The sequence below is a fragment of the Tenrec ecaudatus genome, chromosome 12 (genome assembly GCF_050624435.1).
Source record: "Tenrec ecaudatus isolate mTenEca1 chromosome 12, mTenEca1.hap1, whole genome shotgun sequence".
Lineage (NCBI taxonomy): Eukaryota > Metazoa > Chordata > Mammalia > Afrosoricida > Tenrecidae > Tenrec > Tenrec ecaudatus.
In genome coordinates this window covers 26,938,916-27,006,749 of record NC_134541.1, presented here as the reverse complement: position 1 = coordinate 27,006,749, position 67,834 = coordinate 26,938,916, and the positions used below count along the sequence as shown (strand labels likewise).

Here is a 67,834-nt window from a genome sequence, read left to right as displayed (position 1 = left end):
GGTATACTGTTTAAACATTTTCACCAGCAATGTATGAAGGTTTCGATTTCCCCGTATCCTTACCAACACTTGTTCTTATTGATCTTTTTACGTGCTGAGGAGGTATCTCTTTCTGGCTGTGCTGCTAACAGAAAGACTGGCAATTCAAATCTTCCAGTGACTCCTCGGGAGAAACTGACCATGTAGTAGTGTGCTTTCATAAGCATTTACGGCCTTGGAAACCCTGTGGGGCGATTCTTCTCCACCCCCAGGGCCACTGAGAGCTGGAATCAACTGCATGCCAGTGGCCTTAAAGACGAATAATGGCTGGCCCTTCACTGTGTGTGAGGAGATGGCCGAGCAGGCCCCTAATCCGCTCTGCTTGAAGCCTGGGTAACATTTGTCAATCACCTAATGTAGAAGCAGTTTTCAGAAAGCGTGTAACCCATCAGACAGCGCAGCAACACCCTCACAGGAAATAGGAACCCTGATCATCAAGGGCAATCTTGCTTGAAGAAGCATGGCCCCCGTTGCCCGGCGGCCTGCCAAAGAAGACTTTGCCACATTCATTATATACTATGTATACGCGAAAGCAAGCTAAGAGGTAATCATGTTAAAAACTACAAAGCTAAAATGGAATTACTCGGAAGTTGTGATCCACAAAACAACTCGGAAGTTGCATTAGTGAAGAGCCTTCTTGGGGAATGACTGACTTGGAGATTGTGTCCTAGCAGCGTCTCTGCTGCTGGAAGCAGCTCCGGGAAGGGAAGCGATGACTACCCCCATTCACTGCCCCATCAGGACCAGCTGTGAGGAGCACCTTCCACCACCCCCCACTCCCACCCCCCCACCCCCCGCGATGCTCTGCAGCCGGTAAAAGTCACGGACTTATTCAGTTGACCTATTGTTTCTTACCTGAAAAGAATTGTTGATAGAAATCCGTTGCGATTGGTAAAAGAATAAACAATTTGCTTTAGACAGATGGTGGGGTGCCATACATCTTCTTGACTTAGTTGAACCTCCCAGTTGACCCACATTATAAGCAAAGTAGTCAAGCCACAAAATAAAAATGTGTGTGTGTGTTTTGTAGTTGGGTCATTTTCTGGTGTTTGGCAGGCACAAAGCTAAGGACTGCCTTCACTTGGAAATGCTTAATTATGATGATAATAAGTAAGGAAACAAACATCACTTTAAGGGCCAGGCCAACAACCCCGTCAGTTGGGACTTTTAAATCAGCTGTTCTACCTCTCCAATACATTCTACCTCTCCAATGCGCTCCCTGGATACCTAAATGGAGGACGAACACCCTGCCTCCCTGTGAACCACCTCATCTTTTCATCCCAGGACCTTTGTGGAGCAGCATTCTCCAACCAGGGCACCAGTCTAGAGGAGATGTATTTGAATTCACACACTCTTAGTGTACACTTTAATGCTAAATAACCAATAAGTAAAGAGTTATGGAAATAATCTTAAGCATCCGAATTTTTAATTTTTGTCTAGCTTATTTTTTAAGGAAGCCAACTTAGTTGCTCCTATTTGAATCCCTTCCCCTCTGAAAATGTATTGTATCAAAAGGATATTGGATCTTATTTAATCTTATGGTCATTTGACAAACATGTCTTTTTCTTTAATACACACTTTGGGTTATTCCAAAGATCAATAGATAATTTGGCTTAGCATGAGGGAGAAAGACTTTAAAAAGCTGGGAGAGCCCAATCTTTATATATTGGTATATTGATAAGTTCTTTCCCTAGTGTTTAATACATTTATAAGAGTCTATGGATAATTTCATGTGCTTTGAGATTACTGTCATCTCAAAATCATTTGAATATATAGTAAGATTTTCAGAATAAGCTAGAAATATTTAAGAAAATACTTGGAAAGAAAAAAGAGTCTAGTGATGTTGAATATCCTTTCATATTCAAATTTTAGTCAGACATTCATAAAGTTTCCTTAGTAAAATGTCTTTTCTAATCTCCCATTTTTAATTGGGCTGTCACCTTCTTATTGAATTTTAAGAGTTGTTTATGTAGGCTATAGAAGCCCTGCTATTGTCAGGGTCAAGCATTGGTGAAAGGGCTGTCTACTCCCATAAACAGCTACAGTCTCAGAAATCCGAAGAGGCAGTTCTACCTTGTCTTATAGTGTCCCTATGAGTCTAAATTGACTCGATGGCAGTGAGTTTGGTTTTGGGTTTTATTGTATTCTGGACACAAGTCCTTTATCAGATACATGATTGACAAATGTTTTATGTCTGTAGCTTGTTTTCACTGCTTTATTAGCATCTTCTGAAACATATAAAAGGTTTGATTTTGAGTCCAGTTTACTTTTTGGATTATGATTTTGGATTCATATCAAAATCTTTCCCCTAACCCAAGTTCATGAAGATTTATATCTATGCAAATTGAGCATTCTGGTTTTATCTTTCCCATTTAGGTCTCTGGTTCATGTGAATTCATGCTGATGTCTGGCATGTGGGAGGGTAATTGGCATCTTCTTTACAAGTGGGTAGCCATTGCTGAAGTCAGGGTCGGGTGCCTTGTGATCCTTGATGATAGGAGACTTGGGAGGAACTGCCTCCAGTGCCTCTCCCACCCACCTCTCTGTCTCCCCTGGGAGGCACAATTTATTGCTTTTTCCAACTCCTTCCCTTTGAGTTCCCAGGGATTCTCTTACTTTTTCACAAGTCAGCTCTGCAGTCATTTGAAGAAATCTGGATGACGTGAGAGATCAAGCCAGCTGTTTGGCAGCGAGATGTCTGTTTGCCTCCTGATAGAACTGGAGTTTCATCATTGATTTTCCCACTGGTGATTGCTTTATGACCTATGTAATTATCTCCATCATGCTTGGCAAAGATTAAGAGGATTCTCCTTGGGGGGATTGTCCTATAGTGCAAATAAAAGTATGATTTGCCTACCAAAAGTATTTCATATTTGCTTTGAGAGTGCTCCCCCCACACCTCAGGCCAGAGTCCCGCAGCTGTTAGCCAATAGCAGAATCACCCAGAGGGCTTGCTTGACTGCTGGGCCCCATCACGTTTCTGTTTGGGCAACACTACAGAACTCACTAGACACGCAAAACCAAACCAGAGACCACATTGTGTGAGCTATCTTAGTGTAGGAGCCCTGGTGACACAGTGGTTAAGCATTGGATCGCTAGCTGAAAATCGCCACAGCTCCAACCCAGCAGCCTAAGGGAGAAACATGTGACCGACCGTCAGCTTCGGCCAGTCTTAGAAAGTCTATGAGGCCGCTCTACTCTACCTGCAGAGTCAGAGTTGACGCAGGGGCAATTGGCTTGGTTTGGTTGTCTTAGCTTAGGAGTCCTAGAAGTGAAGCACTTAAAGATGCTCAGCTATGAACCAAGAGGTCAGCAGTTCAAATCCACCAGCTGCTCCGTGGGAGAAAGAGGTGGCAGTGCGGAAGTCACTAGACCACCAGGGCTCCAGCTAGAGGCTCATCTAATTGGGCTCGCACACTCCCTGTTCTGGTTCTTTCTCCAGGAGCGCAGAATCTTTTAATGATTGTTTTCAATCCAAATGCTTTGAAGTCTTTGTATTTCTCCCAAGAGAAGAACTGTCCATCTGGGCTGGGAAAGAGAACAGGTAACAGTTAAAAATATATTGATGTCCTTTATATTTCATAACATTTAGGCAAAGCTCATTTATCAGGGTCCCAAATCATGTGAAAGAAAGTACAATAAGTACAGTAAAGCAAGAGGTGCAGGCCACAGGTGTAAGTGACCAGTGAGGCCCTCTGCTGGCTGGCCCACGTGTGAATGAACCACAGCTGTGTGGGCCACGGCCGCCCCAGAGGCCCAAAGATCCCACTCAAAGGAAGAAGGCTAAAACACAAGGACCAAGCCTGCCTTTGGGATTGAAGTCCCTAACTAGTCAGTGCCCTAGTCTACTGTAACTTCTGTGTCATGGCCATTTAAAACAGGGCTGGGGAGCCTTTCTTCTGCCAAGGGCCATACGGCTATTTATGGTATCATTCGTGGGCCACACAAAATTATCAACTCAAAATTTAGCCTGCTGTATTTGGTCGAACATATCATGAACTCAGCCCTCGCATGGTCTCTGTGAGCTTGGCTTTTACAGGCCTTACGCGAACTTCCCTAGGGGAGGACACTCCCCAACCCTGCTCTGAAAGATTCCCCCAAAAGGACTGCTGTTGGGTCGATACAGACTCATCGCGACCCATAGGACAGGGTAGAACTGCCCCTTTGGGTGTCCAAGGCTGTAAATATTTACGAGAGCAGAAAGCCTCATCTTTCTTCTGAAGAGTGGCGCCTGGGTTCCAACTGCTGGCCTATAGGCCCGCACGTAGCCCACTACGCCACCAGGGCTGCTCCCCAAAAGGAAAGAGCCCTCTAACTCCAGAGTCCCTCCAACAATAAGCCCCCAACTCGGTGCTCCTGTTACAGCCCCTTGTTTATTTCCTTCTGGGTAAAGCTCATTTTGCTTTATTTAATTATTGATGGTGTCTATAACTAATTAATCATAATTTCTATTTATAAATTTACAAATAAGCATAAAGTTAGATAATTATAAAGAATTCCACAATTCCGTGTCACAATGCTATTTTATAATGAAATTATCAAGCTTTTATAATTATGCTATTTTTCCCTTTACCTATCCCTAACCCAGACTGAGGAACTCTGGTTGTGTAGTGGTTATATGCCTGGCTACCAACCTCAAGGTCAGCAGTTAGAGACCACCAGCTGCTCCACAGAAGGAAAATGAGGCTTTCAACTCCCGTAAAGTTACAGTCTCAGAAAGCTGATGGGGCAGTTCTACCCTGTCTCATAGCGGTTCTTATGAGTCAGAATTGACTCTATGGCAGTGAGTTAACCCAGATTGTAAAAATTCCTTAAGGTAGGCATATCTCTCTTATTCACCAGGCCATTCTTATAAACCCCAGAGAGACCTGGGAGCAAGCGAGTGCTCAATGAATGTGTTGAAACAGCAGAGGAGTCAGTGTGTGTATACATCTTTCCACCTTCTCATTTTGCCTGAAATCCCACTTAGAAGGAAAGGCTTGGAAGTCAAATATAAATGGGCACAGACTGGGCACAGGCTATAGACGAGAGAATTTCTGCTCAAGTTGCCCTGGGGCAATTCATGTAAGAACAGATGTCTCCTGCTGGTGGCAGCTAATAAACATAAGAGACACAGGTATTGGAGCTAGAGAAATCTGCCCTTGAACGCCAGCTCTGCCCCGTTAGTCTCTCTCTCTCTTGCAAACTTGAAGAGAATCAAAACCAAATCAGTTGCCATTGAGACGATTCTCAACCTAGTAACACCATGGGGACAGACTAGAACTGCCCCAGAGGGTTAGCAAGGCTGTGCATCTTAGAGAAGCAGCCCCGCATCTTGCTCCAGTACAGCAGGTGGTGAATTCTGACTATGGATCTTTAGGTGACCCACTGAGCACTGAGCCTCAGCTACTTTCTCGTCTGTTCAGTGGGATTTGAAATAGCCCCAGGGCTGTTCAGCGGACAGAGTGGAACAGAGTCGTTGGCTTATCTTCGGTTCAGTTATGAGTTTCCCCTTGTCTTGTACTCATATGCAGCAAATCAAACCTGAGGGCAGAAAAGAGGGATCTCATCTCAAGCCAGCCTGCTCCAAGGCACCCAGCCTGTGTCCCTTCTCCTCTTCCTGGAAGATCCCCTTCCCCCAGCAGACCATCATTTTTCCTTAGACTCCCACTCCCTCCTGTGCCATCTCTTATCCAAGTCCAGATCTTGTTGCGGTTGGGTGCTGGGGAGTCTGCTCCCACTGACAGTGATTCTGTGTACAGCACAACAAAACACTGCCAGGTCCTGCGGCACCCTCACAATTGTGATGCTGGAGCCCATTGTTGCAGCCACTGTGTGACTCTATCTCCTTAAGGGTCTCCCTCCGTTTCACTGCCCTTCTACTTGACCAAGCAGGATGTCCTTTTCCAAGGGGATGGTCTCTCCTGCTAGCAAGTCCAAAATATATGAGAGGACGTCTTGCCATCTTCACTTCTAAGAAGCATACTGGCTGGTCTTTTTCCAAGACAAAGTCGTTTGTTTTTCCTGGCAGACCATAGTACTTTGAATACGCTTCACCAACATCGAAATTCAACTGCATGATTTTATTTTCCTGAGGTTTTCCTTATTCATTAACCCCAACTTTCATATACATATGAGATTATTTAAAATACAATGACTTGAATCCAACCCAGGAAGTCTGGGTCGCATCGTGGCATGTGCATTGTGCTGCTAACCGCGAGGGCAGCAGTTCAAGTCCATAAGCCATTCCAAGGGAGAAAGATGAGCTCTGTGCTCTGGTAAAGCTTTACAGCTCTGGAAATACCCACGGGCAGTGCTACTCTGTCCTATAGTGTCTGTGAGTCAAAATCAACTCATCGACAGGGAGATTTTTGTTTGTTTTCGGTTTGGGGGCTACGGGACAGCTTAGTTCTCAAAGAGGCATCCTTGTTCTTCAACACTTTAAAGAGACGTTGTGTAGGAGATTCGTCCTATGCAACACATCATTTGATTAATTATTGCTTCCATGAGCATTGATTGTGGATCCAAGCAAAATGAAATCCTTGACTTCAATCTTTTCTCCATCTATCATGATGTGGTCTATTGGTCCAGCTGTGAAGATTTGGGTTTTCTCCACATCGAGCTACAGTTCACATGGAAGGCTGCAGTCTGGTCTTTATCTTCATCAATAAGTGCTAGCGGTCTTGGAAATCCACCGGTGCAGTTCTACTCTGTCCTATAAGGTTGCTATGGAGTTGAAATCCACTTGATAGCAATGGGTGACCTTATTTCAAGACCTATGACTCCAATAAGTTTAATGGCTTCAGATATAGACTTCACCACCTGTTGGTCAGGTTGTTGTACTATGGGGCTTGTGTGTGGCTGAGATGCTGCAAGCTATTCCCAGGTATTTCAAAATACTAGCAGGTTACCAGAGGCGAACAGGTTTCAGCAAAGCATATAGACTAAGAACAGACTAGGAGAGGAATAGGCTAACCATGTCTGAGAGATTTGCCACTGAAAACCTTACGAATAGCAGCAAAACTGGGTTCAAATCAGGTCCTGCCAGTAATTGGCTGTAGCTTTGGGCAAGTTACTTAGCTTCTTCCCAGAGCACAACAGCACCTACTTTTTTTGGTAGCGACTCTCAAACTTTAGCTGCATCAACACCACCTGGGTGCCTCTCCTAGTCTCATAGGTGTGTGGCGAGGATTGATAAATTACATTTCTGACTAGTTCTCAGGTTCGGGGTCAGAGGAAGAAAAAACAAGATGGATGGACACAGTGGCTGCACCAATGGCCTCAAAGCTAAGAACAGTGAGGCTGGTGCAAAACCAGGTAGTGTTTCCGTGTCGTCCACGGAGCGGCTGTGAGCGGACGCCTACCCACAGCACTAGCCATGTGCTGCTGCTGCTGCCTGGACCACATTTTAAACGCACCCCTGTTCTAGGTGGTTCTGAGAGTCTGACGTGAAACGCGTAGCAGTTTCTGGCACGAGGCGGGTGAAGCCTGCTATTTCGGCTGCTACCCGCAGAGCGCATTCTGGCCCGGAAGGCGCCCCAACAAGCGGGCCCCCGAGGCGCGGCGTGCACACCCAGCTGCAGGCGTGCGAGGGGCGTGGCAAGCATGGAGCCCTAAGTCTGCGCGCGAACGAACCAACGCGGGTGGGGGGCGGAGCCAAACGTCCGCGCCGGCGTGAGGAAGGGGGCGGGGCGCCGGCGTGAGGAAGGGGGCGGGGCGCCGGCGTGAGGAAGGGGGCGGGGCGCCGGCGTGAGGAAGGGGGCGGGGCGCCGGCGTGAGGAAGGGGGCGGGGCGCCGGCCCCGGGCCGGAAGCGGGAGCCTGCCGGGCGGGCCGACTGGCAAGCCCCTTTCCGGCTGTTCCTATGGAGGCGCTGGGGAAATTGAAGCAGTTCGATGCCTACCCCAAGACTCTGGAGGACTTTCGGGTCAAGACCTGCGGGGGCGCCACGGGTAGGCTGCATCGGGCCCGGGTTGTGGGGAGAGGGGGTCCCCCTAGAGCCTGGATCAGGTGCCTGGACTCTGGCCGGCCTGCTAGGGCAGAGGGACCAAAACAGAGCATCTTCTGACCCTCACGCCTCACCCTGCAGTGACCATCGTCAGTGGCCTTCTCATGCTGCTATTGTTCCTGTCCGAGCTGCAGTATTACCTTACCACGGAGGTAAGGGGCGGGGCCTGGGACCTGGGCGGGGCTTGGCATTCCAGGGGTAGCACCTGTGGAGGTGGGAATGGGGAAGGAGAGGCCTGGGGCCAGACTTACTGAGCCAGCGCCGTCCCAGGTGCATCCGGAGCTCTATGTGGACAAATCGCGCGGAGATAAACTGAAGATCAACATCGATGTCCTTTTCCCACACATGCCTTGCGCCTGTGAGTACCTTACCAAACAAGGGTGGGCGACGCAAGGCCCGGGTTCTTAGATGGGTTTCCCGATCCAAACGTCCCGCCTCAGGTTCTGGACCGAACCCCACGAAAGCCTCTTCCTCAGATCCCTTACGGTCCCAAGACAGGCCAGCATTCCCTTCCCTTCCCTAACCCAAATCTCCTCGCCGCCTGGACCTTAGCCTGATTTCCTGTTTCCAGATCTGAGCATCGACGCCATGGATGTGGCCGGGGAACAGCAGCTGGACGTGGAACACAACTTGTTCAAGCAGCGGCTGGACAAGGACGGCGTCCCCGTGAGCTCAGAGGCAGAGCGGCATGGTAACCAGGGGACGGGGCCATGCCATTCCCTACCTTCTGCCAAGTCGGCTGGGCCAGTCTCAGCAGTGAACGAGGCAACTAGGACCCAGAGAGGGTTTGCCGCCCTGCCCAAGGTCCCCCGTCAGAGGGCTGAAATTCAGGCCTCTGGCCTGGGAGGAGGGCTACTCCTAGCTGTCATTGGGAGAGGTCCCCAGCCCCTGACTTTCTGAGTTTGAGTAACAGAAGCTTGTAGATGAGTCTTGTGTGCTGTTGTCCTGGTGGCACCAGTTCCCCCCCCCCCATGTGGTCTCTAGCCTCTCTGAGTGTTTACTTTCCCAGCCCTTTGGCTAAATGTGGACCTTCGGATTCTCCTTTGGATTGAATGGTAACTCAGAGTGTAGACTCTAGAGTCAGGCTGCCTGGGTTCAAATCCTGCTGTTTCTTGTGTAATCTGTGAGTGCTGGCAGTACAGTAGTGACAACCATTCGCGGCCTGTGGAAATCAAATGAGCTAATACATGTAACATGCCTGGTACAGGGGGTGTTTACTTTCCTTTCTCTACGTTGCCTCCCAGTGTCTCCATTAGCCCAGTTTTCTGTTGTAGCACAACCCTCCTCAAAACTAGGAATGATCAGACCCCTGGATTGCCCTGGTGGGGAACCTTCTCATTTGCTCATTCAGTAGAAATATATGGGGGCTTCAAGAAGATTGTGAAGATACCTTTATCTTTTCTTTTTTTTTTTTTTTGGTGATCCAAATGGGTTTTTATTAAGGAGAGAAGGTGATAGAGAGGAGAAGAGAAAGAGGGGAGAGAGGGGGGAGAGGGAAAGAAAGGATTGAGAGAGACCACAGCAAAAGAGCGATACCTTTATCTTTTCATTCCACTTTTCCATGAACTTTATTCCCATTCTGGTTGTTCCATTTCCAGGTACCTGGTTTCCCTGCACCCTTCTCTTCCCCTTCTTTTCTTTAAAGTAGTTGCTGACGTGCTCGCTTCGTCAGCACATATACTAAAGTAGTTGCTGACAATTTGGTCTCGAATAGATGGTTTGTGGTTTTTTTAAAAGGAGCACGGTACTCCCAGGTGATTTCCGTTATTCTCTGTGCCATTCTGTGATTTAAGGAAAAGGTGACCTCGGGATATAGTTTCCATTTAAGATTTAAAGCATGTCTCAGGACCGTCTCAGGACCTTAGGAAGTCATCCAATCTTAACTGATCCACAGTCTGGACTTATTTTTCTCCCTTGCTGTCAGAATGCATCTTGTGTGGCCTTGCTCAGAATGAATGGTAGTGATTCCTGGGTACCATCTAGTTCCTCTGGTCTCAGAAGAAACCATGGTTTGTTTAGACCGTTTTTTTTTTTCAAGAGTCTTAGGGTTACCTTTTTTATATTTTCCTCTAGATAAATAAGAAACCAGTAGCTATATCCTAAATGGCCACTTGCACGCTTTTAAAATGCTGGTTTCTACTCTCCAACCTCAAATATAGGGCAGAAACATTATGAACTTTTTTATATTAATTGGTCAAGTTGTCTCATGAATCTATGATCCTTATCCTTGAAAACCAGGAAAGCAATCCTATGAGGTATTTTGTTAAATATGAGAAATATCTGTAACAATCTGTCACATACTTATACAGTAGGATGTATGTGCAGCCCCACAAATGCATGGCTATACATATGACATGGCTACCAGTTTCATTTCATCCATGTATGGGCTTATTCCAAGCAAAATGTTTTTAAACATTTCCCTGATCAATAGATGCCTGTAGACATGTTCTCTCAGTAATGCCCTTGTCTTTTATTCCAAAACTTACTGTCAACATTCACTGTGTTGAGATTTTAACTCTTATAAGACAGACTAAACTGTCCCATTTGGGTTTCTGAGGCTGTAAATCTTTACAGGAACAGAAAGCCTCATCTCTCTCCCACAGAACAGCTGCTGGTGTTGAACTCCTGACCTTACGGTTAGCCGCCCAGTGCACAAGCACTATGATGCCAGGACTCCTTTAGTCTCATTAGGGTTTCTTTAAAAAAAAAAAAAGGATCCAAGTGGATCTACTGGGCCTGTTAAATTCAAGGCATAGAGGTCAACGCAGAAGGTTATGGCAATTTATTTGGGGTGGGTGGGGGCAGGGACATGGAGATTCCAAAGAAATATTCTACATGGAGTTTCTCCAAGGACACAGGTCAACCATGGGAACGTAGGAATTTTTCAGGAACCTGGAAATGTCCCTGGTGAGAAAAGGCCGTCAAAGTTGCTCTAGGGATTTCTCTCCCCATCACAGCAGCGCACCTGCTCCTTATTCAAGGGCAGCAAGGCATGTCTTAGGAGAATTTCATGGGGAAACCTCATCTGCCCACCCCGCCTAAGCCCTGATCTTGCCCTTTGATTGCTTTTGTTTCCCAAACTCAAAGAACACTGAAGAGGAACGCAATGTGAGTCCCTTAAAGGGACCCAAATTGCTGTTGTGACACAGTGTAAATTGAAAAGCACAGAACATGTTTGGGAAAGGTTAGAGAGAAACCTTCCCTTTAACAATATATAGGCCTAGAGGAAGGATATGCCCAGAAGTAATACCTTTTTAAATATTCTGCATTTCTCGGTGTTTTTATTTGTGTGTTTTTATATAAATCATTTTACGGGGAACTCTTAGACTTCTTATAACAATCCATACATCAATTGTATCAAGCACACTTGTACATATGTTGCCATCATCATTTCCAAAACATTTTCATTCTACTTGAGCCCTTGGTATCAGCTCCTCTTTTTTCCCCTCCCTGTCCCACCCTCCCACCTTCATGACCCCTTGATAAATTATAAATTATTATTTTCATATTTTACACTGTCTGCTGTCTCCCTTCACCCACATTTCTGATGTTTGTCCCTCTTGAGGGGAGGAGTTGTTATATATCAATCATTGTGGTCAGTTCTCCCCTTCTCCCCCCACCTTCCACCTATTCCTCATGGTATCAGGACTCCCAATACTGTTCCCAAGGGGTTTTTCTGTCCTGGATTCTGTGGGTTGAGCTCTCGTATCTGTGCCAGTGTACATGCGCTAGTCTAGCCGGATTTGTAAGGTAGAACTGGGGTCGTGATAGTGGGGGTGGGGTCATTTCAGAACTAGAGGAGTGTCGTGTGTTCATTGATGCTGTGCTGCACCCTGGCTAGCTCATTCTTTCCTGGTGACCCTTCTGTGAGGAAATGTCCTATTGCCTACAGATGGGCTTTGGGTCTCCACTCCGACCCCCTTCATTCACATCAATATGATTGTTTATTTTGGGTCTTCTGATGCCTGATACCAGGCTGGTGTGCTTCTTCCATGTGGGCTTTGTTGCTTCCCTGCTAGATAGCTGCTTGTTTAACTTTCAAACCTTTAAGACCTCCAGACACTATATCTTGTAATAGCTGAGCACCATCAGCTTTCTTCACATTTGTTTGTTTGCACATTTGTTTATGCATCTATTTTGACTTCAACGATCATGTGAGGAAAGATGAGCATCACAGAATGCCAGGTTATTAGAACAAAGTGTTCTTGCAATGAGGGAGGCCTTCAATAGAGGCGCAATGTCAGTCTGCTGCCTTGATACTTAACCTTTAAATAATGGACATAGAACGATTAACCCTATCATTATATGTTAATATATTTACATATATACATGCCACTTACACTCAGCAAAATAGCCTTCCAGGGAATTGGTTCACAATTACTCACAGGCGAATCTATCAGTATCTTTCCTTACCTTCCTACCAGACCTATGCAGGGAAAGGTCATTTGATGGGAGGTACATGGTGCAATCAAATTTCACCCAAATGTAATCATCTGTCCTCCACACCTGGGCTGTCTCTTGTTTATGCAAATGTGACCTGGGGCCTCTGGCAAGATGTTTCCAGCTGGCACTGGCCTCCTGCTAATCTTAATCAGCCGAGCTTCTCAGGCCACCCCAGAAACAGGTTTTTTTCTTCTCTCAGCTGTAGCTTATACTTCCTTACATCTGCTGGAAATAATCGTAATAAGCTAGCCAATAAATAGAGTCATCCAATTCACATCCTCTACTAAGTTCAGAACACAGTCTCATCCCATTCCTAATGCCCCCCGGAAGGGGACCACCCCCACCGGCGTATGAAATCACATAAGGATGAAGGCCGGAAGGTCCAGATTAATCGAGTATAGCTCAGTGCAGGAGAACAACTATAACAATGGACCGTGGGATTGAAGACGAGGACAGCAGTGAGGACTTGAGGGGTGACAGTGCCCACAGATTTCCAGAGATCGTGAACTGGAAAACTAGGAATTTGTTGAAGAGCGAGAGACTTGAATTTAATGTTGCAAGAATTGTACTTGTTGGTGATCTAGATAGGAGAATGGAGAGGGATGGCTGAAGTGGGACGACAGAGTAAAAAGATTCTTTTTGTGTGTGTGTGTGTGGTGGTGGTGAGTAAAAAGATTCTTAAGGTGGCCAGATAAACAAGTGGCTATCTAACTGAGAAGCAACAGAACCCACATGGAAGAAGCACACCAGCCTGTGTGATCAGGAGGTGTCAATAGGATCCCGTATCAGGCATCAAAGACCCAGAACAAAAACCCTATTGTGAATGAAGGGAGCGTGGAGTGGAGACCCAAAAGCCCATCTGCAGACAGTTGGACATCCCCTTACAGAAGGGTCACAAGAAAGAGACGAAACAGGGTACAGTGTAGTACTGTTGAAACATACAACTTTCCTCTAGCTCAGCAGTTCTCAACCTGTGGGTCGTGACCCCTTTATGGGTCAAATAACCCTTTCACAGGGGTCACCTAAAACCATCGGAAAACGCATATTTCCTATGGTCTTAAGAACCGAGACACTACTCCTCTACCCATCTCCAGGTGGATCCACCCACATGCTGATAGGCTCACATATGAGTCCCCAGCATGAAGACTGTTACCCATACTACAAGACAAAATTTCATTTGTCATTAGAAATAAATATTTCACAATATAGAATTACATATTGGTTTTGTGATTAATCACTATGCTTTAATGATGTTTCATTTGTAACAATGAAAATACATCCTGCATATCAGATATTTACATTACAATCCATAACAGTAGCAAAATTACAGTTATGAAGCAGCAAGAAAAATAATGTTATGGTTGGGGGTCACCACCACATGAGGAACTGTATTAAAGGGTCGCAGCATTAGGAAGGTTGAGAATTACTCTAGCTCTTTAATGGTTCTCCCCCCACCCCCACTATCATGACCCCAATTCTACCTTACAAATCCGGCTAGACCAGAGCATGTACACGGGTACAGATAAGAGCTGGAAACACAGGGAGTCCAGGACAGATAACCCCTTAGGACCAATATCGAGAGTAGCGATACCAGGGTAAGGGGAAGGTTGGGGGAGAAAGGGAAAACCGATCACAATGATCAACATCTAACCCCCTCCCTGGGGGACAGACAACAGAAAAGTGGGTAAAGGGAGACATCGGACAGTGTAAGACATGGAAAAAAATGATCATTGATAATTATCAAGGGTTCATGAGGGAGGGAAGGGGTGTGTGTGTGAATGAGGAGCTGATACCAAGGGCTCAAGCAGAAAGAAAATGTTTTGAGAATGATGATGGCAACAAATGTACAATTGTGCTTGACACAATGGATGTATGGATGGATTGTGATAAGAGTTATACGAGCCCAAGAGGAAGGCGACCAGGGTATTGAAAAGGATTTGGGATAAAGTACCATTACAAAAAGAAACCAAACACTACCCAAAGGGGCTGGCTGTGCCAACCTACCCCGTGTCTATGGAGACAAAGACCTGGTGACCTCCGTCAAAGACGGCAGCCCTGGAGACGCCGGGGCCCTTCTGCTCTGCCACGTGCGACGGCTGTCAGTCAACATGGACTCAGCTGTGTGTCGGGGTGAGGGGTGGGTTGGGACAGAGGAGTGTGGAGAGGCAGCCGAGCCAAGTGGTGAAGGGGGATATGCTTCTTGGTCAGGCAGAACCGGCCGCTTTCTGTGTTGCTGTGGACAAAGCCATTGCTCATCTCTGGGCTTCTGCATCTTCTCAAGGAACACGGGGCTAGCACACCCCTCTTGAGTCCTCGTGGGGCAAGGAGAAAATGTATGCGAATACAACGACCTGTAGCCAGCTGATCTCTGCGTCCTTGCTGTTAGTATTTTATGATTACTTGGGAAAAAAATACTGGAAGTGTAAAAGTGCTTCGTGTGTGGCCCGAGTGTACACTGTATAAACATTCGCTACGATGGAAACTATCACCGTCCCCAAGCCGAAAGAGCCCCGGGCAGAAGTGTTAGCAGTTTTACTGGGCCTGCGCCCAAGCTGACGCCTCTGCCTCCACCCTCTCCTCAGAGCTCGGGAAAGTGGAGGTGAAGGTGTTCGACCCCGACTCCCTGGACCCTGACCGGTGCGAGAGCTGCTATGGTGCGGAGACAGAGGACATCAAGTGAGTGGGCCCCTGGGGCTGTTGGCCAGCCTGCCTCCGGCTCCGTGGCAGGGGGAGAGCGGGCCGAGAACTTGGAGAGGGTGCAGGTGAGTGACATGCTGTGCTCGGGGCCCGGGCATCACCCAGGATCCTTGGGCCAGGCCATGTGACCAAACCCGTGTGAGGGCCAATAGCAGCAGCATCTTCCTGATAGGAATCATGGGAGGATCCCGGTGTGCGTGAGACCAGAACCCAGTGAGGCCAAGCCCTCAAGGAGAGACAGCGGCTGCTACTGCAGCCACTTCCTGGTCTCTAACCCTCTGCCCTCTCGTTGGTCCCCACTCCCAGCAAAACCCAACTGAGGGTCTCTGTGTCTGTCCATCTCCACTGGGGCGGCCGGCCGGGCTCCTCGGTCTCGGGCGCAGCTTGGCTGGTGTGGGTTTGACGTTAGCCCTCCAACTCGAATATGACAGCGTCATCGGCCCCTCGTTCCCGAGAGACTGGTCCATGCGCCAGGCCCGGAGTGCAGGCGTCCCAAACAGGCAGACTTTGGTGCCCTGCCCTTGACGTGCCCGCTCCCCACCTGCTCTCCTGCAGGTGCTGCAACACCTGCGAGGATGTGCGCGAGGCCTATCGGCGCCGAGGCTGGGCCTTCAAGAACCCGGACACCATCGAGCAGTGCCGGCGAGAGGGCTTCAGCCAGAAGATGCAGGAGCAGAAGAACGAAGGCTGCCAGGTGTACGGCTTCCTGGAAGTCAACAAGGTACAGCGGGACCGAGCTGGGCTGGGGGAGCTCCACGGTGAAGCCAGGGCAGGGGAGGGCTCGGGAGGGCACGGCTGGAGAGTGAGAAGACCCCCTCCACAGGTGGCCGGGAACTTCCACTTTGCCCCTGGGAAGAGCTTCCAGCAGTCTCATGTGCACGGTGAGTGACGCCAGCCCGTCCCGGGAGGGCTATAGCACCTTGAGTTAGAGGCCCCTTCCTTCACCTGCCCGTGGGTGAGGCCCACAGGCTGGGCCCCCGGCCACCCTGGCTCCCAGGGAGTCTCATTCACTCTTGGCTGTGGGCCTTTAAGAGTTGTCTCCTCTTTCTGAGCTGCTGCGTCTATAACGGTGTGAAATGACCGGGATGGGGCTCAGCTCAGGGTGGGACTTTAGGCTCCACATGGGCTGACTTAATCCCAAGCCTGGTAAGAGAGGCCTCCAACATCAGGGTTTGGGGGAGTGGGGCGCTTTGGGAGAAGCAGGGCTGTGTAGAATGGGGCTGACGGAATGATTCCCCGCCTCGCAGGCTTGTTGGGGTGAATAAGGTTTATTCACATCCATTCACTAGATAATTGGCAATCTCTGGACCAGGGGCTGGTCTAGGTGCTAAGGGTACAACAGTGAACCCCCCAAAAAAGGCCCTGCCCTTAAGAATATTTTAGTGAAGTAGACTTAAGCAAACATGTAAAATACGTGGTCTGTCAGTAATCAGTCACACGGACAGGATAGAGGTGGTGGTGGCGACAAGGGCTGGCATGGGAGGGGGTGCTGTGGGGGGGGGGTGTCAGGGAAAGGCTCACTGCGGGAAGCAAGGTGTCAGCCATGTGGATGGATGACAGGAAGGGCGGCTTCCGAGCAGATAGAACAATTACAGATTCCTGAGGCAGGAACGTGCTCGGCAAGCTCTAGGAACAGCAAGAAGTCCAGGTGGCTGGAACAGCAGAGTGGCTGGAAAGGCGGGGAGAGCGGTAATGACCATGTCACACGGGGCCTGGGCTTTTCTCTGCGTGACAGGGGCGCCATGACAGGGCTTGGAGCGGCACCCGATCTGATTTAGTTCACTTTGGAAGGCGTCCCCTCGCTCTGACTGCCCTGTGGGAAGGAGGAGGCTGGGGAGGTGAATCAGAGACAGCGTTTGGGAGGCCCTTGCAGGCATTAGTCCAGGCCAAAAGCGATGGGGGCTCAGACCAGACTGGTGGGCGAGGTGGCGCGCAGTGACTGGGGTCCTGGACTCCTTGTGAAGGTCGCGCCTAGAGGATCTGCTAGTGGACGTGAATGGGGTAAGGAAGAGTCGAGTTGAAATTATGGGGGGAGATTGTATTTACTGGTAATGACCTTGCTGAGGTCGTGGAGGAGGAGTGTGGAAGAGCCCAACGTTGTTTGAAGGGGCTGCCAGGGCACTACTACCACAGAGCCGAGACTTGAAGCCTTTGCATGAAGGTGCTGGGAAGGTGATTGTTCCATAGACTGCCAGAAGGACAAGGAAGTGTGTGTTGGAAGACCTACAGCCAGACTTCCTTAGAAGTAAGGGCGGTGACACTTTGTCCCACATCCTTGCCTGTGTGACCAAGGGCCCAAGTCCCAGAGGAAGACATCGTGCTTGGTCAACTAGAGCAGTGGTTCTCCGCCTTCCTCATGCCGTGACCCTTTCATACAGTTTCTCATGTGGTGGGGACCCCAACTATAAAATGATTTTCATTGCCACTTCATCACTGTCATTTTGCTCCTGTCATGAATCAGGCAACCCCTGTGAAAAGGTCATTCGACCCCCAGGTTGAGAACCACTGGTGTAGAAGTTAAGGACGTAGCGGCTCTACTGGAGTCTAAGTAAGAGGGTCGGGAGCCGGGCCATCTTAGAAGATGCACAGGGTTGCATGGCTAGAGGGAGTCCAGGCCTGAGACGTGCTGGCCGCCCTGGGCTGCCCAGTGACGACGGTTGGCATAAAGGTCTGATCACGGTCACCCTGCTGATCTTTCAGGCAGTTTGTGGGGGTGAGGCTGAGTGTTGGGGAGCAGACTGGTGTATCGAGAACCCTGCTGGCCTGTGGTGGTCCCTTGGTGCTCAGTGGGGGCCAGTGGAAGGGCGGTCTCCCAGGCACAGGGGGAAGGTGAGTGGAGACAGGCGTGTGGTCCAGGGCCTTTGTAGTTACACAGCAGACAGTGCAGGACTTGGGGAACTGGTCTGTGGCTGACTTCCTTGTTGGAGTTTGTTTGTTCCTTGGCAGAGGAAGGTCAGGCAGGTCAGACATGATCTCTTATATTGCAAACTGTGCCATGAACCTGCCTGTCTCCGATCCTACCTGGCCGTCAGGAGCACTCCTGCAGAGAACACTGACGCAGGGAGGACCAGTGATGTTCCCAAGGGTACAGGGCCAGGAAAGGGGCTCCAGAAGCCCTCGGTCTTTTTGTCTTTCTTAGGCCACCACCCTTCTGCCCACCCCAGACCCTCCTGTACTATCCCCGGGCCAAGGAAGGGCTCCTCTGAGGAAGGTGCCAGATCCTTGGTCAAGGTGGAAGTGCTCCAGCCCCTCAGAGCCCGGGGCTCCCGGCTGCCAGGCCTGGAAAACGGGGGTGGGTGGGGGGTGAGGTGTTGAAGCGGCTGGAGCTCCAGGCTGAGGGCAGATCGAGCCAACCCCTGTGCCCTCCAGGCCATGCTGTCCCAGCCCTGCAGCTCACCTCAAATCCTGCTCTGGTTCTCATTGTGAAGTTTGAATCTGTTTTCCCCTCCTCCCTTCTCTCTCCTTCCCTCCCCCATGCTGCAGTACATGCTGTGGAGAGTAAGTGGTCCTGTCCCCCAGAGGTAGCCAAACCCCACTTCTCGGGCAACCTCCAGGAGGTGGTAGGGAGGTTGGTTGGGATGGGGGCCTTCTCTGGCCTTGCTGCCAGGGGGACTATAAACAGCTCTGGGACATGTCCTTGTGGGAGAAAGGACTGGGATTTGCGGCAGGAGGTGCCCCTGGGATTTCCTCTGGGGCCCCTAAAAGGGCACAGGACTCAGAAGAATGTGGACAGCAGGCCCAGCTCCCCATCTCATTTGGGGTCCATGATGGGCCATGAGCTGTCTAGTGGGAAACCAAAGTCAGAGTACCTGGGGTCCTGAAGTGCACACGGGCTTGGAGAGCGTGAGGGCTGGGTGCATGTCACCACGGGCCCCCTTGATGGAGCCTTGCCAGCACGCTGGCTTAGGCAGAGGGCTGCTGACTGCCAGGTTGGTGGTTCAAATCCACTAGCTGCTCCGAGGGAGGGAGACAAGGTTGTCTGCTCCTGTCCAGATGTACAGCTTTGGAAACCAGTATGGGGCTTTTGTGATTGGAACTGACTCAATGGTGGTGGGTTTGGGTTGGGTCTCTATGCAGCCCTGAGGTGGGTGCAAACTCAGGCCCGTCCAAGGCCGAGTGATTCCCGGCTGCCCTCAGGTAGGGCGAGCTGGAGGCTGAGCCTCCCCTGACAAGCGTCTTCTTCTCTCCTAGTCCACGACCTGCAGAGCTTTGGCCTTGACAACGTACGTACCAGTGGGAACCGTGGTAGGCAGGGGCATGGGGAGGCTTGGGTGCTGCCTGCAGGATGTGGGGAGCAGGTGAAAATGTGCTCTATTCTGATGGGACCCCGTCTAAGGGGTGAATAGCTGGGGTGACTGAGGTCTAAACAGGAGTTAACTAGGCTGGGAGGAGTAGGTGGGAACTGACAAGCTCCTCCCTGGCAGGAGGGGTCCTCGGGCATGGAACCAGGAAGGGTAGAGGCGGGGGTGGGGGCAGAAGATGAGGCTGGAAGCCCCGTGGAGGGAGCACTCAGGGACCCCATAGAGCAGGCGTCTGCTCTTTTTCCCAGGAGCAGTGAGAGGCTGTTGTCATCTTTTATTCAGGGTTGTAGGATATTTAGAGAATATTTTATTCAGGGTTGTAGGATATTTAAGAATTTTAAATAGCTCTCTAGTAGCTCAGTTGTAGCAATTACACAGGACAGGAGCAGGAGGGGGCAGACCTGGGCTGGCTGTGTTGGCTAATTTTGGGCATGACACCAGCACTTGAAGTAAGCTGGCAGCCCAGGAACCTGCAGACTCTAAGGAGGTTCCCAGTGCAAATGTCTTGGGCAGGATTTCCACTCGGGGATCAGTTTCTCAGACAGGGCCCCACATTCCTAGCCCCTTCCCTCTCCATCCACCCTGTGTCTAGACCCAGGCTGGCAGCACCTCTCATCCAGGCTTCTGGATGGCCTGGGGACTGGTCGGGCCCCGAGTGCTCTCGAGTTCAGGCTCTGGTGTTCCCTGCAGATCAATATGACCCATTACATCCGGCACCTGTCATTCGGAGAGGACTACCCAGGCATCGTGAACCCCCTGGACCACACCAATGTCACTGCACCCCAAGGTACCTGGGAGGCTGGCTCAAGTGGGTTCAGTGGCTCCAGCTAAAGTCCCATCTGGCACCCATGCCTGGCGCTCTTCTCCCCACAGCCTCCATGATGTTCCAGTACTTTGTGAAGGTGGTACCCACAGTGTACATGAAAGTGGATGGGGAGGTGAGTCTGAGGTAAGGGAGGGGCTGCTCTGACATCCAGAAGATGGACAAACCACCAGGGCTGAGAGGGGGTCAGTGGTTTGCTTAAGGTTCAGATCTGGTTCTGTCCGATTTCAAAGCACCAGCCCTGTCCACGTACCCAAGCTCCCTCCATTCCTCCAACGCCCACTCCACTGTCCCTCTGTGGTGACAGGCCTTGGGTCAGCCTGGCACAACCCTTCCTGGGCCTTCCTCCCTTTTATGCGCTTGCCCTGCGGTGGGGAGGAACTCGGCTCCAGCCTTGCCAGGGGCTTACTGTGAGCCTCCAAGTGTCATCCCTGGACCAGGCACCACTGATGGGGTAGCCGTGTAGCTGGGAGAAGTGAGCTGGCAAGCCTAGGAGTGGGGTCTGGGTGGTCCCCAAGCCTTGCAGCACGAGCTGTGATGCAGCGGGTCCTTCCCTCACTCACACAATCAAGGGACAGGACCGAGGGCACTGGGCGCCATACAGACCCAGGCCCCCTCCCATCCCAGGTGCTGAGGACAAACCAGTTCTCTGTGACCAGACATGAGAAAGTGGCCAATGGACTGATGGGCGACCAGGGGCTCCCCGGCGTCTTCGTGCTCTATGAGCTCTCGCCCATGATGGTGAAGCTGACGGAGAAGCACAGGTGAGGTTGGGGGAAGAGGGAGTTGCCTGCAGGGGCCTGGAGTACCCACTGATGCCACCTACTCCGTCAGGTCCTTCACGCACTTCCTGACGGGGGTCTGCGCCATCATTGGAGGGATGTTTACAGGTAGGCACATGAGCATGATGGAGGATGCTGGGGTGGAGAGGGACCACTGATACCTCGAGAGCCAAAGGGAGACGCTGGCCTGGCCAATAGGGCGGCAGGGCCCTTGAGATCCAGCCAAGCCTTTGTTTGCCTCCCTCCTCAGTGGCTGGACTCATCGATTCGCTGATCTACCACTCGGCACGAGCCATCCAGAAGAAAATCGATCTAGGCAAAACGACGTAGTTTCCTCTGCCACCACTCAGCCTCGGCCCCAGGTTAATAAATCTGTTGGTTGTGATAATATTCCCTGGTCTCCGTGTAGTTTTTGGGGTTCCAGCAGCCGGTGGTCTGACTGGGACCTGGGGACAACCCTCAGCCCAGCCACTAGGAAGGCAGTTGTGATGCCGCATCTGCGCCCAGCTGCCCTCCAGGAGCCCCTCCTGGACACCCCCTAGGAGGGCTTTCTCTAACCCACCTGTAGCCCCTCCGCCCTGCCCCTGCCAAGGCTTTGGGGTCCCAGCCAGGCCTTTCCAGGGTAAGCAGCCCACGCATGAGCCTCCAGGCTATTGTGGTTCCAGGGAGCCTGCCCTGGAAAGGTCCAACTGGGTTCAGGCATAGGGTAGGCACCTCCTCAGTGAGGGCTAAAGGGACCTTTCCCTGCCCCCCAGGCTTAGTCACTTGATCCTAGAATGCTCTGTGCCAGGCTCCCTGGGGCTCCTGGGGCAGAGAGGCTCCCGCCAGATCCTCTGCAGTCCCCTAGGTGGAGGCAGAACTGAGAAACGGAGGGAAGGTCCCAGTGGCCATTCCTGAGCAGGGCTAGCAGCAGACCAGGCCCAGCCCAGGGAGACAGGGGCACAAATAAGTGATTTGGTCAATCCGATCATCTCAGGCGTCTCAGGAGAAATCAGGGCAGCAAAGCTCGGCCGAAGGCAGAGCAGAATAGGGCTTACTACTAGCCAGCAAATCAGTTCCACCTGGCCTGTGTTCTGGTAGCAAAACCTCCTAATTGGTCTCTAACAAGCTGTGTGACTTTGGACACATTGTTTCATCTCCCGGGGGACTGCAAAAGCAGACAGATGTCAACTGGATAGCAGTGAGTTTTGAGTTACACCTTGGACGACAGGAAGAAAGATTTTCACTGCCAGCAAGGCACTCAGTAAAATTGTTTTCCCCTGAAAGTGGGGCAGTAGGCCCCCTTTGTGGTGGTGGTTTGGGAACCAAGGCTGTACCACCATGAAGACGCTAAAGGGGAAGGAAGAAAGGATGAAGTTGAAGAGCGAAACCAAAGACTTGAAAGGGTGGCTTAAGAAGCTAAAGTGTTTGAATGAAACGTGCAAAGAGCTGGAGTTAGAGAACCAAAGGGGAAGAACACACTCAGCATGTCTCAAGCTGGAAGGACTGGCGAAAATATTTCAACCCACCGCCACAGCACCCCAAGTGCTCACCAGCTGTGCCAACTTGGAAGTCAGCGCCCGGCCAGTCAACTGGAAGAGATCCCTATCCGTGCCCATTTCAAAGAACAGTGGATCCAACGGAACATGGAAATGGTCAAATAGTATGCACGGCCCATGAGTAATGTGCTGATGGGATGATTGAAAATCAGTTGCTGCAAAGCCCAGATAGCACATGGCCTCAAACTCAACTCAGAGGCAGAAGAGGACACGGGACAAGAGAGCACTGCTGGTGTCAGATGGGTCTTGGCCGAAAGCAAGCAATACTAGACAAATGTTTATCCGTGTTCTATTTGACCGCGTAGATCATAACAAAGCATGTGTATAACTATTGTGGAAATTAACATGGCCCTACTTCATCCAACTGGGAAAAGAAATTTCACAGGAGCCAGCAATACCTCTGCCGGCTATCAACCCTAAAGCAAGAAGAGCCCTAATAAGAGACAAATGCAATGCCATGCCCCTGGGGCACCGTTCATGAGAGCGAGAAGTCAGAAACAGCCCAAATACCCATCAGTAAGACTGGATAACGAGACTTTGGTGTACACACACAACAATAAGATACTTCACATTGCTAAAGAAACCATGAAACACCTCATGGCATGGGTGGACTGGGAGAATATTATGCTGAGTGAAGTTAATCTCAAAAGGACAAATATTGCATGATACCATTATCAGGATTTTTAAAACACAAGACAAAGACTTGTCTACCAAACAGAACAGACTTCAGAGGTCCCCAAGGGAGAGAAGGCAAAGGTAGGAAGGTTAAGCAGTGAGTACTAGAAGGCTGAGAGGCATTGACTTGGGCGAAAGGGAGGGTGGAGGTTCATAAGAGGAGGGAGAGAAATCTACCCCACTACTGAGGGGGCGCAGGTTAGAATATGAGGGTGGGTTGGGTGTTGAGTGGTTCACGTTGTTGAATGCAGAGTGAGTGGTCTGAAATGCAAACCCTGCTACTGTCCCCTAGTGCACAATAAAACACTCATTTAAAAATATGTTGAACATATCCAAGGGACTGACTATATGAAGCATTGGCCTCAGGATCGGAGGGAGAGTCAATAACAATATTCCATGTGCAGCTGATACCACTTTGGTGAAAGCAAACAGGACTTGAAACACTTACTGATGGAGGTTCAAGACAACAGCCTGCAGTGGAGATCACACCCGTGTCAAGAAATCCTGACAACTGGGGCGATAAGCAACACCCTGCTAAAGGAGAAATACTTAAAGTTGTCGAGGGTTTGATTTCACTTGAATCTACCGTCAACACTCTGGATGCAGCAATCAAGAACGTGGGAAACATCTGGGCTAACGGTTTCTACACAATAATTAAGATGCCACTTTGCGGACAAAGTTGCACCTAAGCCACGTTTTTTTAAATATGCATGTGCCCGCTAGTCGACAGGTAAGGAAGCAGAAGAACCGAAGCCTTTGAACTGCATTGGCCAAGAATACAAAAACCTAACACGGATTTCCAGAAGCACAAACAACCCTGTCTGAAAGGACAGCCAGAATTCAGCTGAGAAGCGAGGATGGTGAGACTTCGTATCACCTCCTCTGGCTGGATTACCAGGAAGGGCCAGTCCCTGGAGAGGGACCTCACACTTGGTAAGGGGAAAAGAAAAAGGAAGACCTTTGACCAGATGGACTGACCCAGTGGCTACAGCAATGGGCTCAAACGTAGGAACACACGTGGGGACCGTGCAGGACTGAGCCGTGGTTCGTTATGCTGCACCCAGGGTCACCATTGAGTTGGAACAGAAGTACAGGCCCCTACCAGCCACTATGGGCATTGGTCTCACTGATGCATTGAGGGTGATGGCATCAGCTGTAGGGAGCATCCCCCCCTCCCCCTTGTTAGTCTCCCGAATTCCCATCCACTCAGCTTACATATTTTGTGGGGAGGGTTGATCGGCCTTCCCCCCGGGGGAGTTCTGCATGCTGCATCCGGCTGCAAAAGTTTGCTCTCCTGGCTACGGCTATGGGATATGGGCACGCGGGCACCCCTTCGGGGGTCTTCATCCAGTAACTGCCTCCATGGAGCCTCAGGGTGGGAGTGAATGTGTGAGAGGGTTTATTCAAAGGCAGAGACTCGCTTTGATCTGAATGCAGCTTCCCCACCCACTGTGGGAAGAACTTCCTAGAGTTGCCGCTGAAGGGTGAGCCCTGAGAGCCCTGTCCAAGGTCTTTGAGGCCAGGGGCCTTGGAGGCCGGCTGGCTGGGCGGGGGTCAGTGCAGGGGGCGGAAGATGACCTGGCTGATCTCGCCTGGGATGGTGTAAAAGATGAGCAGGAGGAAGATGGTGATCAAGGCCAGCAGCAGGAGCAGCACCAGGATTCGCCAGTACCGGCGCCAGATGAAGAAGACGCAGGTCTTCAGCGGATTCACAAACCAGTTGAAGGAGGTTTGGGGGCGGCTGTGGGGGAAGGGATCCAGGCGAGGGGGGTGGACCTTGCTGGTTGCCACCACCTTCAGGCGCTGCCCTCCCCCCTCTAGCCCTGCTGACTCACTTGGGCTTCTCCAATGGCTCGGGCTCCTTGCGTCCCTTCCCCACCGGCCGTTTCTCCGCCTCCTCCACAGTCAGCAGTTCAAACTCGGCCTCCACTTTCCCCTAGAGAAAGGCCTCCTGTTTCACCGGGGCTTGGGCCTGGCCCCGGCCCAGCCTGGTTCCCTGCCCGGCTGCACCCACCGTGCGTAAGTACACATTGCCACCGGCGTCTGTGAACTCCCGCTCCTCCAACCGACCCTTCCTCCTCCTCGTCCTTTTCCGACCCTTCCTGCCAGCCTGTGCCTTCTGCTCCTGCTCATCCTCGGGCTCCTGCAGCTTCACGACAGGCCACCAGCCTCGCAAGCGGCGACAGCGGAACAGGTTGCACCTGGGCCCGGCCCCATCGCAGGCCAGCCTCGCAGAGCAAAGCTCCGGGGTCCGGGATCCCCGTACCATGTCAGGCAGCTGCAGCTCCAGGGATCCTGCAGGTCCACAGGTCACTGGGTCAGGCATGAACTCAAGGCCTAGCTGGATGGGGGCGAGGGGTCAGGAACAGCAGGGTCGTAAATCAAGGGCATCGAAACTTGAATGTGGTCGCCAGGCCACTGCTGGGGACTAGCCCACCAAAACACAAACTCACTGCCATCAAGTGACCATGTAGGACAAGGTGGAACTGACCCCCATAAGTCTCCAAGACTTGAGCTCTTTCACGGGAATAGGAAACCTCATCTGCCGTCCCCGTCCCCCACCCCAGCTCTGGAGGAGCTAGTGGTTTCCAAACTGCTGACCTTGGGGTCAGCAGCCCAATTGAGTACCTACTATGCCCCCAAGCCACAGGCAAAATGTCAGAAGCTGTCAGAGTGCAGGGGGACAGGCCCAAAAACTGGGATCAACCATGCAAGGTGGAGACTTGAGTTCGGGTCAATCTGAGGGTAAGTGAAGGGATGTGGGTGCAATGAGGCTTTGGCCTTTAGGGCTTAATGGGGAGCCCAGTAACCAGGTAAGAAATCGAAGGCTGTTGCCCCAGGGTCTGAAACCCAGCATTCAGGGTGGGTTAGCTGTGTGTCTGTCCCACAGTGAGCGATACCGCCCGTGGGCCCTGGGACCACGGGTCCTACAAAGGCAGAGCCCTACACTTGGTCCTGGACAGTGGATTGTATGATAGTACAAGTGTTTTTGATCGCCAGGGGGCCACGGAGTGTTGTTTTTCTGAAAGTGGGGCCAGGAACGTTGGAGAACCCATGGAGCTGGGGTGTAGGAAACCAGGGCCCCGGTAAGGGCCGGGAGGCAGGGCTTGAGGGCAGGATGGAGCCAGAGGTTACCGAGGAAATCGTTGGCCGAGATGCGGTCATAGTCCCAGACCTGCAGGACCAGCACGGCCGGCTGCCGGAACTCGGCCTCCTCGAGCGCGAAGGGCCCGGGCCGCCTTCGGACGGTCACCTCCCGCTCAGTGGGCAGGTAGTCAAAGCGGAACACGAACCGCCAATTGAAGTTCCCCTCCCCCGTCAGCGAGTTGAAGTGCACGTCTGTCTCCTGCTTGTCCGCCTCCAGCCCTTTCACCCAGCTGGGCCCACGGGAGACAGGGATGACAATGACGTGGCAAAGCTCAGAACCTGGCCCCTCCCCCAGGCACCCCTCTGCACCCACCAGGCCAGCCCCTTCACCCAGCCCCGGCCTCGTGGAGGGCCTAGGGAACAGGGATGGGAGCAGCTGGAGGACCCCCGCCCCAGCCTCATGGCTACCTTTTCACGTAGATGTCACTGGACATCTCCCCAGTGAGTGGGTTCACATCGTCCAGGGCCACGTCCTCCGTGTTCCAAATGATGACTCTGAGCTCATAGCTGAGGGGGGAAGAGTGCTTCTGGTTGGGGCTGCGGGACGGACTGGGCCAGGGCCCCTGACCAGCACTGAGCCCCCTCCCATCGCCCTGCTGGCTGTGGGCTCAGGATGCCTGTGGCCCCATGAAGGGGTGACCCCGTATCACCGACAGCCCAGCCACAGGGATGGCAGCAGGACTGGTCTGCTGGGACATGGAGGTTCTGCCTCCTATAAAGCAGCATCAAGACTAGAAGATGTGGGTTGTGGGGCATCGGATGTGGGGGGTGGAGCCAGGAGTCACGTGCAGGCTGCAGCTGTGGCGCAGAAGCACGTGTAGCGAGAAGCGGATGTGGACACGGAGCCTGCGGCTCCTGGGAGATGCAGGGAGGGCTGCGCCAGCATTGGAAGGTTCTGTCCTTAGCTATCGCCTGGTTGCCTGGACACTGCTGGTGGCCGCAGCCCACTATCCATTCTAAGGAGAGCTCTCAGATCCGCTCTGTTGGTGCCTGCCCTCCTCTACCACTACCGCTGTCAATCCACGTGAGCCTGGTGTTGATCCTACCTTGCTCCTGAGGTGGGCATGTGACCTAGGACTGGCCAACCAGTGTATTCCAGCCCCTGGGCCCCCATGATTGGTTCAGGGATCAGCACTTGCCCCGGCTGTTCCAGAATGAGCGAGACTTGCTATCCCTGGGAAAGGGTGCTTTCTGACGTTCTGCTGAAGCAGCCTCATTGGTACACTGGAAGCACGGTATGGTTGGAAATTATCTTGTCCCCAGACAGGGAGGATCTCTTAGAGAACAAACGGCACCCAGAAAGCAGAGCCCAGGGATAGGGAGGAACAGATTGTGACAACATCCCAGCACCGGACCAAGTCCTGTCCGCAGTAAACAGCCTACACAGAACTCCACGCAGGTCAGAAGGAGGTACGACTACTTAGACTGTCAATTACGAGAGGCAAACACCCAACCCACGATGGCTTGTGACACAAAGAGATATGTCATGACCACAGGAAAGCCTGCTGTAAACCTCCTCGGCCCTTTCACCTGCTTGCTAGGGCTCAGGCTGTCAGAAGGTCCTAGTGCAGGGAGACCAAGAGGTGTCTGCCCCCTGGAGGAAGGGTCGGAATCTCTCACCTGATTGGCTGTCGAGGCTTGATGTCAACAGGGGGTGGGGCAGGCACATCTTGGGGGAAGATGTCGATCCACATGTGAAGGGATCCCTTGGGGCACAAGACCAAAGTGGAAGGTCTTATTGGTACCCTGACCTCCCCCGATAGCACTGGGGCCCGAGGCTGCACAGGGGCCCCAAGAGGATGGGAGAGCTTGAGTCCAGAAGGTGGGTCAGGAGGATCTGGGAATGAGGGCGAAGGCAGATTTGAAATAGGGGCCAAGATTAAATTGTGGGTTCAGGAATGAAGCCCCAAAAGGGCCATAAGCTCTGATCAAGAGAAATAATCTATCCCTGAGATCCAGATCTTAGGGATCTGGAGTAGAGATCATGTTAGTTCCAGGAGCTGAACTTTGGTGGCACTGGGGTAGGATCCTGGAAGACCGGAGTCAGGGTCAAGATTATGGGATCCAAGATGGAGGTCCAAGGTAGAAGTCTTGAAGAAAGTGTATTCTGAGAGCCTAGGTCTGAACTCAGGTGGGAATCCTAGGATTGGGAAAGGCTTGGGATTGTAGAGTTGGGTGTTGGGTCCTCACCTGTAGCAGCCCTGGGCTTCGGGGATGGTAGAGGGGCCGAGTTTCTACATGCTCAGGTACCAGCTGGATCCCCAGCTCCGGCATCTCCTGCCAGCACCGCAGCACAAACAACGCCTGCTCCTCCTCACCTGCCACCTTGGGGTCTTCCTGACCTGACGCAACAGAGGGTGAGCTCCTACACACTCCCCTTCCTCCCCCTCCCCTCCCCCCCTCCCCACCAGTCCACACTCTCAGTTGAGGCAACTGCTGTATTCGATGAAGCCCATGGGTCAGAGAGGACAATTCCCCAAAGGACAAAAAGTAGGAGAGAGGATAGGTTTCCTGGGAGAATCCAGTGCTCAGAGGGCGATAGAATTGGAAGGGCTGAAGCCTTTGCTTAGACCCTGTTTGGAGAATAGGCCACCCACCATTTATAAGGCATGAACTCACTTCTGCAGCCACATTCTGTGGTATATGGGACTCCATCGGGGTCCACACTGTATTTGGGAACTCCATTAGCTGTGGCCCTGAGGGGTCCAACTCTTGCTTTGGGGGGAGTTCATGTGCACCCCCAATAAAAATCATTCATTCCCCACCATTCAAGGACCTCATTAGACTCACCGCCTCTGCTTGCAGAAAGAGGCAGGCTTTTTGTATGGGCACATTTCGCGAACCCCCTGTACCTTGGTCTACCACCATCTTGTTCCCTCTCGTCTGCCCAGGAGACAGAGGCTGGTACCTGGGGCCAGGGTCTCAGGCGGCATCAGAAAGACTTTGCTGCCCACCTTGATGGCTCCAGCTCGGTATTCAGGGTCGGGGAGGCCACAGCATTGGCACAGCCCCGCCAGGATCTGTGAAGGCCGGAATGCATCTCGCCAGGTATTGTAACCTTCCCTGTGGGCAGGAAACAAAGAAGCCTTGGCTAGCCAGGCCTGGTAGATGCGCTCCGTTGGACTAAGGATCTGGGATGGGAACTCTTTAAGATACATGATCCAGGTTAGTGGGAGACAGATTAGTCTCCATTTATAGTAACATATAGGTATGCTCCTGTGAAGGAGAGACTGAGCTTGTTTTCATTTTGCAGAAGAGGAAACTGAGGCTCAGGGAAGTCAAGTGACTTGCGAGTCGTAAAATCTCAACTCCCAAGCCAGAGGCTTGATTACCCGGCTCTAGCTTGACTGTGAAAGGATTCCTTTCTGTGAAATCAGAGTCTCAAGACACACATGAGAGGGTGGAGCTTGAGTGGGTTTGTTCAGAGGTTTCCTGGGCTCCTGAGGAGCCTGCTGTACTCACGCGTCATACTGGGAGGCCAGCCCACAGTTTGCCCTGTGGTGGCTATAGAAACGGTTTTCCAGATCGATGTGTGTCTCCCCAATGAGGTCATCAGAGCCCACGAGGTCATGATCAAACACAGCCACAGTCAGCTCAGGCTCAGCCGGGAGGGAGATGCTGAGCTCCAGCACCCTGGCCAGGAGGGAGAGTGGTGGAGGACATATATCATACCTAGGGGGCTCTTCTAAAGTTAGTATAGGTCTCATGGGCCTCTGTCCTGTCCCTAACCTCAATCAACTACCTGATCGAGTTCCCTGGGGTCACAGCAAGGCAGGACCATAAGGTTGCTCCCCCATTTCCCTCCACCCTCCCAGGACCCAGACCTACTCTCCAAAGATGGGGTTGAGTTGCTTGGGTACATAGCGCTCCTTGGTGTCCCGACGCTCCCGGCCAGCGCTCACTACCACATAGGGGTCTGCTTTGCCATTGGGATCTGCAGGTGCCAGGTTAGTAGCCTAGGGGCCAGTGTAGAGCACACATGGGAGAGTCATAACCCCGGGTTACTTACTCTTGCCAGATCTAATTTGATAGTAAGTGCAAAGAGGAAGCTATTAAGGATCTCCCACTGAAAGGAATTAAAACAGTGTTTGAGTGAAATGACTTTTTGCTTTTAAATCAATTATGAAATGCCCGAGACATGCCAAAAGCTATTACTAAAATAAAACAAAACATGGAAAATATTTGGCAGGATGTATAAAAAAAAATGTACGACCCAATTGACAGACTCCTGTTGTGCTTGACTATTTTTCACAATAAGCATATTGACTTTTATCATGAAGACTGTTTTAGCTAAAGAATAATACAATGGAGAATGACGAGGGCAACGAATGTATAAGGGTGCTTTGCTCAACTGATGTATGGATTGTGATAAGAGTTGTATGAGCCCCAATAAAAAGATTAATTTTAAAAAGATGAAAAAAATTTAAAAGAAAAGAAAAAAACAAATAAAAAAGATAGCAAAAAAACAAAGAAGAATACAACGAGCAGGTGTGTGTCCAGCTCACCGTAAGATCCACAGTTTGAGCCCACTGAAGAAAGAGGTGATCAGCTTCTGTGAAGATTACAGCTTCCAGGCCCTGTGGGGCATTCCCTTCTGCCCTACTGCGTTGGAATTGACTTGATGGCGACTGGTTGAGTTTTGTTTGGATGCAACTTAGTAAACATATACTCGTGCATACATGATTGGAGCGAAAATTGCAGTCAGTTCATTGGGAGTTGCATTTACTCCACATCCTTCTCGCTGCTTGGTATTGCAGCTCTTTTTCAAGTCGGCTATTTCCAGCCTAGCCCTCTAACTCTCCAGTCCATTCCAACGCACAGCACCCCTGTAGGGCAGAGGGGAAGGGTTCTTCCGCTTGTGAGCCGGTCAGCCTCATCTTTCTGCCTCACAGTGGCTCGTGGGTTTGAGCTGCCAACCTTGCCGGTTGGGCTGGCAATCCATGTCAACACCATGCTAGCTGGTGTGAATGGGCAGGTCACAGTGGTTTCATTTACATTTACCAAAAAATAAAAAATAAACTTCAAAAAACTACATAGACCTGAGACTGTTTGTGTTCAGCAGCCTGTGAGGGAGCTTCCAGGAGCTGATGGAAATTTCCATTATATTTTCATTCCATTTTCCTCTGAGCCTCGTCGAACCCCTTGTCGATCATCTTTGGTGAAGTGATTGTTCACATCCCCCCCCATGAGTTTCCAATCTCGATATATTTTTATGTCTAAAACTTCTGTGTAGGCTTTCAGATATATGGTTTATGTTGAATATTCTCGTGTTCTTGTTCATTTTAAGCTCATTCTTTGGTTTATTTAAAGATTTCTGACATACTCATTTTACGTGCTCTATCTTGTCAAGCATGAACCAGTAACAGTTCAAACTTCCAAGAATCGGAGTTTGTTGTTAGCTTGGCTGCTCTTTATTTTGGGCGGCTTGCTTCCTCGAACTTTGTACCGCTCATCAGGGCTCGGATGGGTCTAACTCAGGGGCCCCCAACCTTCCTCATGCATCAACTGCTTCACACAGCTCCTCATGTTGAGGTGACCTCAACCATAACACTGTTCGTGAGCTGATACCAAGGGCTCAGATAGAATGTAAATGTTTAGAAAATAATGATGGCAACTTATGTACATATATGTTGTTTGCTTGATACCATTGATGCATGGATTGTGATAAGAGCTGTAAGACCCCTCAATACAATGATCTGAAAGAAAGAGAGAGACAGCGATTTGACGACATAGAAGAGGTGAAGAAAAAAACGAGGGAGGTGCTGTCAGCCATCCAAACAGATGAGTTTGAAAAATGTTTCCAAGAATGGAATCACAAAGTGGGTGAAGGGAGACATTGGAAAGTGTAAGATATTACAAACTAATAATAATTTATAAATTATCAAGGGTTCTTGAGGGAGGGAGGGGAAAATGAGGAGCTGATACCAAGAGCTCAAGTAGAAAGCAAATGTTTTGAGAATGATGATGGCAACAAATGTATAAATGTGCTTGACACAATGGTTGTATGTATGGATTGTGATAAGAGTTGTACGAGCCCCCAATAAAATGATGACATTTTAAAAATTTAAAAAAAAAAAAAAACACTGTTCGTTGCTACCTCATCGCTGCCATTTTGCTTCTGCGATGAACGGGGTGACCCTGTGAAAGGCCCCTTAAGGGGCCTAAGATGTGGGTGTGCTTTTGCTTTGGTCTGCTGCCTGTGTGAACCACAGATCCACAACCACCTTCAGTGAGTCCCACTCGAATCACATAGACTGTCGGCGTTCAGGCTCCCCACCTTCATTAGAACCAGCTTGAGGTCATGCGTGCTCAGGGGATCTCTGTTGCTCCCAGGGCAGTGGTGGGCCGGTGGCAGAGACGGCTAGAGTTAAAGACACGCCAGAACTACCTCTGCTCACCTTTACCACATATACTCTGACCAGGAGCTTGATGGGCCGGTTCTGTGGGATTCCCTGGGAGATTCGGGGCTCAGAGCGTGACACTGCCTCTGATTCAGGGTAAATGAGGAAGGAGCCCTGGGGGAAGGGATGGGAAGGCCAAAAAAAGGCTTGGTAAGAGAGGGCTGGAGTCTTCCTCCTCAATTCCCACCCATGCTCCCAGGGTGTCCCCCTTCCTTTCTCCAAACACACCTTGAACTTTCCTACCAGGTGTCCAGACCCTTCTTCCTCTCCATCCCCACCTTGGCCCCCTTGCCCTCGGTAGAGGGGAAACACTTTCAGACAGTCTTCAAAGTGATTGAACTCTTCCTCCAGGGAACTGCTGTAGATCTGCAAGGTGAGGGCCTCAGGGATGACAGCCTCAGGTCCACAGGCCAAGGAGATGCTCCTCTTCCCCAAAACCCCATTACCTTCAGGGTGGCAATGGTTTTTTTCCGGGACATAGGGCCCTCAACTGCAGCCGCACCCTGGTCTTGGGTCCCCCCATCGACAGAAACGAGGTTGACCCCATCTGGGAAGAGTCGAGATGTCCCAGTTAGAAATAGTTAAGTGGGCAGCGGCAGGGGGTAGGTGGGGGGGGGGAGAAAGAGCATGAAAGCAAAATCTCTTACCTGAGTCCCCAGGCTCCTCTATCTCATCCTCATCAAAGTTCGGCTGCAATCAAAGGACAAAGAAATTCCACCCACACCTGTCACCTCTTTAATCCATCCCTTTCCCAGCATTCCGAGTTGGGAAACTAGTTCCATCTGTGAAAGCACCTGTCCATTTTCAACGCTTCAGTTATCACGGAGTCCTGTTCTGTGGAGCCTGGGAGACCCCGCGCATGGGGCTCTCGAGCACTTGGATGCGGCTAGTCTGAACTGAGATGTGCTCTAGGATGTGAGCTGAAAGGGGAATGTGCACTATCTCAATCAGTCTTCATATTTCTTGGCAATATTCTATCTAGATACCTAACATACAACGATCAGGTGCTTTGGTTTTTAAATTCTAAAACTTTACCGGTTTCCTTTTACGCTTTTAAGGTAGCTACTACAAAAGATTTAATGGCAGGGATTACATGATGTGGCTTGCATTCTGGGTCCTCGGGGCAAGCCCAGCGGTAGATAATGATGTTAATAACTGTCCAGTGTCTAGGATTGTTGTCAAGATGAGAGGTCTATCGTAACAGAGCTCAGAAAATTATAGCGGCCCACGTTTGAGGAGCTCACCCTTAGTGCCCTTTACCCTTCTCTGCCTTTGGCCCCCACTCAGGAGCCCTCCTCTGCTCCCACCTGTCCCGGGAGCTCCCGCAGGGATGCGTAATACTTAGACCACCAGTCCAGCTCTTCGGGATCTGGGATGTCCTCCTCCAGCTCAGGGCCTTGGTTCAGGAGGCCTCTCATGGGGAGCTTCTTCAGAGGAGTCTGAGGGAGAAAGGACTCAGATCCCCTAACCCAGCACCACCCATGCCCGGCCAGCTCTCCTCCAGCCATCTGCCAATCCCCCATCACCTTGAGGAGCTGTCTGGGGAACCCCCCCACAGCCAAGAAGGAATCCAGGGACTTCTCTCCTGGAAGGAGGGAAAGAGCAACAAATAAGTGGAAAGCCAGCTCCAATGCCGCAGGAGTCTCCCCAACAGCCGCCCTCCCAGGAGCCAGGGAGACTTCGGCCTGGGGCTGGTGGGTCCTAGAGGGAAAGCCCCTTACGCTGAGGTTCGATGGCCACCAAGTCCGCTGTCACCTCTTCCTCTTCCTCCTGGAGGGTATCCTCATGACCCTGGAGTGTGAATCGCTGCATGTGGGGGACAATGTGGGAACCCACGAGGACGGTGCGGCCAAAGGCCCGGCGCTCCATCACCAGGATGCTGAGTGGGGGCTGCAGGTAAGGCTGCGCAGGCAAGTCCTGGAGGACGGGGTGGGGAGAGAGAAGACCAGGGTGGAGGGAGGAGCAGCTGGAGCCTGTGTATGATGGGAACCTGCCAGAGAAAGCAAACTCAAACATTTTCTACTAAAACGCGTGATGGAAATAAGGTCAGGGAACTGACATGTAAGGGGCAACTGTCTGACGCTACCAAGTATGAAGAGAATCAATGATGCAAAGAAACCATTAGTACAAAGGACGGATGCACCAGACAGACCCTCACCTCCACGACCCTGAAACCAGAAGAGCTAGCTGGGGACCCACTCAGCGCCCACTGCTGAGCCGTCTGTAAGGGATCGCGCAGTAGAGGGTCTCGGGTAGAGTAGGAGAAAAGGTGGAAAGAAACTCAAAATAGAAACTTACTGACTGGTTTGATAGAGATGGTGGGACCCCCAGACTATGGTCCTGAGATGCCCTCCAAGCCTGGAACGTATGCCACCTCCATGGTGCCACTTTCGGCCAAACCATAGCGAGGCCCACAAGGTGAGCCCTAGCTCCCCGGAAGGGTCAAGTTCCTTAGCACAATCAGCCGGACGGGAGCATTTGGCCAGCAGGCAGGCAAGGATCGGAGCCATGGATGAAGGGAAATGGCGAGGAACCCCAGGGAGGAAGTAGGAAGTGTGCTGCTACATGGCAGGGATTGCGAATGATGTCCCAAAGCCACGTGTGTGGGCATTGTTGAATGGAAAACCAACCTGTTTCATCGATTTTGACCCAAATCACAACACACACACACACCACCACCACCACCACCACCACCACCCTCCCCTCCCCCTGTGGGAAGACTGTACCCATCAAAGGCGGAAAACTTGTCGGACCAGGAAAACCCAGGCAGGCTTGTTGAGTTCCGGTTCTCCCAAGTCTCCCTGGGAGACTATCAGGGGCAGCACAATAGAGGGGGGAGGCGTGTCTCTATTTTACTGCTATTCAGTTCGCACTCATTTGAAGTGGAGGGAGCTTGGTGGTGTAGCCATTAAGGGTTGGGCTGCCAAGCACAAGGTCATGGGAGAAAGGAGAAAGATGGGGCTCTCTCCTCCCGTAAAGAGTTACTGCCTCCAAAACGCACAGAGACAATTATACTCTGTCCTGGGGGGTCGCTGTGAGTCAGTAACCTCTCGATGGCAGGGAGTCATTGATGATGTTGCTGTTTTTAATCTTAAGTCCAAGGTGATAAATTAATATGCATACAGGAATCCTTAAAGAATTAAAATTGTATACTAATTTTAAATTAAAGAAATAAAATAGTATACTAATAAGTGAAGAATTAAAATAGTATACTAACACCTATTGAATACAGAAGGAGGAAGAGAGAAATTAAAATTAGAAGACACAGAGAAAACATGGCAGACACAAATTCAACCTTGTCAAGACGAGGGGCCTTCTAAAAGTCTGTGGAATGTTTCCACAGATTTTTGGGGAAACCCTGGCATAATAACCTTCAGTGTAACTGTAGCCAATGCTGCTGGGAAAAGGCAGGGATTGTCAGACCGGATTAAAAAAAAAAAAAAGGATGCAGCAATATGTCTGCAAGAGACGTACTTGAGATCCAAAGACTTCTTTTCCCTAAACTTTTTTTTAACTTGAGCTGCTTTTGGTCACATGTCCTGATTGGTAAAAGTTCATAAGGAAATATAATTTCCAAGCAATTAAAAAACTCGCTCATCCTCCATAAAGCAACTTTTAATTACCAACACTTAAAAAAGACACAGTGACTTAATGAAGCATCAGCACAACTGTACAGAATTGAGCTCCGAGAACTGCCCACTTGGGAGCTGTCTTTCCAGGGGGCTCTGGGTTAGAAGCATATTCGCTTAGAGAGGCTCGTATAGAGTCCTTTACTACCCCTGTAAGATACGGACCATTTTCCCTAGTCTTTTGGCATAGGATTGCACTCTGTCTTTTGTGGACAAGAAAGTTTCAAATACTTTTGAAGAACTGATGCTTATAAAATTTTCTGGAGCGGTGGTTTACCCCAAAATAGGACAGACACCTCAACGGAGCTGTATAGAAACCCAAAGACTGAGGCGAGAGGAGGGGAGCTCCCTCATTGGTTAAAGGAAGCGAGAGGAGAGGAAATGCTCTCTGAGGTTCAGCCAAGAGCCTGCCTTGTTTCCTCGGCTCATAGCACAAGGACGCTTCCACAGCAAACCTCTGCACGTGGCATAGCCCTCAGGTGGAGGTTTGCTGTCTGTGTTTGGCCCCTAGTGGTCTGGGGGCCCACCGTGTTTCCTCTCAGCAACCTCCCCCCCCCCACCAGGCATTGCACTTCGAGGTTTACAAAGTCCTTGGACAAGATCATTTCTCTCAATGGTTCCTCAAAGCACTCCTGCCAGGAGACACCCGGTGGAGCTCCTTCCAACTCTCCTCTGTTGTATTTGCTCCACATGGTTCACAGGTAGCAAGGATAAAGCTCAAATGAGACAAGCAGTTTGACAAGCTCACAGGGGGCATGGGCAGAATTTAACTCCAATGTCCATCCTTGCAAACTCCACAAAGATGCCTTCTTCTCTGGCCCTGATGGCTCAGGGTCTAGCTTCCTCCACCAAGGGCAGTACTGCTCCTTCATGATGCTTGGCCGATCCGCTCATCCAAGAGAGCCCCACCAACCCATGGACCAGCCCTGGGACCAGCTAACTCTGGCCCACAGGCCATAGCTGGTTCACCGTCTGCCTTGACAAATAAAGTTTCATTCGAACACCATCATACTCATTGATTGACATGTTGCCTATGACTGCTTTCATGTGACAGTGGCTGCATTAAGCAATCGTGATAGAAACCATCTGGCCCCCAAAGCCTGGAGTATCTACTTATCTGGCCCTTTCAGTAAGTTTCCCTCTAGATGAAACGAAGCTGGGCATTTACATCGCAGCACCCCTTTTCACCCCATTCCTCCACCCCCTGCGCGCCCCCTCACCACTGTCAGGTGCCTGACGAGCTCCGTGAAATTGGGGCTTTCGCGGTAGCTGGCCAGGACCTCGGACTCCACACGTTGCCCGGCCACCTCCAGCACAACCTGGGGCTGCTCCACCTCAAACAGGTGCACCCGGCCAAGGCCTCTCAGGCCCCAGAACAGCACCTGGGTGAGACCATGGGCAATTCAGGGCTTGTGCCTGACAGAGGGACCCCCAGGGGCGGGACAGGGAGGAGCCTGGGAGTGCGTGCTGCTACCTCAAGGCGGAATTCCCTGAGCACCGGGCGCACCGTGGGTGGCAGGGACATCCATCCAGAGAGGGGCTGAATCAAGGGCATCAGGTCCTGGGGTTCCACATCACTGGGCACAGAGGGCTGCGGAGGGCAAGAGGGGAGAGGTCCAGGAGACATCCAAGCAAAGGCGGATTTGGGACCTGGAGTTTGGGGACTAGCTGCTCCAGAGGCTGGGCAAGGCTGAGTGAGTGGGACATCTCAGGAGTCACCCATGCACATGAAGGGGAGGGGGACCCAGGGCACAGGTCTGAGGCAAGACCCTGAGGAAGAACCCACAGCCAGTGTCCTCTGGGGTTGGAGGCCTATCCAGGGTCCATGCATGCATTTCTGGACTTCTTTCAGGCCAACGGGTCACTAAGCGAATCCCATTGACGACCCTGGGTTCCCTAGGAGTAAGGGAAGGTGGTAGGCTGGTGCCTCATGGAATCACAGGATGGGCCTGCAGCTGGGGGCTCTGACCTCAAACCGGCCACTGTAGTCCAGTTCGATGAGTTCAAAGGTGGCAATGAGCTCTCCAGCTGCTTGGGCCCCCCTTCTCAGTTGGAAGAACTGCAGTTCTGGGCGTTGGTATGGTTCCTCAATCAGTTTTACTCTCGGGGAGGCCAGCACCCTGCCCAGGAAGACAGGGGGCCCCTGCAGGAGGCCGGGGCAGTGAAGACAAGGAGGAAGAGGTTTGGGAATCAGGGATGGGGGCTCAGGGTAAAAAGCCAGATGGGTCCCGGGCCACACTCACAAACTTATTGTGGTCGAAGATATGGATGATCACCAAGGGAGGCTCCTCCTGCAGGTGCTCCCGCCTCCCGTCCACGATCAGCTGATCAAAGACCAAGAGCTCATCCCACAGGGGGCTCAGCGTTTGTTCCAGAACCTTGGAGGCCAGGCAGAGGAGGAGGCAACGGGTGGTGCAGTCAGGTCATTCTCCCTGCCTCTAAAGCAATACCTCAAACACCTGTGACTGTGCTTCACAGAGGAGGTGAAGGATGTGACGAAGACAGAAGCAACCTCCGGCTGGTGTGACGTCATCCCTCCTCCCCCTGATAGCCGGCCACCCTCTGTGCCTGGTCCTGAAGTCCATCCCAGAACACAAGCCCTCACCCAGAAGACCCTCAGATTCACACTAGCCTCTCACTCAAGTCCAATTCAACATCCTGTCCTGAAGAGCCAAGGCAAGAAGAGATTCTTAGGCCTTGTGGAGAAGCTCAGTCCCCACCCTAGCTTGTCCCCCAGTGCTCTCCCCCAAAACACCCCCCACACTCCCCCCAGCTCTCACCCGAGTGGTCTGGCACTGGGTAGAGATGAGGACTCTAGCAAAAGGGTCTGAGAGACCACTGTCGTCTGCTGCCAGCACACCTCGGGCCTGGTACAAGTGGGCCCGGAGCTGGAAATAGCTGAAGTCTAGCGTGTGGGGGAAAGAATACGCCACGTTGGCTCAAACAACCAACCGGAGTCCCTGACTCCAGAAGACTGCTAGCCGGGGGCTGAGTCCCTAGCCCCTCGCCGGCTGAGCTCTGGGTCCACCTGCCCCTAGCCCTGTACTCACCATCCCGGTAGAGGCTCTGGGGTAGCCCAGCCGAGGGCTCGGGCAGCAGGTCCGGGGGGAGCTCTGAGGTACAGGCTTTGACTTGTTTGCCCAGGCCCAGCCACAGGAAGAGCTCCAGCTTGGCGCAGACCTCACCAGGGGCGGCCCCGGGTGCCTGTTACGAGGATCTGACAAGTCAGGAGCTCCAAGACCCACACGCCTGCACCCCGAAGCCTAGCCCTGCTCTGCATCATGAGAAACACCGCCTGCTGTACACTCCACCGAGACCCTCGTGCCACACCCGTTCCTCTTCACAACAGTTTATCGAGGGCGCTTACAGCTCTCGCAACAACCCATGCATCAGTGGTATCCAGCACGTTTGTACGTATGTTGCCATCAATATTTTCTAGACATTTATTTTCTATTGAGCCCTTGACGTCAGCTCCTCTTCCCTGCCCCTCCTCCCATGACTCTTATGCTCCCATCCTGCCCTAACATCGTTACCGTCTCCACCCCACAAGTTCATGCGCCCAAATGACACGCAGAGCCCTGCACGCACGCCCGCACACCTCACTCACCCTCTGGCCCCTCCATGCCCAACACGTTTCCACGGCCTGTTCCCTACCCCAGGGTCACCATCTCTCGCCGGGAGGGACCTTTTTGGGGGTCTTCTCCAGGGGCAGCTCACTTAGAATGATGTTGCCCTGAACCAGCGGTCCTTGTCAGGGACTAATTCACCACTCTCCACTTTTATTATGCTGTCAGAGCCGCAGCAGCAAAGACAGGTGCAGGCCCAGGCTAACACATGCTGTCTTTTGTTTGTTTTGGGCGTGTAGCTCATTTCAAAGCCGATAGAATAAAGGCATGATCTTCTTTTCAGTTTTTAGAACTGAAAAAGTTTTGGGGAAAGGTGACTGGGAGCCAGACCTCCACTCTCAGTCCTGTCTTCGCCCTATGAGTGTGACCTCCCCCCTCCATTAAGCCCCCGCCCCGTGGTCCCTCTCACGGTGAGCAGCAGACTCTGGATCTTCCCGCAGTCTCGGCCCCGCTCCTCCTCCACCACAGAGAACAGAACATCCTGGGCAGGGATCCGGGCCCAGGCCACCCGGCGCCGCCCACTGAACATCCAGACCAGCACATCAGGGAGGGGTGGCTGAGGCTGGGGAGCATGGAGAACTTGGTCACAGGACTGGATTTGGAGCTGAGACTACCTGCTCTCCTAGCTTCAACAGAGAGATGGAACAAATATCCATTTCCAACCCTCACTGTCCCCCCGTGCACCAGCTCCTGGAGGCCACCTGACTCCTGGGGGCCCAAGAGAGGCCTTCAGCCTCAGTGCGCAGCTGCCTTCTCTACACTTTCCTTCCTCCAGAACCTGACCTTGAACCGTCTTCACCACAAAATGCCCATTCACATCAGCCAAATGCTCCAGCCGGTGTCATCCTTCTCTAAGAACCAATCTGGCCAATTACCACCTTCTCTAAAATCCCCATTGCCCGACTTCAACGCCACCAGCTCTTGTCCAGACAATTGCACCAGCCTCCCCTCCAGCCTTCCTGCCCGCCTCCTCGGTCTCCTCCCATCCCATTCTCTGCCGTGAATGATTGGCTGGGTCTGTTCAAATGGCATTTCCTTCTGGACGCTTTCCTTGACTAACTCTAATCTAAGTAAGTTATCCTCCCACCTCTTCACCTTTATAACATTTTCCTTAACGTTTCTTATAAATTATAATTATTTTCTTATTCAGCTACAGATTGAGAGTATCTCCTTTTCTAGAAGAGAATGACACAGACTGAGTCTCCAGAGCATAATACAGAGCCCAGCACATAGTAGGCGTTTACCTGTCACTGAGAAGCAAAGCTAGAATTAATCACTCCCTTGTTCAAAGTCATCCAGACGTCATGTATTTCCAGTAATATCATAAGCCAAGGAATTAGGACAGACTTAATCACTCAACTAAAATATTTTCCAAAAGGTAATGGTGAGATAATAAGAGTAAAAAATTACTGTAAGTGAAGATGGGATTCTAAGTTAGCAGAGCATTTTTGCCACAAGGGTACTTGCCAAATACGGTACATCTGAACTTTTACAGTGAAGTAAAAACACATTTAAAAGCTCTGGTTCCACTCAGCGAAAGAAGTTAATAGGAGATGTCTCTGCCTTCAGCTAATGAGGGCCCCAAAGAATGATGACTTCAGGATAAATGGGAACCATGAATTAACCTGGCCCCGTTGCAACAAAAGGTCACGAAAAGGCTTCTGGTGGCAATGGTGGGGAGCGGAGAGCCTTCCTGAGACTGCAGAACCCCCCGAGGTTTTCAGGGTGTTGGGTGGGGCTTAGCATTCAATTTATGGAGAGCTAAGGCAAAAGCAAAGTCAAATGTTCCCTGGAAGAACATACCTCTCTTCTGGGACTGAGAGAATTCTCACAAATCAGGAAAGTGAGAAGCTCCGAGTCCAAAGCACCGAATGAAACAAAGTGCCCTGAGGGAGTACCAGCAATCTCAAATGAACAGAAATATGTACGACTAGGGTCACCTGACACTATACAGACGGCCCTGCTTATGATGCCCCAAGAGAACAGAGAGCAAACTTAGCAAATGCTTATTGAGAATAAGAAACTATAGAAAGGAACAATGGATTTGGAAAATAATTCAGAAAGTCTAATCATTAAAATTCAAAGGAAGCACATATACAGTCTTCTGAATTTCAGTTAAAAAGCCAAAGAAACCCAGCGGGGAATGGAAATTTTTTTTCAACAAATAGCGCTAGAGTGTCTGGCTATTCATATGAAAAATGAAAAATGTTCCTTTCCCCATATGTCCACACCATATGCAAAAATTAACTTAAGAATCATCAAAGATGTAAATGAAAAACATAAAGCATGTAGAAGAAAACAAAGAACATCTTTATGACCTAGAGAAGATACAGGTTTCTTAATATGTGTCAGAAAGCTGTAAACTTAAGAAAAATTAGATAAATTTAGCAGTTAGATTTCATCAAAATTTAAAACTTCTCTTAATTTTTATTTTTAAAAAGTATTTGTTGTCTGGTTGTATACTGTTGCTTTGTTTTCCTCTGTCTAGTTTTCGTGCATGTTAGTGACTCCACAGGTCTGTCTGAATAGGACAGGCTGGATGAACTATCTGGAGGAAAAACAACGGGACCGACAGTTTTGGGGGGACTTGGGGTGGGGGGGTAGGGGGGGTAAGGAAGTGGTGTTAACAAACCCAGGGACAAGGGAAAAACATGGGACCCCAAATGGTAGAGAAGGGGGAGTGGCAGGCCTGGTGGGAAATGATCAAGGGTAAGGTTGCTTAGAGAAGAGGTATACTCTAGCCCAGGTGGCGATGAAGCATGGTAGTAGGGCAGGAGGAAAGTCAAGGGAGGTGGAGGAAAGAGCTAGGAGTCAAAGGGCATTCATGGAGGTCTAGACAAAGACATGTACATGCAAATATATATAGGAGGATGGGGAAATAGATCTATGTGTCTATATTTATAGGTCAAGTATTAAGGTGGCGGAAGGACCTTGGGCCTCTACTCAAACACTCCCTCAATGCATGAATACGTTCTTTTATTAAATTGGAACTCTATGATGCTCACTCTCCCGACACAACGGCTGGAGCCAAAGTGTGTGAAAAAGTAAATGTGGTGAAGAAAGCTGATGGTGCCCGGCTATCAAAAGAGATAGTGACTGGGGTCTTAAAGGCTTGAAGATAAACAAGCAGCCATCTAGCTCAGAAGCAACAAAGTCGACATGGAAGAACACACCAGCCTGAGTGAGCGAGTGGTCCCAAAGGGATCAGTTACCAGGCATCAAAGAACAAAAAATCATATCATTGACTGCACACCTCCATGATAGGATCGCTGAAGACAAATGGGTGCATAAGCAAATGTGGTGAAGAAAGCTGATGGTGCCCGGCTATCAAAAGAGATAGTGTCTGGGGTCTTAAAGGCTTGAAGGTGAACAAGCGGCCATCTAGCTCAGAAGCAAATAAGCCCACATGGAAGAAGCACACCGGCCAGTGCGATCACGAGGTGCCCAAGGGACCAGGTATAAGGCATCATGCAAAAAAAAAAAAAAGATATAAGTGTGTGTATGTATGTGTATATATGTGTATATGTATATATGTATGTATATATATGTATATATATCATATTAAATGAAGGGGGAAGTGCAGAGTGGAGACCCAAGGCCCAAGTGTCGACCAATGGAGATCCCCTCATAGAGGGGTTTAGGAGAGGAGATGGGTTAATTAGGGTGTGAGGTAGTATCGATGAAGAACACAGCTTTCCCCCGGATCCTGGATGCTTCCTCCCCCCAACTACCATGATCCGAATTCTACCTTGCAGGGCTGGATAGGACAGAGGCTGTACACTGGTGCATATGAGGGTTGGAGGTACAGGGAATCCAGGGTGGATGATACCTTCAGGACCAAGGGTGTGAGGGACGATGCTGGGAGAGTGGAGGGTGAGTGGGTTGGAAAGGGGGAACTGATTACAAGGATCCACATGTGACCTCTTCCCTGGGAGAGGGACAGCAGAGAAGGGGGGAAGGGAGACTCCGGATAGGGCAAGATATGACAAAACAACGATGTATAAATTACCAAGGGCACATGAGGGAGGGGGGAAGGGGAGGGAGGAGGGGAAAAAAAAGAGGACCTGATGCAAGGGGCTTAAGTGGAGAGCAAATGCCTTGAGAATGATTGGGGCAGGGAATGTATGGATGTGCTTTATACAATTGATGTATGTATATGTATGGACTGTGATAAGAGTTGTATGAGCCCCTAATAAAACGTTTAAAACAAAAAAAATAATAATAAAAAATAAATTGACATGATGAGCGCAGAGTGACCCAAAAGGCACCTGCAAGATAACTGGACAGTCCCTCACAAAAGGGCCACATAGAGGAATTATATCTCCAGGGTGCAGCACAGCACTGATGAAAAACAGAAGTATCCTCTGGTTCCTTGATACCCCTCCCCTTACTATTTGTATTACTTCGGGTACGTGGAGTCCCAGAAGAAGAAAGAGAGAGTGAGGAGAGGAGGATATCTGAAAATCTCATGGCTGAGAAATTTCTAAAGTTGATTAAAGATATCAACCTCAAGATTCAAAGTCAGTGTATCCCAAACAAGATAAATAGGTAGAAACTCACGCCTACGCACTTTATAGCAGGATTTCTAGGAAAATAAAGATAAAGCACAGAACTTAAAAAGGAACCAGACAAACAGAGAGATCAAAGTTTACCAGGGGCAAGAAGGGGTGGGACTGTGAAGGAAGGGGTCTAAGCTTAGGTGGAGTTTGTATTAAGGAGTTTGTATTAAGGGTGAAGAAAACATTTGGAAATAGTGGTAGAAATGGATAGTGGTGATGGTGGCACCCCATTATGAGAAGCCAATGGCACTGAACTACACGTGTAAACATTGTTGAACAGGCAAACATTTCATTATATATACTTTTACCACCATATAAAATATAATACGTGGACCCCCTCCACCCTTCATATGGCAAGTTCACAGAGATTCCCTGGCAGGCCCTGGGACTCATCTTTAGCAGTGAGTCCTCTGGCCCTGGCATCGTACCACAGGACAACTGTTAAGTCACTGTTATGGCCTGTTCAGAAACCGCTAGAGCTACTAAAAAACTTAGCAGGAACTGTATTTCGGGGTGAGGAAATGGGGTGTGTGAGCCTTTACCTCCTGAGCCAGGAAGTGCAATTTCGCCAGGAGTTTCTTGGCCAGTGCTACTTTCTTTTGCACATTACTTGGTCTCAGGTCCCACAGAAGTCGAAGTCCTTGTTTTGCCAATAGTTTCTGGAAGAGCAGGAAGAGAGCAGAAGTAGATGGGCCAATATAATCCCCTTAATTCCCCTACTCACCCATCCCTACCCCTCCACCCCACTCCCCAGGTTATGTCTGCACAAGTACACGCACCCCCTTTCTCCATACCAAGCTATGTACCAGCAGCTTCCCTCTGCAGCGATCCAGGGCATTGGGCCGATTCATTGTCCTGCGCTCGGCCCCACAGCAAAACTGTCTGCGATGGGTGCACAGTGGGTAGAATCAGCCAAGAGAGTGCTGTTCCTTAAAGGTCATTTCCCTCAGATCAGGCCTCCAACCCAGACTCCCTAACAACCCCTCTCAGGCCTGATCTCTGAAGCAGCAACTTTCCTCACTCAAGAACAGCCCGCCAGCCCAGAACTCATGAACACCTAGCTAGCTACCATCCTGACTACTCAGGTTTAGTCCATGGGCCAAGAGTACTGATATCATCTGAGTGCTTGTCAGAACCACAGACCCATAGGTCCTACTCCAGAACTACAGCACCACAAATCTATACACTTATCCCCACAAGGGATTCATATGTACATGAACTAAAAGTCAGCTCAAACAATACAGCTAAATCCATTATAGCCCTAACATTCCAATCTCAGAACAAACATGCCTGTTTATTCTCAAAACTTAAATCATCCTACGCTCCTCTCTCTCTCTCATAGCCAGCAGTCTCTACCTTCAAAATACACCCAGAATCCGGCTGCTTTTCTCCTGCTCACCTTCTCTGGAGAATGATTGTGGCCCAACCCACCATCAACTCTCTCTGAGAGCCTTTATAACAGTCTACGAGCTAGGTCCCTGATTCCATTCTTGCCTTCTTCCCTACATAATATTCTCAGCCTCCAAAATGATCGTTCAATGATTTTCCAGCCCATTTCGCTCCATTCCTGCAGTTTCTCATCTCAAACTAAAAAAAAAAAAATGTTCTTAAAATAGCCTGCATAGAGGGACAGCAGAGAAGGGGGGAAGGGAGACTCCGGATAGGGCAAAATATGACAAAATAACGATGTATAAATTACCAAGGGCACATGAGGGAGGGGGGAACGGGGAGGGAGGGGAAAAAAAAAGAGGACCTGATGCAAGGGGCTTAAGTGGAGAGCAAATGCCTTGAGAATGATTGGGGCAGGGAATGTATGGATGTGCTTTATACAATTGATGTATGTATATGTATGGATGGTGATAAGAGTTGTATGGGTCCCTAATAAAATGTAAAAAAAGAAAAGAGGAGAAAAAAATGATTAGGGCAGGGACTGTACAGATGTGCTTTATACAATTGATGTATATATATGTATGAACTGTGATAAGAATTGTATGAGCCCCAATATATTGTTAAAAAAAACAAACAAAATAAAATAAAAATTTCTCTTAATGAAAAAAAAATAGCCTGCATAGGTTCCATTTGAACTGGCTCCCTTTGTCTCCCATCCTCTTTAAAAAATATTATCCTCCCCAGGGACATTCCTGGGAACAAACGTAAGAACACTTGTGAGGGTGATGTTGTACAGGGGGTCTGGGGAGACGGTGTTGTAACACAGGGTCACAGGGTCGCTATGAGTCGGAACCCACCTAGAGGGCGCCTAATAACATGAACACACAGTACATTCTTGTGACCACACTGGCCCACCATGGATACACCGTAGCTGTCCCTATCTCAGGGCATTTGAATTAGCTGCTCTCTCTGCAAGAACGTTCTGAGACCTTTGACCCGTTTACTCCCTTTCTTTATTCTGCTTTCTGTTCAAATGTCACCTTTTCATAGGCCCTTGCCAAGCCACTTAGATTAACAGTATCCATGCTCTCTCCATCTGTGTATGCGCTATTATATTTGTATATCTGCCCCCCTAAGGAGAACATACACTTGGTAGATATTCAAAAATCTATTTGTTGGTTACAATAAAGGTATTTTTGAGATAGGATATTTGGGGCCCATTTTGACTCTCAAATATTTTTTAAACTTTGTATTATAGAAGAATCTCAAAAATATAGGACACTGAAATAAATGGCTCAGGTTATGGAGTTCATGGTGGTGAGGATGAAAGATGGAAACACCTAGAACATGTCTTCTCGCTTAGTGCCATGATGTTGTAATTAGGGGCCAGTTGACAATGCAGGAGAGAAGCTGGGCAACTGTAGAGCTCAGTACTCCAGCGGGTGGGCAGAGGTGAATCAGATCATGGTTGAGGAGCACACAGAGGGCAGAAATGCTTCCTCCTGCAGCCAGTAGAAAGGAGCACACGTAGCTGCAGGTGCAGCAAGAAGTCAGATTGAATGAAGAAGAGACAAGGCTTCTCTTTCCCCCTAGGTAGGAAAGAAGGCCGTTACCTGGAGGCCTGGAGGAGATGGGGTGAGGGAAAGGCCAAAAAGCCTCTTGGCGCATGGAAAAGGGAGTATATTGGAAATTGGAGGCAACAGAGGCACCTAAAGATCTGGGGTGGCCGAACGACCAGTCATCTGCATCTGCATCCCTCCTCCCAACTCCCTGGATATAGGCCACCAACACCGTCAAGTGTTGAACAAACACAATTTCAAGGCGCCCTCGGGTCCAAACAGCCACCTCCTAGGGCTGACACAGGGAGACAGAGACCGGCAACCAGGAGAGGGGTGCTCTCGGCTCACCTGCTCCCAGCCACCAGTTCTTCTAGAGCCTGCTTGAGTCTCGCACAGGCTCCAGGTCCCGGCCTGCGTTGCAATGTCTCTGTCTCCTGTAGTCCCTGGTCCTGTGGAACTCAAGAGAGAGAGCAGGTGAGGGCGGAGAGTCTGGAGGGTGGAGGTGGGATCGCCTTTAGACCATGCCCCCATTCAAGGCTCTGTCCGACTTTGGCTCCTTGGGGTTCCTGCCTCCACTTTTCTTGACCTCTATTGGCTCCACCCCTGCAGGGCTCAGCCCACAATAGCGGCGCCCTTCTCCTTTGATAGTCTTCTCCAGGGCTTGGTCCCTTATGAGGACTAGCCAAAGTAAGGGAGACAAAGACTCGCCCCCTCGCTTCTAAACATCATTCTGGTTGTACTTCCTCCAAGGGGGAGGAGGTACTCCTTCCGGCAGGGCAGTCCATGGTAGAGTGGATATTCTTTGCCAACCCCTTAATTAAAATGCGCCCAAGAATGGCTGCTGGCCAGATGCTCCTTGGGCCTCGCCCCTTCGTTTCGCGCCTCCCTCCCCTTGGACTCTGCCCAGTCCTCACCAGCCTCGCAGCCACTTTGCCCACGCTGTTGCTGCTCCGTAGGCGCCACGTGTGGTCCTCCCATCGGCTCCAGACGCTGACGCAGGGCTTGCGGCGACGCAGGGGCAAGCAGAAGTAGGGCCTAGGCGGGCAGAGGGGGGTGGAAGCTGTAGGAGACTGTCTGGGGCCCTAACCCCGAGACATCTCTGTGCTCTCCTCCCCGTCACCAAGAGCACTCACCCACTGCCGTCCATGGGCTCTGGCCGCTGGGCTGGTGTCCCCAGCTCCTCCTCGGGCTCAAGCTGTGAATCGGACTCCAGCAGGGGCTGTCCCTCCAACGAAGCTCCTTCCATTCCCTCCCTAGTCCTGGGACCCGGGCCCACGTGCTCCTCCCGGCGGCCTGCGCAACCTGCCCAGCGCCAGGAAAGGCCTTTGAGAGCCCTTCCCAGCATCCAACTGCTCCCTCAACCTTTTCTGCCTCAATGGAGGTCAGAATCCACCCCACACGGAGAGCCAACAGCCCCTCCAGGTGCCTAAGATCTGATGCCCAGTGACCACCCGCAGACCCATGACATCAGGCTAGGTGGCACACCGATGGAGATCTCAAAGCTGATGGGTTGGGAGACCATGGCCTGGTCTATCATGGTGGCCTCGAAGAGCACCCCGAAGAGCAGGAAATCTTCGCAGGGCGCCAAGGCGTTCTGGGGAAAGTGAGGCAAGTGGCATCCCCCGTCGTCCCCACTCCCCACCACCACCAGGAAGAAAGTCACCACCGGGATCCTCCAGTCCTCTCTCCCCTTCTAGCACCTACCCTCTGGACGTTGGTCCACCTTGATCAGTCTGTCTGTCTCTCTCTCACACATACACACACAACCAAGTGTACACACAGCCATGGTTCTTAGTGTCTGGAAGCCGAATTACAGCCTCCAGAGGAAATGGTTCTTCCTCCCAAGTGTGTGAGCTAGGTGTGACCCCAAGCCCTTAGCCAGGTCCCAGTCTTCACCTCGGGCAGCGGCAGCAACTCATCCACTTCCACCTCCATCGCACTAGGAACCTCGGGAGCCTCCGGAGTCTGGCCAGCCTGGCCCCGCCTGGCTTTCTTCTTCTTCTTCCCTGCGAGCCGGGAGAACCTGGACACCCCCTGGGGAGCTTGGGGGGGCTCGGGCTCAGCTCTCCCGTCGTACACCTCCACGGACACAGCCATCAACAGGCGGCCGCAAAACCAAACGCCCTGGCCAAGGCCTTCGTTGAGATTTTGGAGAGAGTCGCGGAGTCCCGAGCTGGGCGGTGAGCCATAGAGGGGGACCCAGGCCGGACCGAAGGTGGGGTTAAACCCCGCTGTGGGCGCGAGAATGGTGCTTCGGGAGGCAGCTGGGGCAGGTGGGGGCTAGGTGAGTGGGCGCATCACACCCTGGCTCCACCTGTTTCCCGGTGGGCGGGGCAGGGGTAGGGGCATCCGCGCCCAGCGGGGTCCCAGTCCACAGCGTCTGTGGGCGGGGCTAGAGATGTCCGATGGGCTGGCGGCCGGAGGATTTCGTCCGTCCCGCAGCCAAGGTGAAGGCCGGGTTTGTAACCTGGGGCACCAGGCGAGGCAGGGAAGGACGCGCGGGGGTGGAGAACTGTTGGTCCAGTCGAGGGGCCGGTCTTAGGGTCAAGAGTTGGCCGTGGGCCGGAACCTAAGGCGGGCTAGGGCTCAGGGGGTCCCCGCGCGCCAAGGCGGACTTAGAGGCCCGGGTCTGGCGGAGGCGCGTGCGCTCACTCACCCACGCGGCCCGCATGCGAGATCTGCTTCAGGTCCAGCATGTGCGTGGCGAGGGTCACCTCGAGCAGGGGCGCGTCATCCCGCAGCTGCAGCCGGAGGCCCCGCGTCAGCGGCGGAAAGAGCTCGACGAAGCTCAGCTGTTCGTTCCACTCGGGTGCCGCCGCCTCGGCACGCACCGACGTGTCCGCCTGCGGACCGCGGGGAAGACAGGCCAGCGGAGCGCCGTCAGCCGCGGACCGACAGCTTGGCAGCCCCAGTGGGGTTCGGACGCGAGCACTCACTTGCTGCCCCAGGAAAGACACGCGGACGTAGGGGTCCGTGAGGACGCGCTGGTCGTGCAGCGCGCGGGCCAGGCTGCCCAGCAGCCCCGGGCGCAGCGAGGGCAGCCCCTCCGCGCGGTATATGCGCACGCACAGCCGTGCCCAGGGCCTGGTCGCGGGCACCCGGCGTGGCAGGAGTAGGTTCCTAAGGGAAAGGGGCGTGAAGGAGGTAAGGAGCCACGCCGCTCCCAGGCCAAGGGATGGCTGCCCACCTGGCCCGCCCCAGCCCCCAGCCCTAGCTCACTTCTCCATGTCCGAACTATGCCCTGGGCCCAGGGGAGGGAGCGGAGGGGGCAAGTCCCCACGCGTCCTCACTGACAAGGTGACCTTGACGAAACCCTTGATCCCAGCGCGGGTGTCCCGGGGGTCGTACAGCGGAGCCCATTTATGGTAGAAGTGGCCATCTGTGGACGGAAGGGAAAGGGGCAGCCCGTGGATCTACAGAGAGGACCTGGACTGTATGGAAGAGGCGACCCTACATACAGGCCAGGCCAGGGTACTACGGAGGTCAGCCTGCGGCAATGTACTGCCCTGCCGTAGTACTTTGTGATTAGAGATCCAGACTGAAACCTGGACCAAGTCGGTGCCCTGAGGGTCCTGTACCTGGGTGGTCGAGAACGATGCCTAGGTCCATCCTGAAGGTGCCTATCCTGGTGGCCATGAAGGGAAGGGCCTGCGAATGGAACGCCTGGAAGGTGCAGGGTTAGTCCTGGAACGTCAGCGCAGGCCCCTCACTTCTCCGAAGGAAACCCCGCCCCCCCACCACCACCACCACCTCCTCACCGTGATCTCCAGCAGCAAGTCCTGCAGGTGAACCCGGGTCTCATGAAATTCGAACAGGAAGTACTAGGTTGAAGAGGGGAGACCAAGATGAAAGAAGTTCTGTGTTAGGCATTCACGTCAGCTTGGGCCACCCTGGCACCTGCTCTTTGCAATGAGAACCCCCACCCCTCTCCCTTACCTCCTTTTTCCTGGATCCCAACCAGATCCATTGCCAGGGACACTTACTGACCCTGCAGGGTTTCAAAAGACTATAAAATCTGTGTGGGAGCTCACAGCCTCATCTTTCTTCCTGGGGGTGGCTGGTGTATTTGAACAGCTGACTTTGAAGTTAACAGCCTAGTGCCTAAACTACAGGACCTCTAGGGCTCCTTTTGGCCTGGATAGACCCTGCATAGCCTGAGGAGTCCTGGGGCACAGTGGTTACATGTTGGGCTGCTAACAGCAAGGTCAGCAGTTCTAAACCACCAGTCAATCCTTGGGAGAAAGAGGTTTTCTACTCCTGTAAAAAGTTAGTCTCAGGAGCCCTGGTGGCTTGGTGTTGACACATTGTGCTTGAGCCACAAGAGTTACCGTCTCTAGAGTCACCACAAGTCGGATTGAGACAATGGTAGTGAGTTTGGTTTAGCCTGGCCTGCCCCTGGGCATCGTCCTACTTCTCCTTGGGTGCTTTCCCCTGCTGGGTCCCACTCATCCCTCCTTGGGCCTACCCCTTTCCTTGACCCGACTCACCTCATTGTAGAAGGGGCAATTGGTCCCTCTTTGTGTGGCAGTCACTCGGCGCTGATCCCCAACCCGCACAGCCACATAGGGGTTAATGTTAACCCCCACTAGTTTCTGCGCCTCCAGCACCGTGACTCCCACCTACAGAGCAAGGAAGGAGGAGCAGAAGGCCAGGTGCTCCTGGCTGGGAGGTGGGGAGGGGGAATGTGGAAGGTTAAGATTTGAAGGGAGATTGGCACCTGGAAGTCCTGAGCTCTGGACACCTGGAAGGGAGCCTCAAGGGCTAGACTGCGAGCTCGGCTGTAGGAAGAGTTAATAAGGTCGGCTCCACTCAGCCGTTTTCCTCACTTCCTTCCCACATCCCCACTCACCCCACAAGCTCAGTGCCGGAATGAGGTCACCTCTCCCCGTGAACTTTTGGATTCTGAGCCCCCTGGGTCACATATAGCTTCCTTGCTCACCATACACCCCCCCCCCCCCCAGTTGGCCCATTCCTGGGGCCCTGAAATCAGTCATTTACTCAACCTGTGGTAGGCACTCGGGCCGTGCCATCAACAAGACAGACTCAATTCCTCGCCCTTGGGAAGCTGTCGTCACTGCCACGGGCAACAGAAGTTGTGTGAATGGATGTACCTGTGTATGACTAGGGCAGTGTCTGTGCCTATAGATGAGCCAGCTTTGAGCCCAGGTTCCCATCCTTCAGCCCTACGCTAGACATGCGCTTGTGGGAGCGGCGGCAGTGTGCGTCTGCGTGTAGGGATGAGTAAGGCTGACTGGCTCACCGGGGGAGTGTGGGGCAGGGGCATGAAGGAGTACGGTGGTTATCAATTACCTCTTGAGGCGAGTGAACACCATGCCAGAAAGCTCCACTTCGGGCTCGTCCTCTCGCTCCAGCTCCAAGTCCAGCTCACTCTCTTCGTCCTCCTGCTGGCCTGGGCCTCGCGCTAGCCTTCGGCCCAAAGCCATTGCCTGCCGTTCTAACCGGGCCTCTGCAGGCCTGATAGGAAAGACCCTCCAGGGGTAAGTCTGGACTCTGCCTGCCTTCCCCAACTCCAATACCAATGCCCACTCCTGGGGCAGACCTCACTGACCTCAAGATGAACTCTCGACCTGAGGAGTGACCCCACTGATCCCAGGACTGATCCCAGACACTGACTCTTCAAATTCATTATTGATCTCTGATCCCAGAACTGACCTCTGACCTCAAGACTGACCCTTTCGCCCTGTAACGAACCCTTTGTTCCAGAACTGGCTCCCAACTCCAGTGACCCAAGTTGTCCCCTCACACTTACGTCAGTTCCTGGAAGCCAACATTGGAGATGATCAGCTCCGAGCTGGCAGGAAGAGAAGTGAGATTGCTAAGCTCATCTGGAGCGCTGCTCAGCAAGGCCCAGCCATCGCAATACCCAGGAGATCCCTACTGAGGCTGATGGAGGGGTTACCTGTCCCGGATAGGGCCTCCAAAGTCTTCCTCTGCCCAGGAACCAGTTACCCCCTCTGGGGGCTGATACCTCAGGTCCAGCTCCACCTGGATCTGAAACCAGATGCATAGTTTCCCTCCAAACCAAATGAAATCACAGCCCTCCAGTCTATTCTAACTTGTTAGTATACCTTCAAGTCGGTTTTTTCCAACTCACCATAACCCTCCAGAGGGGTTCCAAGATCATTGTCAGAGCCAACACAGCCTCGTCTTTCTCCCTCAGAGCAGCTCGCGGCTCTGAATCACCCACCTTGCAGTGAACAGCCCGCCACTTAGCCCACAGCGCCTCCAGGGCTCCTTACCATCTTCCTGAGGGCCCTTCAACTTGCCCTTGGTCTAAGCTGGGCCCAAGAACAGTCTTTTACCCTATCTAACTCCTGGCCTGCACCCGGTAGTCGCCTGTGGCCCTTTTCTGATCATTCATTCCGGATTACTTACTGTAAGTTCTATTAACTTACCCTTTGCCAATTACGTCTTAAGGCCAAACTTCCCTTATTGCCCTGGGAAATCCCTTACTCTGGCCTCCACCTGTGGGGGAGGTCAGATGCTTTCAGACATCTTCCCTGAAGGCAGTCGCTGCCAGACTGCTGTCTCCCCACACCACAGGGGTGGGCCTGCTCCCTGCTTCTGGAGACAATGGATTAATGGTCTATCAGTTGAGTCAAGGAACAGGCCAAATAGGCTCTGTGATATCCAAAGTTAGGCTGCCATCTTGTGTCTAGGATCTGCCCATCTTGTCACATGTATACCCCCAATCCCTCCTCTTCCTATTGCATGTATTTCCCTAGACCACCCCCTCTCATTACTGTATGACCTATAGCACAACCCCTTCCTGAGACGAATGTCCTCACCTGTAATTAGGGGGCTTGCATGTCCCCAGAGAATATAAAACCTTGGGCTAGCAGTAAAGATCTCTCTCTCCCTCCACGTGGACCACCAAGCGGGACTGAGGTGAGCATGCTACCATGAATTGTGTCAGACTCCATTTATTTCAATATTTCTCTTCAATCTGTCATACTCTCTATAACTTTACTATGATCTTATTATCGCTGTATAATTGCACTTACTGGACCCGTAATGATGTGTTAGGGGCTGGCTTCCCCTGACATCCACCAGCCCTGGCACCTTTGCAACCCAACTAGGCTCCTTCAGGGCAATAGGTTTTGCACATGCGTATGCTCTGCCTGGACCGTTCTCTCAGCTCAGCTCCTGGTCTTTCCGCCTCCAACTCAAGCTCTTATTCCAGGACCCTTTTTGGATCTCCTAATTGACACCTGCTTGCTCTACACTCGCTCAGCCTCCAATAGCTCTTCTGTAGCACTTTTCAGCTGTAGTTTTACAGTTCTGAGTGTGAACGTGTTGTAATGTGTGTCTACCTCTTTAGACAGGGAGTTAGCGCTAAGCAGGGGCAAATCCTTGTCTGGTTTTGCTCACCATTGAGTCTTCATTGCACGGCCCCTGGTGCCCAGGAAGGGCTTTCTAAACAATGGCGGGCTGAATCAGGAAAAGAATGACCGCTCACTGTGTAAGGGAAGAGCTTAGAGAAGCAGGACACTGTGTCTAAGGGGCAGATCCATTTCCCTGATGCTCTGCTTGCTCTCCATGACAACAAAGAACAAACGCTCAGGGAAATCGAGCCAGGCTCACCTTTGTCTCCCACAAGAATTGTGTCTGGTGTAGGGCCTGGTCTCCCCTCATCCCCACACTTCTGGCCCACAGAGCTGACTCTGGTTTTGGTCCCATCTAAGACTTAAGCGGGTGTGCAGTGGAAGGATCCCTGGCTGAATGAACGGAGCTTTGATGCCACGCCCGTCTGGGTCTAGATTTTTTTTCTTCCCCCTTTGAGACATGGAAGCTTCGATCTAGAGAAATTCTCTCTGGCTTCGGGGTAGCAGGTTGAAAACTGCTGGGCTCACCTGGGTCACTCGTAGGTTCTCGTCCACTAGGGCTTCCCGCAACACCAAATGCCCGGTGTACTCTAGATGCTGCAGGGAGATCACCAGGGTACCCAGAGGCCTGAGGGAGTGGCATGGAGTAATAGAATGACCCAGAGAAATGGACCGAGTCACTCTCAACCCAAGCTGCATCTCAGCCTTTGGCTTCCCCAAGTCTGCTCACCTGTGGCTGAAGACACGGCTGCAGTTCACCACTTGCACAGACAGACACTCTCCGGTCAATGGCGCCCCATAATGCGGCCAACGGAACAGCTGGTGTTAGGAGGGAACCTTGAGACACTTCCTGCTGAAGCCGACCCTGACTTCCAATCCAGGCTACTCCCCAAACTTGGAGCTAACTCTAGGACTAGCAAACCAAACATGGAACTGATTGTCCCAATATGAGATTGACTCCAAACTATTAACTTGTCCCCCAAACTTAGGGCTGATTGTCCCCAAACTGGATCTGGCAACTCACCTAAGATTGACTTTACTTCCTGAGACTAAACCACCCCAAACCAAGTAAGGAGCCTCCCAGCCCCAGTATGGACTTGAACTGGGACTCAAGCCCAGCTTCTTTCCCTCCAGAAATCAACCCTACTGACCTCACCAATATCTGCTTCTGGACCACATTGGATTTTCCTTGTTTTCTGGGTGAAACCTGTTCAGAACTGAAACTAGTTATTAATTAGCTCCTCAATGCACATGCACACACAACAACAATCATTCCCCTCTATCACCCACAGTGCAGACTCCCAGGACTCACTCTCAATGCAAGGTCAAGGTGGAAGATGGGGAGGAAAGGAGGCAAATGGATAGATGTGTTGGGTAGAGGTGGAAGGGGACAGGCTGTAGTGACAGCTCAGAACAAGAATTGAGAACCAGAGCCCCCCAGTCCCCAGATGCCTTAGAGCACCACTGCAGGTCTCACCTCGAAAGCAGAGCTTCACTTGTCGGTCATGGGTGCCCGGCAGCCCTGTGAGTCGCCGCACACACACAGTCAGAGCCATGGTCCCAGTGCTACTGGCTCCCTCTGCCCGCCTGCCCTGCTGCCCACCTGAATGGCCTCTGACTCACCGGACTCACCCAGCAGGTTCAGCAATCCCTGCCCTTTAGTTAAACACAGCAGTCTGACAGGGTGCGGGTGGGGGTCATGGGTAAACAGGGAGTGTAAGGACCAAGAGATGGGAGTAAGGTCCTGATGTTCAGGTCCATCCTCCATACCTGCACCAGCTGCAAACTGGTAGGGCTGTTTCATCCTCCACCCTGCATCTTTGTGGGGTGGGAGCTTGGGTGGGGTGGGATTGGAAGAACAGGAAAAGGACAGGACCCCAGTCTGATACCTGCTAGCCTAGGAGGGCTGGACTGCCTTTGATCCCTGGTCCATCTCTGTCCCTAATGCCCACCACCAGGCCTGGCACACGGATTGGATGGATTCACAAGTAGATCCCCAAGTAACCAGCATTAGTGCAGTAGGCACGCAATTTATTTATTTATTGTGACATATTTATTAATTGAATGACTTAATGAGTAATTGAGTGGATGTCTCCAGCTTGAAAATAGTGGGTCATCTGTTGAACAGTGTAAGATATGACAAAATAATAATTTATAAATTATCAAGGGTTCATGAGAGAAGGGGGAGCAGGGAGGGAGGTTGAAAAATGAGGAGCTGATGCCAAGGGCTTAAGTGGAGAGCAAATGTTTTGAGAATGATGAGGGCAACAAATGTACAAATGTGTTTTAAATAATCGATGTATATATGGATTGTGATAAGAGTTGTATGAGCCCCTAATAAAATGATTTTTTAAATAAACAGTAAAACATGGGAGAAACAATAGTGGGTCATCCAAATGAAGGCTGAGCATGAGAGTGGGACTAGAGGAAAGTAAAAGGAAAAAGAGGAAAGAGCTAGGAGGCAAAGGGTATTTATAGAGGTTTAAATAAAGGCATGTACATATGTAAATATATTTATATATGAGGATGGGGAAAGAGATCTATGTGAATATATTTATAATTTTAGTATTAAGGTAGCAGATGGACATTGGGCCTCCACTCAAGTACTTCCTCAATGCAATAAAACTTTGTTCTATTAAATTGGCATTCCATGATGCTCACCTTCCTGACACAATCACTGATGACAAATGTATACATATGCAAATATGGTGAAGAAAGCTGATGGTGCCCAGCTATCAAAAGATATAGCATCTAGGGTCTTAAAACTTGAAGGTAAACAAGCAGCCATCTAGCTGAGAAGCAACAAAGCCCACATGGAAGAAGCACACCAGCCTGTGTGACCACAAGGTATGGAAGGGATCAGGCATCAAAGAACAAAAATTCATATAATTGTGAAGGAAGGGGAGTGCAGATTGGGAACCCCAAGCCCATCTGTAGGCAACTGGACATCCCCTTACAGAAGGGTCTTGGGGAGGAGACGAGCCAGTCAGGGTGTAGTGTAGCAACGATGAAACATACAACTTTCCTCTAGTTCCTAAATGCTTCCTCCCCCCTCCACTATCATGATCCCAATTCTACCTTACAAATCTGGCTAGACCAGAGGATGCACACTGGTACAGATAGAAACTGGGAACACAAGGAATCCAGGATGGATGATCGCTTCAGGACCAGTGGTGAGAGTGGCGATACTGGGAAGGTGGAGGGAGGGTGCGCTGAAAAGAGAGAACCAATTGCAAGGATCTGCATATAACCTCCTCCCTGGGGGACGGACAACAGAAAAATAGGTGAGATGTCAGACAGTATAAGATATGACAAAATAATAATTTATAAATTATCAAGGGTTTATGAGGGAGGGGGAAGTGGGAAGGGAGGGGAAAAATAAGGACCTGATGCCAGAGGCTTAAGTGGAGAGCAAATATTTTGAGAATGATGAGGGCAATGAATGTACAAATGTGCTGTACACAATTGATGTATGTATGGATTGTGTTAAGAGTTGTATGAGCCCCTAATAAAATGATTCTTTTAAAAAAGAAAACAGTAAACTAATATTTACCTGGCAGGGGAGATACCATGATCACGAAGGTGGTTTTCCCAGGGCGAGGCTCATCCATTGCACTCCGGATGTGCTGACCCCTGAGATTTCCCCAAATGTGGGAAACTTGACTGCATCATTTGTGGTAGTGGGGGACTGCGTTCGCACTCTCCCCTGAAAACAAGAACAGTAAACTAGCTCTGTAAGTGGAAAAGAGGGTCAACGAAAGCAATATGGTATCAACAATAACTGCACGCTGTGTTACTGCAGGTGCTGCCTCACCGCATGTACACAACGCAGCTTGTACAGTTTGAAGTCTAGCACGGGCTGATGATATTCCAGGATGCGATGATATGCTTAGAGCAGCCTGTGGTAGGGCTCATACACGCTGCGCTGTGTGCACTGTTAACTGCATGCGCTGCGTGACTGCATAGGCAGCATTGCCGCTTATGCACGCACAGTGCGGCGTGTACAGTATGAGCCCCAGCACAGGCGGCGGCTCTATGCAAGCACAGTCAACACTGGGTGCAGATAGGGATCAATAAGAAAAAATCAAATAGAGCAGACTAAGTACGGTAAATAAACATACTGCATATCCAAGACCAAAGATATACCGGTACTTGTATTCAGCAATGCTTGGGCGGAGCAAGGGGGCGTGACCAAGCACAGGTACGACTGTAGAGGCTCCGTCATTGGTCACAGCCCTGGAGAAGACCCGGAGAAGAAGAGCGGCTGCATCTGCCGTTCATCTGACAAGCATGCGGGGCGCCAGGGTACCAGCGCACAGAAGCGGGCGGGGTTTGGCCGGTGCCGCACGGACAGCACAGACGCTGCGGGCGCGCACGAGAAAAGAGCGATGATATCAGCAGTCACGATCCACCCACAGAGGCTGCAGGAGCCTGCAGATGAGCTGGAGAGACTAGAGAGCACCTGCACTGCACCGAGAACAGGTAAGTGGGACCCTCACTCTAGTATAAACCGAGGGATGGGAGTTTTGGGGTTTTTTTAAAATACTTTTATTGAGGACTCTTACACCTGTCATCACACTCCATACATTCCTCCAGTGTGTCAAGCACATTTGCACACATGCCACCATCATCACTTGCAAAGCATTCTCTTCCCACTTGAGCCCCTGGTATCAGCTCCCTATTTCTTCCCCCTCCCTCCCTGCCCGCCTGCCCTCTCACTTGCAAAGCATTCTCTTCCCACTTGAGCCCCTGGTATCAGCTCCCTATTTCTTCCCCCTCCCTCCCTGCCCGCCCTCTCTCACGAACCCTTGAAAAGGTATAGATCATTTTCCCATTTCTTACATCGTCCTCTGTCACCCCTCACCACTTTTCCGTTATTCATCCCCCCTGAGAGGGGGGTTCTAGGCTGATCCTTGTGATAGATTCCTGAGGGGGGCTTTTACAGCATAAAAAATGCTGAAAAACTCAGCTTATACACGTGTATATAGATATTTCTTGAGGCCCAGGATCCTTAACGTGGAGCTCTAGGATCCTAGTGGGACCACAGATTAATTCCGTGGCATTTGTGAACTCTTTGAATTGTAAAATATTGAGATAGTCTTTTCGTTTTTCAGGATAAAGGGATCCTAGGTTAGGTGAATATCCCTTAAACCTTTGTTTTATGATGACGATGACTTTTAACCCTTAGACCTTTAAGCATATGCGCAATACTTTTGCGGAATGAGGGAATGTATGTAACCTCTTGTCTAAACCATTAAAAGGTGATCATAACTGTGTGTTGAGTAGATTTCATTGCCATCCACTTAATCATTCTGTGTAATGATACTTCCAATGTGCAACACAGCTAGACCAATAGACAACATCATGATAAGTAGATAAAAGATTACAGTTGTCAATAATTTAGTTTTACTTGGATCCAGTGTGCTCCTGGAAGCAGCAGTCAGCAAATTAAAAGAACAATAGGAAGGTCAGGGGGAAATGACAGGGGCAGGGGAAGATACTGGGAAGTTAAAGGGAACAGGCAAATAATGTTATCTACAACAGAGAAAATCTGCAGCAGTGGAAATCTATGAGTAGATGCTTGGATAGACACATAAGCTGAACGGGTGTGGGAGGGAGAATGGAAACACACCCAAGAAAATATATGGATTTGATAGAGGATATTTGTATATGTGTATTTACCTTTGCTGAAAATATATCCATGTGTGGTGAAGCACATGTAACTACATACCTTGATGGAATGAGCCCCTAGGTCTGGGAAGATCAGGACCATCAACTCAGAGGATACCAAGGTCAACTGGCATAGCATAATTCAGAGGCATTTTGATGAGTGACTGGTATCTTAAAAGCTTGTGAGCAGCCATCTAAAGTGAACCTATTGGTCTCTCCCCATCTGGAGCAAAGAAGAGTGATGAAAATAGAAAGGCAGTGTGTTAGTCTGGGTCCATTAGAGAAACAAATCCACAGAAACCCTTATGTATGAGAGAGAGAGAGTTTTATATAAAGGGTAAGTGTACATAAAGAAAGCATCCCAACCCAATGCTGTCCAAGCTCATAAGTCCAACATTAGCCCGTATGTCCGACACCGATCTACAAAGTGCCCCACCATCTCACAAAGCTTATGCAATGACGCTGACTGCAGGAGGAGAGCCGAATCAGTGATCGGGTAAGCATCTCAGCGCTGGCAGGGTCTCCACACGGCTGCTCCAGCACCCAGGGCTGCATCGGGGTAGGTCCATGTGGCTTCTCCTCAGGGCTGTCCTGCAGGAAGTGAGCCTTGCTGGCTGAAGCAGAGAACTGGCTAAGGCAGCTGCACCCTGGTCCAACCATCAGAAAGCAAAAGACCCAAGAACTAGAAAGGCGAGGCTCACTGAGCTATTTATCTCTCCACCCTTCAATTAATCCCACATGTGTTTATCGGCCAGGTTGGCACAATAAACCCTCATTATCTCAAGCAGTAACAGCCAAGCAGACCCAAGGACTATGCAACACCTGTCTCCACAAACCTAAGACCAGAAGAACTAGCTGGTGCCTGGCTACCACTACCAACTGCTCTAAAAAGGATCACATTCAAAAGTCCTAGATGGAGTGGGGGAAGAATGTGGACTAGAACTCAAAATCACAAAAGAGACTAGGCTTTCCGGTTGGATAGAGGCTGGCGGGGCTCCAGAGACTGTGGCCCTTAGCCTTCAGGTCTGCATCTGACCTCCTCTCGGTGTTAGAATAGTCTGCTGCTTAAGATCAAATGGGCAGCATTTGCCCAAGGACACAGCTCAGAGGGTTAGGACACAGGGAGGAATGAGAACGGAACACGGGGAGGATGTGGGCTAAGTGACGGTACACGGGGGAGATTGCAATGCATTGATTTAATTAGAACTCATGCGAATTGTTCAAGGTAAAAACCTTCACCTAATCCACAATAAAATGTTAAAAAGAAATAAAAAAGATCAAATGACATGTTGCATTGGGAAAATCTGCTGCCAAAGCCTCTTGTAATGTGCTGAAGAATCCCTGTGTATTCCTACAGCTTCTCGGGTCCTGTGGACAATGACTGGAGACAAACCAGGCAGGAAGCATGTTTAACGATTGTAGGTCTTCACATTTGAAGAATTTGTAGCACCTGAATCTGGTTTTGTTTTTGTTTTAGTTGCAGGAGGAAAAGAAGGTCCTCTCCCAGTTTGGCTTTTGTTTTTTTACTCCTTTATTTTTTTAAAATTTATTTTATTTTATTTTATTTATTTATTTACTCCTTTATTTTTCGATCAGGTGAGTCAAATGCTTAAAAGACAACAACACTTAAATTCCTCTAGTTGCTTCATTTTTTTTACTCCCTTTCCCCATGAACTTATTATAAAATAAAAGATGTTTTTAAAATATCTTTAAAAAAAGGTGTCACTTTGAGGACTAAAGTATGTAAGCTTGACTCAAGCATGGGATTGTCTTTTTTTTTAACTATTGTGAATTAGATGGGGTTTAGATCAGATCATAATTTTGCATTCAATAACTTAAACAACTTATCAACTTTCTCCAAGCCATCGTATTTTCAACCGCCTCATATGCCTGTGAAAGTGGACAATGAATAAAGAAGGCAGAGAGACTCAGTGCTTTTAAGTTATGTTGTTGGTGAAGCATATTGACTAGACCAGGCACTGCCAGAAAAATAACAAATCCATCTTGGAAGAATAGTTGAATGCTCCTTGGGAAAGTGAGGCTGGTAAGATTTTGTCTGATGCACTTTGGACACATTACGTATATCCAAATGCAACAGAATATTCTGCTCGTTAAAGGAGAGAGCCTGCAAAAAGGAATCTCCTTAGTGAAATGGGTTGACACAGTGACTGCAGCAATGGGTTCCACCATAACAATCGTAAAGATAGTACTGGACTGGCCCATGTTTGTTCCATTGTTCCTAGTGTTGCCATGAGTTATGACAGTACCTAACAACAACAACATGTGCAGGACTTGAGTCTGCCACTCTGGGGTTAGGAAATGCAGGCCCAGATAGGCGCCAAATGTGCTCTGTCTTCTGTGACTCCAATACCTAACTAAGCCTAGAGCAGCAGTTCTCAACCTGTGGGTCGCCACCCCTTTGGGGGGTCGAAGGACCCTTTCACAGGGGTCGCCTAATGCATCCTGCATATCAGATATTAACATTGTGACTCATAACAGTAGCAAAATTACAGTTATGAAGTAGCAACGATAATAATTCGATGTTGGAGGTCACCACACATGAGGAACTGTATTAAAGGGTCGTGGCATTAGGAGGGTTGAGAACCACTGGCCTAGAGAGACAGCAGTCCTCATCAGGGTGGGGAAGAGTCAGCGGGGAGGCGCTCAAAGGGGATGCTGACAAGGGCACTAGTGTATCTGAGTGAAAACTGCTGAGACCTCCCACCACCAGCTGCGGTCTAGGTCTACTTGACCCCACTCGCGGTGTCCCTCTGTGTGCCAGAGAAGAAATGGCCCCCTGGGCTTTTCAATGACTTCTTTGTCATCATGCTTTTCTTCCCAGGCCCCTCTGGGTAAACTCAGACCTCCAACCTTTTAATTAGCTGCCTAACACCTTGACCCTCCAGGGATTATTGAGAGGCAGTGTTTAAAATGGGCTTTGAGGATAGGAGTCAGGAGAGATGATGAACATTCCAGGCAGTGATGACACGAGGGATGCTGGGTGTGTTCTGGGGCATGTGATTTGTCTCCTTTGGCCTGAATATAAGAAACGTATCAGGAAGCAGCAGGAGCAGCTGATAAGATTAGAGAGGGAGGCGGGAGCCGGGAGGGAGGGGAAATAAATGAGGAGCTGATACCAAGGGCTCAAGTAGAAAGCAAATGTTTTGAGAATGATGATGGCAACAGATGTACAAATGTGCTTGGCACTATGGATGTATGTATGGATTGTGATAAGAGTTGTACGAGCCCCCAATGAAATGATTTAAAAAAATTAGTCAGAGCAGCTAGGTTTACTGTGCAGCCTTCACCCAAACATGGCCCCTTCCTAAGCTTCTCCAGTTCCTACCATCTTGTTGGAAACACTTGTTTTGCTACTTTTAAGTTGTCAGGGGTTCAATTAAGTTTGGGGGGGGGCCATATATAGCAACAGTGAACCCTGGTTGCATAGTGGATACACATTGGGCTGCTAGCCACAAGATAAGTAGTTTGAAACCAGGGGAGAAAGATGGGGCTTTCTATTCCAGTAAAGGGTTACAATCTCAGAAACCCACAGTGGCAGTTCTACCCTATCCTATGGGGGGGGGGCTATGAGTCAGAAGTGACTTGATTGCAGTGAGTGTGTATTTTGTGGTTCATGTAGCAACAACAACCAAAGAGCAAAAATGTTGCTTTAAGGACTAAGGTACACCTGATTCAAACTGGACGAGGAATGAGGAACACAGGAATAAAGAACAAAGAATCCATGGCTTGAATTGAAACAGTGGCAGAGTGGTGACAGAGAGAAGTACAGTCAGAATGCTCCTTAAGAGAGAGGATGGGAAGACACGTAACCAGGAAGAACTAGTCCACGGAAGACAAAGTGCTTGGTGCGGGCTCTGCAAAAGAGAGGAAGTCCTCACGGAGATGCAGTGACACGATGGCTTCAACAGTGGACTCCAGCAAAGAACACGTGTTGTGCGTGGAGCGAGTTTTGAGTTTGAACATGTGCCACGGGGCCCTAACGTATCAGACAGGATGGATGGGTTGTTCTGTTTCTAAGCAAGGTCCAGCAGGTTAGACCCTCCGATGCTCAAAGTGGGTTTCACTACATCATTTGCAGTCCTTGGTGGCCATCCCCTCCCGTTGAGGAGAAAAAAGCAAGGAGGCAGAAACTGTTTTATGATAGGTGTAATGTAAGGCAGGGTTTCAGGGAAGTTCTGTAATATCATTGCTTGTTTTAAATTTTAAAGCGGTTCTCAACCTGAGTCGCGACCCCTTTGGGGGTGGAGCGACCCTTTCACAGGGGTCGCCTAAGACCATTGGAAAACACATAAATATTTCACAATATATATTTACATACTGTTTTGTTTTTAATCACTAGGCTTTAATTATGTTTAATTTTGTTCAATTTATAACAATGAAAACACATCCCGCCTATCCGATATTTACATGACGATTCATAACAGTAGCAAAATGACAGTGATGAAGTAGCAACGAAAATAACTTTATGGTTGCGGGGTCACCACCACATGAGGCATTGTATGAGGAAGGTTGAGAACCACTGCTTTCAAGCGTCCCAAAACTAAGGGGCGCCCATGACTCCCTATGACGTCACGCCAGCTCTGTGACGCTCCGTCGTGATCTCCTCTGTGACGTCAGCAGTCAAGTCCCGACAGAGGGGAGACGGCCGCGTCCGCCCGCGGGCTGCACGCAGGGTCGCAGGGTCCGAGGGGGTCCGGGCGGCGAGCACGGGCTGAAGGACTGGGCTGCCGGGCGGCGACTTCGGCGTCCGCAAGCCGGAGGCCGGGTCAGCATGCGGCGCAGCCCCCGTCCGGGCTCGGCCGCTGCCCCGCACAGGCACACCCCCAATTTCTACAGCGACAACAGCTCAGTGAGCGCTACCTCCGGGGACAGCCAAGGGCACCGGTCCCCGGGGCCGGGGCCCGGGGAGCCTGAGGGCGGAAGAGCCCGGGGCTCGAGCTGCGGTGAGCCCGCCTTGAGCTCAGGCGTGCCCGGAGGAACCGTGTGGGCTTGGAAGCTCTCGGCCGAAGCCGGCGCCCCGGAGCCACAAGGGGCCGACGGCCTGTGGCGCGGCAACCGTGAGGGGCGGGGCCTCGGGTGCGGGCGGGGTCCAACCTGGGTAAGCCGGGGCGGGGCGGGGCCGAGTGGGCGGGGCCGTCGGGGCGGGGGGGAGGCAGGCGGGAGCCAGGTCCCCTGTTGGGTGGGGCTTGGGGGGGGGAAATAGACGGTCTTGGAAAGGGGCGGGGAAAGTCCTGTGATTGGACATCACTGAGGAGGCGCGGCCTTGGTGTTAGCGAGAGTGAAATACGGCCGCACCAAGCCCAGGCCTGGGGGCGGGTCCTCTCTTTAGGGGCGGGCCCAACTTTTTGAGTCCCTTCTGGAAGGGGCGGGGCCTAAGTGTTCCGAGCGAGACCCAGGGTGCAGGCGCCTGGGCCCCCGTGCTGCCCTTCTGGGCTTGGGAGCCTGCGGCGGGGTCCGGGGAAGGAGTCGGCCTGCAATGCGCAAGGTCCCAATGGAGCCCTTGGGCTCTCGCAGAACCGGCTGGGTCTCCTGTAGCCCCTGAGGAGCAGCTCGACCTTCTCCCCACCCTGGAACTGAGGCAGGAGATGCCTACCTCGCGGGTGTCCAAGAGCATCCTGAGTACGAGCCAGGCCTGCCCAGTCCCCGCCCCCTCTGGACCTCCGGCTTCTCTTTCTGAACGCCCAGAGTCACCTTTGAGGTCCCGTCCTTGCCTGAGTCCTCTGTTCCTTCTCAGAACCTAATCCCCCTTCTCTGAGCTCAGTAACTCCACTCTCTAATTCATGTAGCCCACGTCCTCACTTCCTGAGCATCCCCCTCTTCCTTAATCCTTTCAGAAGCCCACCACACCATCACCATCTTCCACCCCCACTCCCCCACCCCGACCCACACGGAGCCACAGCCTCTGTCTTAAGGCCCCTCTCCTCCCTCCCTTCAGGCCATCTCTTCCAGGTCCCAAGCGTGTTGTTATGCTGGTTAGGCGATGTGCTGGTCAGTGTGTACAGGTCAGAGGGAGGGAAGGGGGAGCCCCCAGGGGCTGCTTTTTGCCGGGGTGTGGGGAACAGGGCAGGGAACAGAGCTGGAGGGGCTGAAGTTGAAGCCCACCCAGGCCTCGAGTTTGCAGAGCTGGTGTGCCTGAGGGAGGTGCTGGGGGTTTGGGCACTCAGTCTCCCTCCCGTCCCCCTAGGGAGGTCTGTTCCATCCGCTTCCTGCTCACGGCTGTGTCACTGCTGAGCCTCTTTCTGGCAGGTGAGGGGGCGCTGGGCTCCAAGGGGAGTGACCCAGCCCAGAGCCCAGGAGCCAAGAGCCTGTTGTCTCCTGTCCCTGAACTCCCGCCCTCCCTACAGTCCTCGCTCAAAACCCCAAAGCCTGCCCAGCTCCACAGCTTCCAGCCTGTTTTCTTTACCTGCCCCTTCATGCCAGGGAAACCATTTCCTCCTTTTCTCCTTTTCCTCCAGTGCTTTGGTGGGGGCTCCTGTATCTAGTCCCTCCTTTGGAGCATGTGAGTGGGGGACATTGCCCTGGGGGGTGATGGGCAGGTCCTGAACGGTGGTGGTGGGATGCTTCTGGGAGAAGGGTAGTGTCTGAGGGGCATGGGGTGGTGTGTGTGTGTGTGTGTTTCTGATCTGGGAAGTCAGGGAAGAGATGGGAGTACAAGTCCTCAAAAACAGGGCTTTGAGTCTGGCTGCTCTGAGACTGAAGTGGGAAGATCTGGGGAGGAGGGAACTGAGCTATACTGTATTTTGTCCCTTCCTCCCCACTAGGAACCTAAGGAGATGCTGACTATGAGGTGCAAGAGAACACTTGGGGTGGGAAGTTGGGGGTTCAATTATGCTTCTTTGGGGTACCCTAGGGAAGGCTTCAGGGGAACAGGGGTCTGGCCCTCAGCACCAACATCCCGCTTGCAGCGAGTACCACGAGCGAGTTTGCTCTCAGAGGCAACAGCTGCAGCAGCTCCAGGCTGAGCTGGATAAACTCCTCAAAGAGGTGGCCAGTATCCGGGCCACCAACAGCGAGGTGACTCTGCTTCCCCACCCCACCGTAGAGTCCCAGCCCTGGGTGTCTGAGCTCCATAGGAAACCCCATAATGGAGCCCACTCCCTGGGTCCTGGACCCCACCCTGAAAACTCCACCTCCCAGTCTCTCCCCGAGGGTGGGGCTACCAAACCCGGAGAGCCCAGGCCCCAGAGAACCAGCCAGAGCTCCG

At 51.1% G+C, this 67,834-nt stretch overlaps 3 protein-coding genes and 1 non-coding gene across 4 annotated transcripts in view; 3 read left to right on the top strand and 1 right to left on the bottom strand.

Annotated features, from left to right (window-relative positions):
* Positions 1-7,807: 7,807 nt before the first annotated feature.
* Positions 7,808-21,460, top strand: ERGIC3 (ERGIC and golgi 3). The gene is made up of 13 exons (XM_075563709.1): positions 7,808-7,968; positions 8,106-8,176; positions 8,295-8,382; positions 8,596-8,715; positions 15,050-15,143; positions 15,720-15,885; positions 15,988-16,045; positions 19,356-19,387; positions 20,156-20,252; positions 20,339-20,403; positions 20,916-21,052; positions 21,123-21,178; positions 21,321-21,460. Exons 1-13 carry the CDS (start codon positions 7,881-7,883, stop codon positions 21,398-21,400), a joined length of 1,152 nt encoding a protein of 383 aa, XP_075419824.1. The 5' UTR covers positions 7,808-7,880; the 3' UTR covers positions 21,401-21,460.
* A 3,377-nt stretch (positions 21,461-24,837) lies between these two features.
* On the bottom strand, positions 24,838-56,495 carry LOC142422390 (fer-1-like protein 4). The gene is given in 45 exon segments (XM_075527782.1): positions 24,838-25,024; positions 25,119-25,219; positions 25,298-25,578; positions 26,419-26,660; positions 26,839-26,937; positions 28,051-28,136; positions 28,621-28,748; positions 29,339-29,496; positions 29,866-30,063; positions 30,259-30,386; positions 32,829-32,945; positions 33,060-33,197; positions 33,278-33,378; positions 33,479-33,521; positions 34,139-34,270; positions 34,358-34,416; positions 34,553-34,748; positions 37,681-37,842; positions 37,935-38,051; positions 38,430-38,603; positions 38,704-38,838; positions 39,241-39,365; positions 39,511-39,664; positions 40,496-40,648; positions 45,188-45,304; positions 45,440-45,527; positions 47,942-48,042; positions 48,508-48,628; positions 48,727-48,895; positions 49,079-49,187; positions 49,490-49,824; positions 50,250-50,436; positions 50,530-50,713; positions 50,813-50,972; positions 51,172-51,256; positions 51,352-51,414; positions 52,081-52,212; positions 52,311-52,371; positions 52,904-53,068; positions 53,364-53,405; positions 53,514-53,605; positions 55,468-55,567; positions 55,670-55,758; positions 56,091-56,146; positions 56,417-56,495. Coding segments are annotated over 45 exon segments (5,949 nt in total).
* A 1,989-nt stretch (positions 56,496-58,484) lies between these two features.
* LOC142423647 (U1 spliceosomal RNA) lies at positions 58,485-58,648 on the top strand. Its single transcript, XR_012779254.1, has one exon. It is a non-coding gene; the product is annotated as a U1 spliceosomal RNA (small nuclear RNA).
* A 6,716-nt stretch (positions 58,649-65,364) lies between these two features.
* SPAG4 (sperm associated antigen 4) overlaps positions 65,365-67,834 on the top strand; it is a 4,287-nt gene continuing 1,817 nt past the window's right edge. The window contains 8 exon segments of the mRNA XM_075527781.1: positions 65,365-65,620; positions 65,622-65,706; positions 66,145-66,249; positions 66,566-66,632; positions 66,815-66,876; positions 67,086-67,129; positions 67,392-67,417; positions 67,536-67,644. Coding sequence (XP_075383896.1) covers positions 65,402-65,620; positions 65,622-65,706; positions 66,145-66,249; positions 66,566-66,632; positions 66,815-66,876; positions 67,086-67,129; positions 67,392-67,417; positions 67,536-67,644 — 717 coding nt within the window. The 5' untranslated portion in view covers positions 65,365-65,401.

What these genes read in the sequence shown, in the direction of transcription:
- ERGIC3 (XM_075563709.1), top strand. Translation starts at nt 7,881, where the DNA reads ATGGAGGCGCTGGGGAAATTGAAGCAGTTCGATGCCTACCCCAAGACT. An exon ending in GACCTGCGGGGGCGCCACGG is followed by an intron (nt 7,969 to 8,105) that starts GTAGGCTGCATC and finishes CTCACCCTGCAG; the next exon opens with TGACCATCGTCAGTGGCCTT. An exon ending in CCAGCAGTCTCATGTGCACG is followed by an intron (nt 16,046 to 19,355) that starts GTGAGTGACGCC and finishes CTTCTCTCCTAG; the next exon opens with TCCACGACCTGCAGAGCTTT.